This window comes from Cynocephalus volans, chromosome 14 (assembly GCF_027409185.1).
Source record: "Cynocephalus volans isolate mCynVol1 chromosome 14, mCynVol1.pri, whole genome shotgun sequence".
Classification (NCBI taxonomy): Eukaryota; Metazoa; Chordata; class Mammalia; order Dermoptera; family Cynocephalidae; genus Cynocephalus; species Cynocephalus volans.
This window is the reverse complement of record NC_084473.1, coordinates 91,760,108-91,832,196: the sequence shown is the minus strand read 5'-3', so window position 1 is coordinate 91,832,196 and position 72,089 is coordinate 91,760,108. Positions and strand designations below refer to the sequence as shown.

General features: G+C 42.8%; 2 protein-coding genes across 4 annotated transcripts in view; both read left to right on the top strand.

The window, feature by feature from the left end:
• Positions 1-36,580: 36,580 nt before the first annotated feature.
• LOC134363366 (interleukin-1 receptor-like 1) lies at positions 36,581-49,147 on the top strand. Of its 2 annotated transcripts, XM_063078969.1 has the most exons (10): positions 36,581-36,653; positions 37,159-37,369; positions 38,408-38,582; positions 38,680-38,842; positions 40,226-40,297; positions 41,620-41,761; positions 41,851-41,996; positions 45,208-45,345; positions 46,365-46,532; positions 48,749-49,147. In XM_063078969.1, exons 1-10 carry the CDS (start codon positions 36,593-36,595, stop codon positions 49,132-49,134), a joined length of 1,662 nt encoding a protein of 553 aa, XP_062935039.1. In that variant the 5' UTR covers positions 36,581-36,592; the 3' UTR covers positions 49,135-49,147. The 2 variants fall into 2 exon arrangements, with proteins under 2 accessions (XP_062935039.1, XP_062935040.1); XM_063078970.1 differs by lacking the exons at positions 45,208-45,345; positions 46,365-46,532.
• A 20,416-nt stretch (positions 49,148-69,563) lies between these two features.
• Positions 69,564-72,089, top strand: part of LOC134363219 (interleukin-18 receptor 1-like) — a 20,582-nt gene continuing 18,056 nt past the window's right edge. For both annotated transcript variants that reach the window (XM_063078783.1, XM_063078782.1), the window contains exon 1: positions 69,564-69,621. In XM_063078783.1, coding sequence (XP_062934853.1) covers positions 69,564-69,621 — 58 coding nt within the window. The remainder of the gene's footprint in view (positions 69,622-72,089) is intronic.

Here is a 72,089-nt window from a genome sequence, read left to right as displayed (position 1 = left end):
AGTGTCATAATTTGTTCTCCATGAGTTCAGTTCCTGTTAATCTCAAAAAAGATCAGGTTAGTAAACTAGTAAAAAAATGACCATCTGGGTTAATACATTTTCTCTAATTATTTGTGTACAACGTGAGCAAGAGTCATTGTACTCTGGCAATTAGCTGCAGGCTATGTGGCTTGGGTTACAGGGAAAAAAAAACAAAAAGACCCACGAGATCTTAAATTCAGAAGGTTCACAAAATGGAGTCACTTCTGTTCAAGCTATGGCAAGATTCCCCAGTGCCTTCTAGCTTGCCGCTCTGATCCTCTCTGGGGTGTGGTCCTTGTCGTCATGGTGGTGACTGGCTCACCACTGGTTCCACATGTGCTCCTGGAGGAGAACGGGTCCTGTTTCTGCCAAACTTGTGTGGGGGATACTAGATGCTTGTAATAGAGAGGTTAGCCGAGAACCTTGGCATTTCTCTCATAGGTAATATAACAATTATCTATACATAAATTTTTAGCTTAAAACTTTATTCTTGTATAGTTTTATCATTAAGATACAGGCTAAGCTTGCAAAAGTGAAATTATCCTATATTTAGGCAAAGTGTGCTATCTGCATGCTATGATTAGAAAGAACACCAGGAGGTGACACCTCCATATGCATTTCCACCTTTAACTATCCATTCTTCAACTCTCCCAATTTTTCTTATTTCTCCTAGAGAGGGAGTAAATACAATTACTAACTTAACTAGTATAATCTATGCTCCAAAATGGTTAGTCTACAGTTAGTTGGGGATAATGTCTTTAGGGTTGGAAAGGGAACTAGCAGTTACTAAGTATCAATATTATTGCCAAACACCATGCTAGATTTTTTCACATTATTATCTTCTTCATACCACCCAACAACTTGATATTTTACCTTTCTAAGTGATTCTTCTCAAGATTAGACAGTTAGAGGTCTCTTGGGTGTGTAGGGGCCAAAGAAAACTTCACCACTAAAGATTCATTAATAAATATCACTGACAAATTTAGATTAATAGGAAAAAAAGGCAAAACATATTTTATTATTTGATGTGCTGGGAGGAGGCAAGCATGGAAGAGTCACAAGAGAGCAGATTCCAATGGGAGTAACTCAGCTTATATCCCAGTGTTCATGAGAGAGAGAATGTGGGGAGGGCAGCAGCCCCAAAACAAGGACCTGAGACCAGGTTTCTCTGAAGCTCTGGGGTGCAGTGTCATCACAGGTGAAGGAAGGAAGTCAGAAGTAAGAGATAAGATGAGAAATCTAGTTTGCAGATGCAGACACTTCAGGGAGTCTCACAGCTGCCCTCAAAGGTAGACAGTAGCCAAAGGAGGGGCCTTAAGGAGAGCCGGGCTGTTTGCAATTACGGATGTAAATTTCTTTTCACAAAAAAAGTCTTCTAGCTAATCTTGTTTTTCCAGTCTCTCTGAATTAGCCATCTTGAAATATGTCAAGGAAATGTATTTGGGGGCTGAGATATTTTGCCCTCCTGCAGATGGAACAGTGGTCCTAGGGAAAAAGGAAGATCAAAAGGCAAGTCAACTACGTTGAGTAAAGACCTCTGGCTTAGCAGTACCATTGGGTCTGTCCCTGAATTTGTCACAAGTTAGCTGTGTGGGTTTGGACATGTCCCATCTCATCACCAGGCCTCAGTGTCACCGCTGGTGAAGTGAAGGAGTTGGATGTAGATATTCTTTAAATTATCTTTTGTTCTGGGTTTCTACTTCTCAGTTCTCTCAACATTGACTTTTACTGAGAATTTTGGGCAAATGCTGACTGATACGATCCGTTTTACCAAGAAGTTTATCTGATGTCCCTTTTGCTGAGTTTCTAAAAGTGCAATATTGTCTATTTGGTAGGCTTTTTGAATGGTGTTAAAATCTCCTGCTTCATTTCCACAGTTGGCCTTTCAGCCTTAAATGTAAAAGGAGCTGTGCTGAGAAGCCTAGCTGATGTCACTAGAAGCCTAGCTGATGTCACTAGAAGCCTAGCTGATGTCACTAAGCTGATAAGGGCCTTGATGAATGAAACACAAGAATTTCTCTCTGATTTGACTGTCCAACCAACTACATGTTCTGGAAAATAAACTCATTTACTCAGAAGCTGAACATGAAGAATCTGATTTTTAACAATTTGGTAGATAAAAAATGTAGTAATTGTCTAAAATGAGTTTTTATTATGAGAGTGCAGAACATTTACATGTACTTATTGATCATTTCCATTTTTCTTTTGTATATTGTGGGCTTTCTTGATTTTGTAGATCTTTTTTATTGACTGGTAAGGTCTTCTTTTCATTTTTCTTTTTTCTTTCTTCTTCTTCATTTTTTTTTTCTTTGTGACTTGCCAGTACAAGGACCCAAACCAAACCTGTGACCTTGGGGGTGGTTATAAAGCTGTGCTCTAACCAACTGAGCTAAAGGTCTTCTAATGTTTTAAGGATATTAAAGACTGAAGTATATGATGAGCCTATTTTCCCCTCCAGTTTTGTTATGCCTTTTAATTTGTTTAAGAATTTATTATTTAGACTGCCAGTGAGAAACAGTTATATCTTTCATTTCAGAAGGTCTCCTATTTGGGTGGAATATTGCTATTCTTAATGTGTATTGACATACAAAATTTAAAAATTTTGTGTGGTAAGAACTATTTATCTTTTGATGCTTTCTTGTACGTTTTATTATAGTTGCTGGTCTGGATGTCTGTTTCCATGAAGATAGGAGTTGTCCCTCGTTGCATCTTATTCTCTTACTACCTGACGTATGACCTGGTATGCAGAACATGCACAGCAAATGTTTCTCAAGGAAATAAACAAGAAGTGTATGAGAAATAAGTGTGCTGTTCACACCTGGCCACATCTTAGCACTGATTGAATAATTAGGATCCATGTTCCTCCCTGGACTTGGCAAAAGTGGGTCTGGACAACCGGGAATATAGGTGATTGACAACTGGCAATCAAGTTTAAATGACACCAAGAAACTGGAGAACATTTGTAAAATGGTTAGAAATGATTACAGGAGGTTGCTGGAGAAGGAATTTCCCACAGTGAGAGATAATAGACCTCACATGTCTCCACTGAGGCATACATTATGTCTGAATTTCCTTTTCTTGTGTCTTTAAAATAAGGGGATTCATCATCTGAATCAGAGTAGATGTCATTTTGCCTGGAATGAGAAAGAAGTTTGCATAATCTCTTATGTTTCTCTGGGATATGTCTTTCCGTGCACCTGACAGCTGACTGGCAGTGTGGCCCAGCAAATTGTTCACTTTCCCATAGCTAAGTTTTCTGATCTGTAATGTGGGACAAGAATAGTTTTTAATAAACCTTATAAGTCCATTAAGAGGATTGGGTGGGTGGAACCATTGTGTAGCACCCATGAGCACTTAATAAAAAGTTAATTTTGCTATTTTTATTTATTCTTAAATTTAATTTTATAATCATTCTGTTAAATTCCAAGGAAATTCATTGTGATTTTTACCATAAGTCTTCACCTCTGGAAGCATACATAATTATGTTTACTTTTTTTCTTTTATGTCTTTCAGAAAATTTTGTAATTTTTGTTGTATATATATAGAGAGAGAATATTTGTACATATTTATATATATCTGTCGTGCTGTTTTACCTGCCTGTAATCCTGCTGACTGGGCCAATTGTCGAGCTAGGGCTGGGTCTGAGAACCCTCAAAATACCCTCAAGCCCATTGTCCAGACTGGGTCACAAACCCTTCACATGCCAGGCTGAGTCACCAGACCCCTTACATGCCAGGCTGGGTCACCGGACCCCTCACACGCAGGTTTATAAGCTAGGTAACCAGCAAACATGTCCTTGGAAGCCGTAGGTTTGAGAGCACGGCTGCACAGGCAGACGCCTGAGGCAGACGCCAGCCAAGGTGGCGGTGCCAAGCATGCACACTAACTCCACCCCCCCACACACAATTTGCCTACAAAGAATGCACTGCACCACCCCCAATGGGACAGGCAGGTGAGGGGCCTGATTAAATTATTCTATTTTCCCAACAATCCACCCCTTCAGGGTCCCTTGCCATACAATCTACACATTCAGAATCTTCCAGGATGTTCTCTTAGTGAGGATAAATGACCCTTACATTTACATAACCTATTGTCCATTCAATATGCCTTAAGGCTTGTAGTTCTGTCCTTTTAACTATTAGCCGCATATGTCGGGTTAGTAATCACCATTGGTGTGATCCTCCATGGGAATCCTGCAGTCATACTGATGGGAAGTTCAACGCATATTCAGTAGGCCAGTGCACCAATCACATGACTCTGGTGCAGCGCCTGCAGCCAGAAAACTATGCATGAAAAGACAGAAGAGTTATTGGTTATTGGTATAGAGGAAGTTCTCACCTCTCTGGTAAGATACATGCTAGTTTGCCATCCTGAGAAAGGTTGGTTGCAGGAATAGGTATCTTACCTGGCTTATGATACCATAGTTTATCTGCTAACACTGTTGGATCTGTACATTCTACATGTAACAGTATAGGAGAACTCATAATTGTCCATAATGATAATAAAAATATGCCCCTTGGAATAGAGCACTTATCTATTCCAGGCCATATCACCTTTACTTGAGGAGGCCAGGTACATGTCACCCAAGGTGAAACTTGCAAGCCATCCTCTAATTCTTTTCCCTAAGACCCTATTAAACCTACCCAGCATATATGGGGGGTTTATTCTCCAAGGCCATTCCCATTGTACTGTCTGTCCCTGTTGCAAACAGGTTGGGCCGGTAAGAGAATATCTCCATTCTTGCCATATCCTGGCTTCAAAAGCTTTATCTTTAGTAGTGATTTGCAGCTGTATAGGTGCTGCAGCCTTATGCAACAGAGCTTCCACTGGAGAGAGTCCGCCCTTGCAGGGTCTCTCATTTAGAATCCTGACTGTCAGCCATAATCATCGTTCCTCCCTTTCAGGGATGGGGCTTGGGTAGATAGCCTTAGTCCCTTTTTTAAAAGACCATTGCACCGTTCAATCATTCCCACTGCCTGGGGATGATACGGGACATGTAAGTTCCACTGGGAATGGACAACTGGGAGGCCCACCTCTGAACCCCATGTCCAATAAAGTGGGTTCTATTATCACACTCTATGACTACAGGTCAGCCATACATGGCTATAACGCTATTCAGTGCCTTCACAGTGTTTACCTGGTCTGGGGCCTTACAAGGCCATACAAACAGAAGACCAGGAGCCCTATCAACAGCTGTGAAGATGCATCTGAAATTCTCTGACCATGGCAGTGGTCCGACAAAGTCCACTTGCCATCAAGTCAGGGGCACCCTTCCTCGAGTTATTTGCCCATCTGTATGGGGCATCCGCCAGGGGTGTGGACTCTCTTGAGCACACACTGGACAAGCACTACAGGCGTTCACTACATCTTCCCATTTTATAGGAAAGGCCCATCTTTGAGCGGCTATCCACATGGTTTTGCTGCCAGCATGCTGCATTCATCGATGTAACCACTGGGCTGCATCAGTAGCTGGGGCTCTCTCCAGCCGTCTTACCTTAGCCAAGGCGTCGGCTTCATCATTTCCTGGATTGGCTAAGGGGAAGTGTCCTGTGACATGGAAAAGAGTTACTTCTTTCTCATGTCCCAATTCCCATAACTCTTGCCAACATTGCTGTCCACACAGGAGTCAGTGGCCTACCCTCCACCATTGAGACTTCCAAGTAGAGATCCAAAGTGTTAAACCTTTGTACACAGCCCAGCTGTCGGTACAGAGGGTTAATGGCCCAGGCTCTTTTTTAATCACCATCCATACTGCTCTCAATTCAGCCCATTGACTATTTTGCCCTGTGCCATTTTCATACCACATTGTATCTGTTAAGGGCTGGATAGCAACAGCTGCCCACGATGCTGAAATTCCCATGCTAGAGCCATCTGTATGCAAAGCTTGCTCTGTGACAGGTCCCTGTCTCTGATGGAAAGGTGTAGCCTCCACCTCCATGGGTAACAGTTGTGTCAAATTTCCTCCACAACCTGTACTGGGCCTCACACAGTTTGCAACTTTTGGACAGAGGCCTCACTGACACAGTGCTTCTTTGTTCTATATATGCTCCCCATTTAGACAGTGGGAGTCTGAGCTACACCAGTTTTAGGGTTGGTTGCCCATGTGTGCAGCCAACTTATTATGTGGTATGTCATCCTTACTAGGACTTTGGCAGTTCCTGTGATAGCTTCAGTGGCTATCAAGGCAGAATACACAGCTGCTAACTGTTTTTCTATTAGAGAATAGCACACTTCAGCACCCTTCCAGAGCTGAGACCAGTATCCTCCAGGTGTTTGGAATCAGTCTTATCTCTGCCACAGACTCCATCCTAACCCCTCCTGGGTTACATGTATGTCTAACTCAAACAGCTTAGTGGGATCAGCTACTTTTAAAGACTGTACTTGCTGTATTGCCCTTTTTGTAGCCCAATAAGCTTGTTCTATTTCCTCAATCCAATCCCAGAGGGCTCCTTTCTTTGTCAATGCATATATAGTGGGTGTGCCATTTGGGCCATATGGGGTACAAAAGCTCTCCAATACCCCAGAAGTCCCAAATATGTGTGTAGCTGAGCTACCACTGTGGGTCAAGGGTATGCCTGTATCTTATCTATAATAGCTTCTGGGATGACCCTTGTCTTACTTACCCAACTAGACCACTCCTAGGAATTTGACTGACAGCCCAGGTCCTTGCACTTTGGCTGTGTTCACAGCCCACCCACATTGTTCCAAATGACTTAGCAGCATTGGAGCTTCCTGGGTTAAATCTGCAAGAGAATCAGAGGTTAGTAACACAGCATCAACGTAGTGAAACATTGTAACCTTGCTGGGTCCAGCCACCAAACCATGACAGATGGTTGGGCTATGCAGATGACCTTGGGGCAATACTTGAAAGGTCCACTGTCCTCCTTCCCAGGTGAAGGGCAAACTGATCTTGGCTATCGGCTGAGATTAGAATAGAGGAAAAAGCATTTGCAAGGTCCAGTACGTAAAGATGAGCCCCCAGCTGATCCATTAAGTCATGAACTGAAGGCACAGCTGCATGCAGAGAAGCCACTACTTTGTTCAGTTCTCGATAATCCATCAGGCTTTCTCACTGGCCATACTGGATCATTAAATGGGCTCTGAGCTGGATGAATAATGCCAACTTTCTCTAATTCCAATATAGTGGCACTTATCTCTGCATGTCCTCTGGGTAGGTGATACTGCTTTACATTAACTACATGTCTTGGCTTGGGTAACACCTGTGGGTCATGTTTAGCATATCCTCATAACATGGGCTTTACTGTCTGTATCTGCAGCTGAAGCTCTCCAACTGTTGTTTACAGGTGCAAACCATAAAGTATTTTCATACTAAAGATGTACTCAGCCGTGGGGGATATATATACAGTATGTACACAACGAGGTAATCTTCCTATGCTCAATGGCAGTGAAACAGCTTTGACTTCAATAGTATGTCCTCCATAGCCATCTATACAAACTGTGGCCCCTGGAAACTTATCTGGATTGCCATATATCAGGCTACATTCTGTGCCTGTATCCACCAAAGCCAAAACATGCTGCACATTTGTCCTCGCCTCGACCAATGTATTGCCAGTTCAACATGAGGCCTCCAGTCCTCACCTGCCCCCAAAAGACAAGTACCTTGGCCTGCTCCCTAGTCAAAATGGAACAGTTCATCTGCCTCCTCGGGAGCAACCAAAAAATCTTTTAAATCCACTGAGCATAGCTTGCTACCTGTTTCCAGACATTTGGTGAAACATTATTCAGGGCACAATTGCTGCCACAAGGCGAACAGAACTGCATTTGGCTGCTGGTCAATTTTCTTTTTATCAACCCGTGCTGCAAGCAAGTGAAGCCACATATGCTTACAGCTAGTCTTGCCTTGGTCCCCTCAGGATAAAATCCCAAGCATTTCTTGGGGGTTTGGTCTTAGCCACCTTTCAGACCCCTTTTGCTTGTCTGCTATCCTCTACTTCACGCAAGCTGGCTATCATGGTCATTACCTCATGTATAGGATGACCAATGTATGGGGCCAGTGTGGCCATCAGTGACCCAAAGAACGCTGATGGGGCATTTTGCAGCACTATGTCTCTCATGCTGCTTGTAAAATTTTCATCATTCAGGCCACAAATGTTCACATTAAACACGGACTGCTGCATTCCCAGCTCCCAAATGATTTGGACCAACTCAGCATATGTTTGCCATTTACTAACAATCATGAGCAGTTCTCCAACACTCGCCCACATGATTTGGCAGCTGCATTCACCCATTTCATTAAGGAGTGATTACCTGGCCCTTATGCATACCTGCAGCTATTCTGTAGCCGCTGCCTCAGGGGCAGGTGTATGATAATGGAGGCCAATTTCTCCACCTCCTCACCAGAACACATCACACTGTCCACCCCTAGGTTCCATAACCACAACAGCCAAGCAGCCAGGGTCTCCCCATGTGTCTGCCTGAACTGTCTTCCCAAGTCAACCAGTTCACCTTGGGTATATGGTGGTGAACTGGGTCACCTGCGGATCGCCCACTGGTTGTCCATCTGGTCCCATAGGCTACTTGTGCCTCAATTTCTTGTGCACAACATGTCATGTCTGGAGATGCACGGTTTCCCCCAACTCACCACTGGGTTGGTTGTCTTCCCTGGTGTGAGAGACAGGAGTGGCCAGTCGCTGTATGTCATGCTCCAGGACATTTTTCTGTGCTTCCAACAACTCTGCCTTCTGCCACAAATCTCTATCAGTTTGCAGCATAGTGAGCAGCAGCCAGGCTCCGGTCAGCAGAAAAGTGGCCACCAGGCACCACATGCTCAAGGACAGCCACGTTTCCTCCCCCTCCCTAGGGGTTTTCCACTGTAGTGCCTGGTCTATGCTGCCTTGCAGTACAGTGAGCAGCAACCCGACCCCAGTCAACAGGAAAGTGGCCATAGGGCAGAGCATATTCAAAAGTAGCCACATTTCCTCCTCCTTCCTAGGGCTTTCAGCTTTTGTACCTGCTCAGAATCCTGTCACAGACTACGCCAATTGTCAATCTCTTTTACTTGCCTATAATCTTGCCAACTATGCCAATTATCAGGCTCTTTTACCTGCCTGTAATCCCACCAACTGGGCCAATTGTCGAGCTAGGGCTGAGTCTGGAGCTCACAGACCCCTCAAGCCCATTGTCCAGACTGGGTTACAAACCCTTCACACACCAGGCTGGGTCACCAGACCCCTCACACACAGGTCTATGAGCTAGGTAACTGGCAAACAGGTCCTTGGAAGCCATAGGTTCAAGGGCATGGCCATGCGGGTGGATGCCTGAGGCAGATACCAGCCGAGGTGGAAGCACCATGCATGCACACTCACTCCACCCCCACCCACACAATTTGCTTACAAAGAATGCACCGCACCACCCTCAACCAGATGGGCAGGCAAGGGGGCCTGATTAAATTATTCTATTTTCCCAACAACATCCCACACAATTACATATACACACTTAGAAATAAGGCTGCCATAAAATATGTAGACATGTTAGAAAATGATTATCACTGAGTATTAGTGAGAGTTTTTTCACTTATAATTTTTAAATACATTTTAAGATTTCTTCACTAACTATTACAGTCAGAATATGTGATGTTCAAACAACTCTGGTGACCCACTATTCTGGTGTTTTGTGCTTCAGACCTAAGGGCAGTACCTGTTCAATGTTATGTGTACATATTACATAAGTACGTTGGCAAATGAACTGTTGTTTTTTAAAAACGTATCATCAGTTAGGGAACTAATTTCAAGAGAACTGAAGAAGATCTTGAAACACAACAATTTTAAGTGACTTCCTGAATATGCATGTGTGTGATCTCTGAAATCACTTTTTTATTTTCCTTCTACATTCCTCTTTCCTTCCTAAGTCTAAATTTTTTTGTATTGCTTCAAAGCATCTGGACTTGATCTCAGAGGATATGTCACGCAAACTTACAGGACTAGAGAATTTCAGCAAGTGAAGAACTTTAAATTTTTTTTGCCAATCCTAGATAGAAGTTTCTAGATTCCTAGGTTTTAGAAGACTTAGCACCATGAAAGAAAATGTTGATGTTTATTTAAATAGGAAGAAAGAATCAGAACGGAACCTGCAGATCAGCCTCTCCTCTCAAGCTCTGACAGTGTTAGAAGGCAAGGAGTGGGTTTGAGACACCAGAGAACAGAAGCCACCTGTATTGCTGGAGCCCCAAATCTGAGAGGGCACTTGCTTATTAGTGTTTGCCTATTCCAAAAAACTCACCCAGTATTTCAACAGGTAGAGACATCAGTTTATTAGACTTGCAGTTGTCACTGACGGTAGCTGGCCAGCTAGAAATCCACACCACCACAGGGTACATACAATAGTTACATAGTGAACAGATCAAAGCAGGGGTGTAAATCATTTGCAGGCTTACAAGTAGACCCTCACACAGCTCACATAACTCAGAGCATGGGATATCTGGCTGAGTAGATAAGTTAATCTACTCACTACTCTCCTGGTGCCAGAGTGCTTTAGCACCAGCTTGCTATTTCATTTAGCTAGGGTCCCTGCTTCCTCCAGTCTTCTAAGGGGACGTGCCTTTCCTTGGGTAACTACCTTGGAGGGGGAGGGGGAGCTCTGGTATGCACAGGGATGGGGAATAGGGTTATGTCCAGCATTTACCCTACACCACCATACAGGGAAATTACTGAGAGCATCACCTATGGAGCAGATTTTCCTCTTACGCTCTTCCCATACTATAAGGCAAAGCGTTTCTTGGAGATTTCAGGGAGCAAAGGCCACTACAACAGGACGTTGTCCCATCCATCACAAACACATTTCTGATCAAGGTGAAGACTGTCTGCCGAAAGTCACAGACCTCCAGCCCAGGGCCTAGCCCCTGCTCCTACCACCTACTCTCACAGACCCTTGACTTTGCTACTGCAATGTCTGCTGCTTCCTTCCTGTGTCCTGGGAGCCTCCCAAGGGTCCTCTCACTGTCTATTGAGACCCTCCCCATGAGGACTCTTGGACTCCACTGCTGACCAGTAGTGACTTATGGAAGACCCCAGATTGCAAGGACAGTGTGATAAAATGTTGCTTTCTATGACAAAACAAATTTGTTCCCTTTGGGTGTGTGGGGAAAGGTGTGTTGAATATATAGAATGAGCATGCAGAAGGGAAGATACTTCATCTGTTCAGACTAGGGCAGGAGTGCTATTAGGAGCTGTGGAACAACCTCTAAGATTGGACATTTTCTCTGATACCCCCAAATTAGAGCAGAAACAGCTTCTCAATAATAGGCATCAGAAGGCCTACTGATGGAGTAGAATTTGAATTTTTGACTACTTCATAAGGAAAATGCAATGCAAAAAAGACAATGAGGTGATGTCATTTAATAATAGCACACACCCCTGACTTCTACATCCTTGTTAGATCCACAAGGAAAATAGTTATAGGATATATTATATTCAACTATTAGTTATTTATTGTGGCATAATAAATTTCTCTAAAATTTAGCAGCTTAAACAGTAAACATTTAGTGTCTCACACAGTTCCTGAGGTCAGGAATCTGAGAGTGGTTCTGCCTCATGAAGTTGTGGTCAAGCTGTTGGCCACAATTTGTCATCCCTGAAGATTTGCCTTGCACTGGATGATTCACTTCTAAGCTCACCTGTGTGGGTGTCGGCAGGAAGCTTTCACTCCATGGGGCTGCTCTTGCTATGGCTTCTCTCCGATGAGTGATTCAAGAAAGAGAGAGAGTCCTAGAGAGATGCCGTGTGCCTTTTATAACCTAATCTTGGAAGTGGCATCTGACCACTTATTCCCCATTATACTGGTCACATAGACTCGTGTGGGAGGAGACCACACAAGGGCGTGAACGCCAGGAGGCAGAGGTCATCCGGGGCCATCATGGAGGTGGCTGCCACACCTATTAAATGCACTTTTTATGGAGCACAATTTCATAATTGTGCTACCCAACTGCTCATTCTTTTATTTTAACTATTCAGTACTGGTGGAGGACATGGAAATCCTCTTAAAATGTGGAAAGATCTAAATGTGTTTTATAGAAACCATTGACTAAACATTTTCTGTTCTGTTCTTTGTGAAACGAAAGGGCAAGAGTGTGTGTGTGTAGGTGGGAAAGACAGAGAAAATATTAAAATCTAATATTTCAGATCTAAATTATCTTCCAGTTGAACATATGGCTTCAACATAACTCCTATTCCACAAATCCTAAATCAAGCAGCTCTGTTAACTCTCAACTAACCAAGGATTTTCTGGACTTTAGAATATGAGTAAGGGAGAAGGGCAAAGCACTCTAGTTTTCATGCCTGGTTGTAATTTTAAATTTCTCAAACAGAGGGAGAGAAAGAGTAGTGCAATCCAGAGCCTTTGACCTCTACAGATTACATTAGGAAAGTAGGAGTAATTATTAAGGCTAACTGCTTCAGTAAAATGAAAAATAGCCAACTAGATTCCTGAACACAATTCTTTTTACCCGTTATAGAGTCATCAAAGATCTGAATGAAGTTACTATGGTGGAACTATTAAATAAAGTTGAGTTTTTATTTCCCATTAAATGTCATGAGGAGAACAGGGACCCAGGGTGAGGTAGAGACAAGGGTAGTCTTGTAAGGAAGTAAAGTTTGTGGATGTGTATTAGGTTTGATTAGAATTTTGTGGGTTAAGACACTGATCCCCTACAGTTTTCCTTTTTTCATAGATGCTGGGATTCCTTCATAAGTCATTCAGACAATTGTATGATAAGACTTTTCTACTTTTCAAGAAGCTCTTTACTCCTTGGGAGAATAGAGGAGTGAATCTTACTAGTCAACCAGGTAAGAGGAGAGAATGTTTTAGAAGTGGAAAAAGGGCGGTCATGTGGGTGTAAGGAAAACATAACAGATTTGCAAAAGTGGATTTGCTATTTCTAATCCAGCATCTTTCTAAACGGGATGCAGCCTTTCCAGCTGCCTAGCACCGTGGTGGATGCTGGGTGAGCCCGCCTGGGGACTGGAGGTGGGGAGAACTGAAGTGCTCCTGAGCACCTCTGGGAGGGAGAGGATGGCAATGGGCAGGGAGATGGGAGGAAGGAGGGAGCCCTGGAGGACAGTAGGAGGCCATGTGGGAGGCCACAATATCATCCATGTGACGTGCACATCTTAGCAAGGTGTACCGCATTTTAGAAATGTTAGGTGTAAATGATTTCTCATGCAAACTGGGAAAGGGGCTGAGTTCTGGGCTGATGCTGAGAGGAACGGAGATGGGACTCCTGGGCTCAGAAGGTTGAGACACAGAGAACTGTGAGGAAATGAGCCCCAGGAACTAGCAGACACCATGGCAGGGGGGGAGGGGACTCCAGGTTGTCATGAGCTGTGAAATTGGTGGGGGCCTGAACCAATTATTCCTATGATCCAAGGTGCCAGGAGGACCAGCTAACCTCTCAGTTTTGGCAATTTAGTGAGATTTTCAACATCACTAAAGCTCATTTTGGTCTGAGTGTAGAGGTGAAATGTCCTTTCGTGTGGACACAACCCTCTCTCCCCAACACACAAACAAGCACTTGCACGCACACACACATGCACACACCCCAAACACGTTCATGCTCTTCCAAGAGTACATTGTTCTTATTTCAGATTAACAAGTTTGGCCCATTTTGATCTTTCCTTTCACATCATTGAATGAGAGTTGTCACCAGTGTTGTTCTGTCCTCCCATTGAGACTTGCCTTCTGTTGGTTCTGAGGCACTTTCATTAAGGAGAATTACCTCCAAGGGGTGCAGTGGCCTGACAGCCAGTCATACTGGGGTGCACCACCAAAGATCTTCAGGCCTCGAGAGAGACCCCCACAGGGGTCTGGTTTCTCCAGCCTCTCCCTGCCAGGTGGGCGCATCAGCAGGAGACTGAATTCCACATTTTGCAGAGCCCTTGCAGATGGAAGGATTATCCAAGAGGAACTTACTGAGGCCCTCCATGGCTGCTCAGGCCCCTCATATCTTCATCCAAATTTGACCTTTTTTATTAGTAACTCTGGAGGCCCTGGATGGATGTTGCCCTCCCTGGATTAACACTATTGATGGAGCATTGAAAACACCATTATTCATCCTGATAATGATCAAGTACGTAAGTGTCCATGATAGAATGTCGAAAGATGAATTCCACAGCAGACAGGGTTCAAGTTTCTGAATACTGCTATGGTAAACTCATATGATGGTAAAGCATATGAAGAGATCTAGAATTAGGGTAGAACCATAGCTCAACCATGCCAGGAAGATTTTTTTTAAATTTCCACCCTGAATAAAGACTACTTTACTGTCTCTCAATAACCCACCCTAATTTTTAAAAATATTCTCATTTTTGCAAATTTCAGCTTAATTTGAATCCCAAACTTGCAAATGCGTAAAATGCTGCATTTCCCTGGCTTTTTAAGTTCCTTAAGGGCAGGAACAAGTCTCACTGGTCACATCAGTTAAGTTTTGTTTGGTTTCTTGCTTAGGTGTACGAGGTTTCTCCAGTTCCCCCAGCACTGGAGAATGAATGATAGATGGCCTCAGGTAAAATCATGCTCCGTGTAAAGATTATGTAGTATGTAATTGGATTCTACCATCATTTCCTTGCTGTACATTTTCATGTTTTATGTATGGTGTCCATAGGTGAGGAGAAGAGGTTATTTGACTCCGTTGGTGGGACTGGGGCCTTAATACAGTCGAGCTAGGCATCAATAATTAACAATAATTTGCTGCATGTAATTAAATGGCTAGAAGAGAGGAGATCGAATGTTCTCATCACAAAGAAATGATTTTGTAATGATGAATATGCCATTTTGTTATGATAAATATGAATTTGATCAGCAGGCATTGTATACACGTATTGAAATATCATTCTGTACCACACATATGTATAATAACTACATTTCAATAAAAAAATAAAATAAAAGCAGAATTTCAGTGATGTAGAAAAACAAAATAAATACAAAACAAAAGGAGACAAAGTGAAGGTCAGGTGCTACTCAGATTTCGTTACTGATTTGACACAGATGTGACATTTAGATATAGCACATTAGCCATAGCTCCATCTTTTCAAATAAATTTTGAAGGTCGTTTTTCTTTAAACACTTTGTTCTGGGTAGAATAAGATAAGTGTATGATAGGGCAGAGGGCCACTAGTATTCATTAATATGAATGACACCTTTCTTAGGTTGTTCATTTAATATTAACAATACTCTTTGCACAAGAGGTTTGGAGAGGTTAGAAAATTTGCCCAAAGTCACACAGCTGGTAAGAAGAAAACCAGGCCATGTCTAAAACTCATGCTCTTTTTACTGTAACAGGGAGGGCTTTGGCAGGTGGTACATCCTGATTATTCAAAAGACACAATTGCAAAAAATTGCATAGATAAATAAGGTTGATTTTTCCAGAATTCCAATAATCGCAACATGTATTCATAAATTTATATTTCAGCCCTCCAAGGTAGGCCATCTGGGGGCACATGGAAAAGTCCAGTGACAGGGGATTTGGATTCCACCTTTACCTTGTGCTGGCCTCTACCTTGGGTAAGGGAATTAGCTTCTCGGAGCCTCCTGTCAGCCTCTGAGGATTGCACACAATTGCACTTGGAGCCTGGCATACACTTAAGCACCAAGTATGTGTCAAGGTTTTCAAAACATTGACATTGAGGCCAAAACAGTAAAACTTGCTGCAGGAATGTGCACTGTTGCTCTTAGAGCTGTAGCTGTTAGGAAGTTACAGCTCCCAACCCACTCTCAGGGCAGTGAGTGGCCTGACACCTACATGGAGTCAGGGAGGTTTTGCTGAAAAAGTCACCCACAGGAAGGCAAAATACAGTTGAGATGAAATGTTACCATCTATGGAGATAATATTAAAACTGGAAATAGAGCTTTATCAAAGATCTTTCAAATAGAAGAAAATGTGCTGAAAACTGCAGTTGACATTTATTAATAAGCTGTTACATCACTTTCAGCTTATCAGTAACCTAGTTCCTGTGTCTCAACTGATAAGGAAAATGGGAGGCTTTCAAAGAGAGGGTGACTATTTTATTTAGCATAAAGCTATTGGAGGAACTGGCTTTTAGAGTTAACAAACTGTTGGTAGAAAGTTGAGGAATAAAGAGCTTAACTGCAACTCCCTGATGGTAAGTGCTTTTGGGGTTTTCTTTCAGAATACTTTTATCTGAAAGGGAACAGAATTTTCAAATACAAATTTACCTCAAAAATAATAATTGCTATCAATTTTGCTTATGAAAAAATTAGTTTTACCAATGGGAAAGCAAAGTTACAGATTGATGAAGTCCCTTGGAATCTTGTTTGTGTGATACGGAACTTCGGTCTGATCTGCTTGCGGGTGAGAAAGGATGGGGGCTTTGCACATGGAGTGCTCGTATGCCAGAACTCTTCTTCCTGGAGTCCACTAAAGCCCAGAAGTGGAATTTATTCAGATGGTGGGGAAGGAAAAAGAATGAATGAAGCAAGAAGCTGTAGCCTCGTGAGAGAGAGGCAGGTGGAGTGGGAAGCAGAGTCACAGCCCCCAGCAAGAAGGACACGTGTGTGTGTCAGTGGGAGCTGAGGATCTGGGCAGTGGGAGGACAAGGGCCGGTCTTTCTGGAGGGTAGGGAGTGAGTACCTGAGGTCACTCACCTTTGTCACTGGTGCCTGCTTTGAACGTCTGGCTGACAGCTCCATCCGTTTTCTCCCTGAAGGTTGCTCAGCCGGGTGTGTAGAGCCAAACATCAAGAAAGGGGAGGTATGTGTCCCTGTAACTGCACCTGTCCTCCTGCCATATCCTCAGGCCAAAGTACTCATGCGCCATTGCCCAAAGTCCCACTATTAGACATTGTTATTTCATTTTGGCTATTGCATGTATAGTATTTGAGACAGAAAGCTCTGGATTGATGCAGACCTGCATTTAATCCCTGCTCTTACACTTATTTGATGCATGACTCCAGGCAACTCACCTAACTTTAATTCTCAGTTTCCTTAACTATAAAACAAGCATATTAGTACTAACACTAAGCTCAGAAGGTGGTTTCTAAAGATTAAATGGATGCAAAGTACTGAACAGGTACCTAGCTAACAGTAAACGTGTAACAATGTCAGAGCTCATCTCTGTCATTATTTTTTTCCTTTCCCGCTCTGGGAACTTTTATCCCTGTGCCCTGCAGACAGGCTGCCATGGCTGCCAGTTTGAATGTTACAGAATCCCCAGCAGGACGTGGGCTTCTCTCTGTTCTTGAATAGGTTGTTCAGGTGAAGAGGTTGATCCTCATGTACTTTCCTACCTGGATGCCTCTGTGTTTGGAGATGTGGCCCCATAGCTCAAGCAGATCTGGGGTGTCTTTTGATTTTCGGACGCCTGCTTTTCCTGTAGGAGAACTGTTTATCTAAGTCCTTCAAAATATATGTCCTGTAATCATGAGAGTCTGTATCTCTCTCCCCCAGATGGCTTACCTCGAAGGGCTGAATATTTCTATATGCCCATCCCTCCTTACTTCCTGGTTTTCTGGGAGAGCATAGGCAGACAACTGCAAAGCACAGGGCCTCCAAGGCTTTGGGCTACTTTGAGCTGGGCTGACAATGACATGCAAGAGCAAATGCAGTGTGTTGTTGGGACACGATACAGGAGTCTCCCAACATGTGTGCATACATGTGTGTGTGTGTGTGTGTGCATGCACACGCGTGCATGCATGTAGTTGGGTCCCAGTGCAGGGTTGAAGGAACAGCCTTCAGTTTCTGGTCTGGAATAAAACTTACAGAAAATAAGTCTAGTTCCCAGGAAGAGGTAGGGATGGGCTAGGCAGGTTGTCTGTATTCTGAACAGGGGTTGAGGACTGAGCTCAGATGATGAAGAATGTGGAGAAATGGGGTAATGATGGGGACCTGAGCAAGGGGTAGAGAGACTCCAATTTGGGGCACACTTGTCCTTAGCACATTTGTAAGAACACAGCAGCAGCAGCAACAATAATCATTTGCTGAGTCTCTGCTACGTGCCAGAACCTGAACCAGGAACTTTGCATATACCTTATTCTGCCATTATTATGATAATTATGTGAAGGAGGGATGAAACTGAGACCTGGCTAACTCAAATCCTGTGTATTCTGTAATGCTGGAGAGTACTCCAGGCTCCCTACAGCGAGACCGAATATCAGCAGGTGCACGGCCTGTGGAGTCTGGGGGTTGGCTCTGGAGCCAGCTATGACTGAGCCCCAGGTGGAAGGGGATGGCACCTTGGTGGAAAAACAGAATAAAGACTGTGTCCACTAAAATGTAACAACACCTCATAACTTATTCCTAAGGGGGGTGGATTTTGAATTTCAACAACTGCAGACTCTACCCAGGACCACTTACGTCTTTTGACAACTTCCTTAAGCGTGACTTAAGTCTGGATGTCAGGTGCCAGTTCTGAGCCCATTCTGAGCTGGGAATCGGGACTCCCTAAGCCTTCCTCTCAGAAGCCTTGTCGTCAAAGCATGAAGAAGGGGCTGAGGGCTGAGTCCCTGCACGCCGGAGCCTCTGCCTCTCAGCCCCACCACTTCCCGGCTGAGGCTCCTGGATGGGGTGTGTGCCCTGAGTCAAAGGAGGGGACAATGTGGATACTCCCGGGTGCTGGGTCTCTCTCCCCACTCCTCACCTTCCCTCTCTACCCCAGGACCAGTCAGCACTTTCTAAAGGTCCTTTTCACTCTGGGTCCTTTGTTGATCAGAAAATATCACCCACCTCTGCTGCGAGCTTGGCTGAGGCCACCCACCCTGTGTCCGAATGGCATCTGAATGTCTGCCCTTCGCCCCCTGAGCGGCCACCTCAGCTCTAAAGAAATCACAGCAGCTCTTGACGCCAGTGTTCAGGACAAGTTTGCTTGTGTTTCACAACTCTGGAGGAGCGATGAGCGCAGAAGTCAAGATGCAGCATCCAGCTGTGAATTCCCTCATCTTTTTTCTCTTCTTGAGAAGGACTCTGATAGATTTGGGGTTGCAGTGTTCAAAACTGCTTTATCTTTGTTTCAACTTTTTTTTGAGCAGTGGTTCCTGGAAATTTGAGCTGCTCTGTCCCCCCAACATGTCTCTGTTAGATCATCACAGATAGAGAAACTCACTCTTAAAGACAACAGAGAAATTATACATTAGAGAAATTCTCTAGTAAACTAGCCCCCATGCAAAGTGAATAATCTTTTCAGAATATGATCTACATTAAGATTTTTTAAACTAAGACATTCTTTTTAAAATTTTATTTATTGATATTATTATTATTTTTACATTCTAAGATGTTGCAGAGCAGTTGGAGGGAGGAAGAGATGGGAAAGGGGAAAAAAATCGGGTGGGAGGAGGAGGAAGGAGGGAGGGCATGATAAAGGCCCATGGCACCCCCTCATTCCAACAGGGGAGACCAGGGGGCTTCCAGTGGTGGCTAAGTCATTGCTGGGCTGAATGCAGATGTCAGGGGGATGTGGCTGAAGCCCTTGGCCCCCCACTGCCCTGGCTCGGGAGCCCGGGGTGCTTCCTCTGGTGGCTCACTGTTCATCACTGGGCTGGTTGTGGATGTCGGGGGTGTGTGGCTGAGGTCCACGGCCCTCCCCCCAACCCCCAGCTTGGGAACCCAGGGGGCTTCTAGTCCCTCTAGGTTTTATCAGTGTTCTTTGGTGGTGTTAGACCTTTACTAGTTAATATGAAACTTTGTCTCTGGTCTGTGGGTATTTTGTTTTTCTTTTAGTTCTGTGTTGGATTATTCGCTATTCCCACCACTTAAACTCTGGAATGGAACTAATTAGTTGTCCTTTGGTTACTTCTAAAATGAGGGAACTTCCTGTGGGGCCCAGCACTTGAGCCCTGTGGTTGAGCTAAATTGCTGCTTTGCTGCTGATTCTCTGGGGAAGGCTTTTTGTGCAGCTCAGGTTTTAATCGTTGACCTTATAAATACTTCCGGATCTTGTGAGGTCTGGTGCACCTGGGTTGTATGGAAACTGGTCTGGGCCTGAATCTTTCAGCAAACTGCACCCCCTGCAGTGCTCTATTCCTGACCAGTCTACACTGAGTGAGCCTGTGCTGATTGGAGGCAGATCGGCTGTCCTTGCTGTGCCCCAGTGTTCCCCTGGTGGCCCGTCTCCCCCCACCCCCAACTCCAAACACTTCCCATGGGACGGGCCCTGCACTGGTCCCTTGTGATGACTCACCAGCCTCTGAATGGCTCCTTTTTTCAGTTGTTCTGGCTCCTCGCTCCTGTGTGGGTCCATGGGAACCCTGTTAGTGGTCTTGCTGGCCTGGGCACCACCAAGGCCCTCTTCTCCCCTGCCACATCCAAGTAACTCCATCTGAAAGGGCACAGCTGTGGCTTTTGCCAGCTCTTGCTCCGGGCACTCACCAGGGCCAGCCTTGAAGTGGCTGGAGCTCGAAATGGTGGGAGCAGTCCCTCCTTCTCTCATTGTGGCTTCTCCCACCTTCATGTACTCCGTAGGTCTCTCCTCCTCTTCCCCTGAGCTCTAGCGGCCCCAGCTTGGCAGTCATTGCTTTTTAATAGTTGTAAGTTGTTTGATTGTGGGAGAGGGTGACGCTGGGGACCGTTTATTCTGCCATCCTGACCAGAAGCCTAAACTAAGACATTCTTAAATCATGGTGACCAAACAATTGACTTTAGAATGGGTTTGGCTCCTGCTTTCATTACAGGAGTATTTTGAGCAAATCAGAGGTTCAATGTAAACATGGCTGTTTTTGGTTTTTCCACTTTTTCTGCTCCTCAGTCTATGTTTGTTGTCACTTTAGTCCTCCTCTCCTCTCAATCTACGAGCGATGGTTTGTGTCTCTGGGCCAAATCTAGGGCTAATTCACTCACTTCTTATTTCTACTTCCACATTTACAATACAAGTATCCTTAAATCTGACATTCACATGAACAAAAGGATTCAATTCAGTAAATACATATTTGGAGAGGAAACTAATATTCATGCTTATCCAACAATAGACTATTGATTTATTTATTTTTTTCATTTGAAATGCATTTATTGAGGACCTACTCTGGAATACATGCGTGAACAAAACAGAAAATATATATGATTCAGTGTGTTAAAAGCTTATAAATGCCATGAGAAAAACCGAGCATGGTACAGAGGTTTGGGAGCACAGGGTTAGTTGGTTGGGGAGGGGAGGGTGGGCCACTTTACAAAGGTGGCAAGACCAGAAGGAGGCAAGGGATTGAGCACACAGATGCTTGGAGGAAGAAAACCCAAGACAGAGGAAAGAGCTGGTGCAGATGCTCTGAGGTGGTGGCAAGCTTGGGGTGTTTAAAGTAACAGGGATAAAAACATGATGTGTCATGAAGCAAGGGTGGAGAATCAGATGAATCAGAGAGACTCAGGGGCAGCAGACCATGGAGGGCCCTCTTGTCTATTACAAGCGACCTGGCTTTAACTGGGTAAAAGGAGAGGTTTGAGGAGAGGAGTAACTTGAAAGGATCACCCTGGATTCTGCTTTGATAATCAATTATAGGGCAGAAGGGAAGGACCGAGGACTCCAGTGGGGAGGCTGCTGCAGTGACCCAGGCAAGAGATGGCAGTGGCCTGGCCCAGCAGCAGCAGCCACCTGAGGAGGTCACATGGTTGGGTCCTGGATATATTGGGAAAGTAGATTCACTGGGACTTGCTGATGGATTGGGATTGATGTGCTGGAGAAAGGGAAGATGTCTCCAAGGATTTTGAACTGTGCAGCTGAAAAAAGATGGAGTTGCCATCAACCAAGATGAAAAGGAGTATTGGAAGAGCAGGTTTTGGTAGGAAGAACAGGAATTCAGTCTGGACAGGTTAATTTTGAGATGTCTGGAATACAGACAAGTAGAGGTGTCAAGTTGGCCCATGAATGCTGTATCTAGACTGGAGTTCAGGGGAAAAGTCTGATTTAACTGTGACAGTGTAATCAGCATACAGATGGTGCTGATTACAGCATCCAGTAGACTGGATGGCATCCCACAGGGAGTGAATATAGACAGAGAGGAAAAGAGGTTCAAGGACTGAACCTTGAGGTGGTGGGAGAAGAAGAGATGTGACAGAGTGGACGGTGGCATCCCAAAGACAGAAGAGAAACTGCTCAAGTGTGACAGAGGCCACCTACAGCTCAAGGTGAGGTGAAGACTGAGGGCTGACACTTCTTTAGCAACGTGGAAGTATTTGGTGACATTGACAGCAGCATAATGCCATGACAATCTTAACTAATTATTAACAAAATTGAAATTTAAAGAAACAAGTAGTACAGTGTTACCAAAGTGGGTTCAAATTCTATAAGGTTATTTGCAAAACAAAACAAAACAACCCTCCCATAAATATATAAATAAGAAAGAAAGAAAAAAACAAAGAAAAAAGATTATAAGATAAAATAGTTAAAAGATGAGTGAATGAGTTCAGGAAACAGCATGCCATGTCTTCTTCATGCTCAGAAGTATCAGCATATTGAAAGTCTCACAGGTCCTTTGAGAATAGAACTTACTACAGTTTGTTCAGTGGTATGTTTCTTCCACTTTTTTTTTTAACTGAATAGCCAATTAAAATCTCTTGAAGTTACTGTTCCATAGAATACATTTTGGAAGCATAGGTGCTATACAATCATAAGCATAAATATATCTCCTTCCCCTTTGCTAGTAACGGGCACTCAACTGCCTCAGCTAGCTGTAATTCAACTTTTTCTATTAACAAATATGCTTTGATAGAGCAAGTGTTTTTTTTAATACAATATTATCAGTGAAAACCATTGTTATACACAGTAGACACAGAAGAAAAACAGAAAGGGAACTTGTGAAATGTTAGCCTTCACATTTTAAAGACATTTTATCAGGGAATAACATGGTACATGTAGATCTGGATTTATGGGTTGTGTTTTTCAAACAATTAGCAAATACTTATTAATTGCATACTAAGTGCAGGCTAGTGCACTAGGTGCTTGCTAGGTGCTCGTAGTGATTCAGCAGGCTACCTGGCAGGATTCTGCCTTACAGGGTTTATGGCTTTGGTTGATGTCTTTCTTCTTTATTTTTCTTTCCTTTTCTTTCTTTTTAAAAAAACAAACAAGCAAACAAAAACCCCAAACCAAAAAACAACAAATAAAACTTTTCTCTTTCTTGTCTCTCTATTATCTCTATTTTAATTAAATATAGGAGGGAAGTTCTTTAAAACAAAAGTATCTTATGAAACGTCCGGTGGGTTGGGTCTTGTCCTGAATTACTTTCTTTTGCCCTGTTAACAAAAGAGGACCACAAGATCTGCTAAGGAGAAAAGGGAGACTTTATTTGGCAGAAAGAAAAAAAAAGAGAAAGGGGATACACAGGCCCCGGCTGCACCAGAGACAAGCATCTGGTGAAGGACGGAGGAAGGCTGGTGTTCACGCTTTCCAGGGCCGGCCGCAGGCATGCTCAGTGAGCTTGGAGGAACACTGAGTGGTTATGGTGAAGGCTGTGTATTCACACAGTGAGTGAACGTGTCGTGAAGGTGTATTACTGCGCAGGCGCTACAGGCTGGCTGTGGCTGGGGGTGATGTGGCCTCCCTTATCCAAGAAGAGAGAGCAGATTGTCCTTGGAGTCCTTTTCTGCCTAATTGCAGCCATGGTGGGCCCTCAAGAATGAGAAGCGGGGTCGGCGGCTGGTGCGGATGGACTTGTCAGAGGTCAGAGCAGAATTCCCAGTTGTAGCTGATTTGTGTCTTCTGAGAGCTGCCTTTGATAGTGAGGAAAGAACACTTCATAGCAGTTGGTAAGATACGTACTTGCAGGCTGAGAAAAACGCTCGGCCCTTTCCCTCCCTCTGTGGCCATTTGGCTCTGTTTAACAATCTGAATGTCCCTTTTAATCACAGTGCGTTCATTTGTCTGTCCTTTGGGGTATATTTTAACAATCCTATAAAGAAAATAATGTAGAAGATGTTTTGCACCTCCGAGAACGCATCACTGTCCTGCTTCGGTGTGTTTGTCCCAGTGCCATGGTTGAGTGGAGGGGACTGTGCAGCTGGCCTGCGTCATAAACTCAGGGGTGCTTCATGCTAGGTACTCAGCGCCTCTGCAGAGTTTTATGCAGAGAGATCCAATTCTATCTTTTAGGGAAGGATGAACACCTCTTCTCAGGGAAGTTTCATGGTGAAAATCAGAAGTTGCTTTATTGTACCCTCATGGGCTAGCACTTCTGCTCTTGAAGATCTCATCTAGTCTCATGGATTTAGTGTCATCTATACATGGACATATCCCAAATTTATATCTCTAGTCCAAATGTGTCTCCTGAACTTCAGAAGCAATATCCATCCCACGGATGACTTGACATCTCTCGTTGTATGTCTAGCAGATGCATCAAGCTGAGTATGTCCCCAACTGATCTAATTTTACTATGAAACCTGTTCCACCTGCAGTCTTTTCATCCCAGTGAATAGCAACCCTATTCATCCAGTTGCTCAGGCCAAAAACCTCAAAGTCCCCTTCTGACTGCTCTTTTGTCCTTCTCACCAAGACATCCTGCTGGCTCTACCATCAAAACGTTTCCGAATCCAAACATGTCTCCACCACTTCCACACCCTAGTCTGAGCCACCATCTCCTTTTCACTGGACAGCCACAGTAGCCTCCTTGCTTGTTTCCATCCTTCATCACTCACTGTCCTTAAGGTCTTTTCAGCACTCAGAGTACTTTAGATTCTTCGACAAGTTAGAGGTCATGTGATTCCTCGGCTCGAAACCCTCCAGTGGTTTCTATCACACTGAGAAGAAGTGCTCAGAACCACTCACGTGATCTGGTCTCTAGGCCTCTCTGACCTGCCCCTGCTTCTCTGCTGTTTCTCGTGCACTTGTGCCACGTGGCCACTCTGTGGCTCCCAGGCCACCCTGGCAAGCTTCTGTGTAGACTGCACTGCCAGCACCTGCCTCCTGGGCTGTGCTTCGGCTGCTTGTTAAATGCCACCTTCCCAGTTGGCCTTCCCAGGACATGCAGTCTCAGCTGCACTCATCCAGCTCTCCTTAGCTCCCTCCCTGCTGTATCGTTCGCCTTACACGTGTCACCATCTGAAACCTCTTGCAAATGCTTTTCACTTTCTTGTGCTGCTTGTTGTCCTCCTCCAGAGGTGAACGCCATGGGGGCTGGCACTTTCTGTTGCCCTTTGTCCTGCTTAGTGCACTGTTGTGTCCCCAGTATCTGAAATGGTGGCCGGCACCCAAGAATGAGAACTGCATGTCTGGGCTTAGCATTTTGCTCTTGCACACCTGGCTGATGCAGAGTTGGTGTGTACAATCATAACAGATGTCAGAACACTGAAGTCCTTACCACCCGCGAGTCACAGCTGCTACCTCAGGCCCTCCTGTCACCCTCCACCATCCTGCCTGGGGTGTCCTCACAATCCAGAAAATACAGCTGGGCTGGTGCCCTCTCCCCACCCTCCATCCTGTAACTCTTATTCTTGCACATTTTAACTTCAAGTGGGTGGAGACACATAGCTTGATTATTATTATTTCACTTTAACTTACACATTGTAATTGTACATAGTTATGGAGTACAATCCGATGTTTTGATACATGTATAGGTTGCATAATAACTGGGTCAGGGTAGTTAATATATCTATGACCTCATGCCTTTATCATTTCTTTGCAGCAAAAACATTCAAATGCCTCTCCCTGGTTATTATATAATATATGAAACTTAGCTCTTAACCATAGTCACCCTAGTGTGCAATAGAACATCAGCACTTATTCCTACCACCTAATTGTAATTTTGTACACATTGGCCAGCCTCTCCCTGTTTTCCTTCCACCTTCCCCTCCCCAGTCTCTGGTCACCATTGTTTCATTTTCTGCCTCTATAATATCAACTTGTTTTCTTCTCAGGTTCCACATGACTGAGGTCATGTGGTATTTGTCTTTCCGTGCCTGGTTTACTTCACTCAACATAATGACATCCAAGTCCTTCCACGTTGCTGCAAATGGCAGGACTTTATTCTTTTTTATGACTGAATAGTACTTTGTTGTATATACAGCACATTTAAAAAATCCTTTCGTCCATTGTTGGACACTTAGGTTGATTCCATATCTTGGCTATTGTGAATAGTGGCGCAATAAACACAGGAGTGAAAATACCTCTTTGACGTACTGACATCATTTCCTTTGGGTGTATACCTGGTAGTGGGATTGCTGGATCGTATGGAATTTCTATTTTTAATTTTTTGAGGAATCTGTATAGTTTTCCATAATGGCTGTACTAGTTTACCCTCACACCAGCCGTGTGCAGGGCTCCCTTTTCTCCACATCCTCACCAACACTTGTTTTCTGTTGTCTTTCTGATAATAGCCATTCTAACTGGAGATTGTGGTTTTGATTTGCATTTCCCTGATGCGGAGCATTTTTTCATATGCCTGTTGGCTATCTGTATGTCTTCTTCTGAGAAGTGTCTATTAAGATCCTTTGCCTATTTCTCAATTGGGTTCTTTGGGTTTTTGCTGTTGAGTTTTTTAAGTTCCTCATATATGCTTGGCATTAACCCCTTGTGAGATGTGTAGTTTGCAAATATTTTCTCCCATTCTGTAGGTTGTCTCCACTCTGTTAACAGTTTCTTTTGATTTGTAAATGGAGGCACAAAGTTTCCATGTTTGTTTCCATTCAGTGACTGGGGACATCACATTGCATGATTCCAGGAGTTGTGCAAAATGACAGTCCTGTAGATGATGTTTCTGTCTCAGGCAAGGAGCCACTCCTTTTGGGTCGGGGTAATTATGTGATGCATCTACACCGAAGGTTGCAAGCATGAATTAACTGGGGGAAGCTGAAGTGGTGCATGACCCAATCTTTCCCTCAAACCAGTCAAATCTGTGAGGAATCATAAACCCACCTCTTTTTGCATCTTCCAAGCAAAAGAAATTATAGAAAGCACCAGTGAACCTGTTTCACAGAAATGTTGGCAATACATAACAAACAAGTATCTCTGTTTTTCTATGGGCAAAGGGTGGAGATAATAGAAATGAAGAGGTGAATTAAATAACTTAAGTGGTCAAAGTAAAAAAATATTGTGTGGTTCACCATAGTTACATTAAAAACAGTCGGAAGTCAAGCAACTTAAGTCTGATTAGTATTGTCATTGATATATGCAGTGTTAGTCAGAGTCCTCAAGGTAAACAGAAGCAACAGGAGAATAACTGTCTGTCTGTCTGTCTATCTATCTATCCATCTATCTATCTATCTAAGTGCCTACCCACCAAGAAAGAGATTTATTTAAAGGAATTGACTCACGTGAGTGTGGGGGCTTGGCGAGTGTGAAATCCATGAGGCAGGCTGGCAGGCTGGAAATTCAGGTAGGATTTCTATGTTGCAGTCTTAAGGCAGAAGTCCTTCTTTTGGGAAACCTCAATTGATTGGATGAGACACCCACATTATGGAGGTTGTCCTTCTGGCTGGTCAGTGCCCGTGTGCTATTTCTGTTCAGTACTTTTTACATCCTCTTTGCTCTCACCCAAGAAACTGGAAATCAGCCTGGCTGATTGCCCTAAATCTTAAGTGAAAAAATTGAAATAAATTCAGAGGAGAAACTTACCTAAAACTTTTGAGGAAAAAAAAGACAGACCTCACAAATTATTCACAGGACACCTTGTTCTTGGAAGAGTTTTCACAAAAGAATCAACCATCTCCTCTACAGGTCATTTATTATGAGAAGCTGGGTGATAAAATGTTGGCAAAGCCTACAGTGGATATTTTTCATGTTATGACAGATCCCAGACATGAGTCTGGGTCTCTTGACCTCAGTACAAGTGCTCTTCCTGTTACATGTGTGGAAGAGTGTGACCTTCTATTCTTTTTCTCTACTTTACTTTTTGCTGGAAAAATAACTAACATTCAGTTAAAAGCACAGAGATCTTCAATGTTCAGTTGAATGAGATTTGACAGTTGCATCCACCCATGTAATCACCATCCCAAACAACACAGAAAGCATTTCTTCTTCTCAGACAGTTTCCCTGACCCCTTTTTAATCAAATTTCCACGTACTTTCTGGCTTCCAGCATGATGGATTTATAGTATGCCTGTTGTTGGACTTTGTATAAGTGTAATATGTAATATGTACTCTTCAGTGTCTGGTTTATTTTGCTTGGCATAATTTTGGGGGAACAAGGATCAAGGCTCTATTATTTTTATTTTTAAATAGACTCTAACTTATGGAACATACTGTTTTTGAGATTCATCATGTTGTTATATCAGTAGTCCCTTTGTTTTTATTGCTGAGTAGTTTTTATTCCCTTTCTTTATCCACGCTCCTTTTGATAGACGTTTAGATTATTTTCAATTTTTGGTATTATGAATATGGCATTTATAAACAGTGTTTTCTATGTATTTTGTGGACATTTGTCTTTAATTCTCTTGGGTAAATACTGAGTAGAATTATTGAATCACATGGTACATGTTCTTTAACTTTTTATTTTGTTTTGTTTATTATATTGTTAATATATAATATACATAAAATAAAATACACACATGTTAAGTGTAAAGTTTTGACAAATGTATACTTTATTAAACCATCACCTCAATTAAGACATCATCCCATAAATTTCTCTCACGCTCCTTTACAGTTCACTGGTCCCCCTTATCTTTCATCCTAGGTAATTACTCCTTAGCTTTGCAGTTTGGGAACATTATATATATGGGATCATATATTGTACACTGTTTTAAACCTGGTTTCTTTCATTCAGTATGTTTCTGAGATTTATTTGTATTACATGAATAATAGTTCCTTCTTTTTTATTTCTGAGTAATGTTCCATCATATGAATATACAATACTCTATCCATTTATGTGCTGATGGACATTGGTATTGTTTTCAGTATTTAGCTATTATGAATCAAGCTGCTGTAAACATCTGTGCACAAGTTTTTTATATGCATAAGTTTTTATTTCTCTTAGGTAAATCCCTAGGAGAATAATTCCTGATCATATTGTAAGTGCTTAATGAGAAACTGTCAAACTGTTTTCCAAAGTCATTGTGTTGTCTTACACTCCCGTCAGCCATGAGTGGGAGTTCCAGTTGCCCCATGTCCTTACCAAACACTTGATACTGTCAGCGTTTTAAATATTAGCTATGAAGTAGAATCTCATGGGGTTTAAATCATTTACATTTCTAATACCTAATAACTTCAAGCATCTCTTTCATGTGTTTATTGGTCATTGACATATTTTCTTTTGTGAAATCTCAGTTCAAGTGTTTTTCTCATTTTTAAAATTAGGCTACTTTGTCTATTTTGAGTTGACTTATGAGAGTTATTTATGAATTATAGATACAAGGGTACTTCAAGATGTTCATGGAAAGATTTGTATTAACTTTTAATTCTGTTTTCTGTAAACTTTTTGAGGTACCCTCATACAAGTCTTTCATCAAATATAGGAATTGTGAGTGTTTTGTCTGAGTCTGTGGCTGAATGTATTCAAATTTTAACAATGTCTTTTGAAGAACAAAGTTCTTAATTTTGATGAAGTCCAAGTAATTATATTCTTTCATAATTAGTGATTTTTGTATCTAGTTTAAAAATAATTTTCCTACTCCCAGTTATGGAGATTTTCTCCTATGTAATATGGTGTACTTTGATTTTGATTTTGTGTGTAATGTGAGATAGAGGTTTTACATATAGGTAGCCATTTTTTTCATGAACACGTGTTGAAAACATTATATTTTCCACATAAGTTTATGTTGGTGCTTTTATCAAACATCAGTTTACTGTACGTATTTGAGTCTATCTCTGGACCCTCTCTTCTGATTCTTTGACAAGTCTCTTTACACCAATACCACACTGATTTCATTATTTTACCTTTGTATTAAGTCTTAAAGGCAAGCTATATAAATTCTCTTTGTTCTATTTTGTAACAATGCTTTGGGGATTCTAAGTACGTTAATTTTCCCTGTATATTTTAGGATTCTTTAGAAACTGTAGAAGCTGATTCTGATGCTGGGAAAATAAAGACCACATTGACCTCAAGACAAAAGAATATGTAAATGAACTAAATAAAAAATGACAAATGCAGATTGCAGCAATAGATTCTGTGGAATTAGCACATGGGAAATTATATGGTGGTCTAAAATATCAGTTTGGAAGGGATCCTAGTTACGAGTTAGTCATTTCACACATGCAAACACTTACGAGTACTGTCTACTTTTCATATCTCCCCCTACCCCCTGCATCTGTCCTCAGTCCTCAGAGTTCCCTCTGGCTTGCTCTATGCTCACTTTCTTCTTGGCCCTAAGAGTTCCCTTGGGACCTTCCAATGGTGACTTAGGCCTTACCTTATGATGAGATAAAGAAAAAGGCAGAGTTTCAAAGGAGAGATGTAAAAGCATGGTATAAAGTATGTGGCTCCTGTTCAGGTCCATATATAAAAGCTTTGTCTTTCAGACCCCAAACTCTCTCCCCTAGTCAGTTGTACTGGTTCATTCAACAAACAGTTTTGAGTGCCTTCTTTGTGCCAGGCACTCTCCTAGGCATGTGAACTGTATCAGTGGATAGACTAACAAACATATCTTGCCTTCTGGAGCTCATATTCTAGTGGAGGAAAACAGAAAATCAATAAGCATAATGCATGAGTAGAATGTTAAAAGATGAAGAATGCCCTAGAAAAATATTAGAGAAGGCTAAGGAGATGGGGAATGGGAGAGGGAGACATTGCAATTTAAGATTGGTTGGTCAGGTACTCAAATAAATACTTGGACACCAATGTCCATAGCAGCATCATTTGAAAGAATTAAAAGGTAGAAGCCACCCAAATGTCCCTTGAAGGGATAAATGGGTAAACAAGTGGTGGTACATACACACAGTGGAATATTATTCAACCTTTAAGTGAGATGAAGTACTGACACGGGCTACAATATGGCAAAACTTGAAAACACTGTGCTAAGTAAAAGAAGCCAGACACAAAAGGCCACATATTGTATGGTTCCATTTACATGAAATATTCAGAACAGGCAAATCCAAAGAGACAGAAAGCAGGTTGGTGGTTGCCAGGGGCTCGGGGGAAGAAGGGATGGGCAGTGATTGCTAATGAGTATGGGGTTATATCTATAATCTGGAGGTGATAAAGATGTTTTGGAACTAGATAGAGGTGGTACTGGCACAACACTGTGAATGACTAAATGCCACTGAATTGTGCATTTTTAAATAGTTGAATTTATATTATGTGAATTTCACCTCAATTTATAAAAATCAGAAGCAAAAAAAAAAAAAGAAAGTGAGTAGCGAAGCTAAGTCTCACTGGGAAGGTATAATCTGAGCACCAACTTGGAGGAGGTGAGAGCCGTAGCCCTGTGGGTAACTGGAAGAAGCCGCCCAGGCAGAAGGAACAGGTGTGCCCTCGAGGACCAGCAAGGAGGACACAGGAGAGGAGGAGCCCGAGAGGTGACGGGTAGCATCCTATCCTGTGGGCCTGGCAGATGCTGTAAGGCTTTTCCCCTGGGGGATGTGGCAAGACGCTGGAGGGCCTGCATGATCTGACTTAGGTTCCAACAGGATCTTTGGTGTCTCTGTGTTAGGAATAGACTGAAGAGGGACAGTTGGAAGCAGGAACAGCAAGTTGGACGTCGTTAAAATCCAGGTGAGAGATGATGATGGCTCAGATGAGGAAGGTGGTTGTGGAGGTGGGAGACGTTCACCGCAGTTGCAGGTAGGATGCACTTTGAAGGTGAAACTGATAGGTGATGTCCTGATGGATGCAGGTCAGATATGTGGGGAAAGGAAGAGCCACCCACACGGGGAGAGGGTTGGTCTGAGCCAGCACTCAGGACAGCGGTGCCACCATGAAGATGAGCAAGACTATGGGAGAAACCAGCTTTTCTCAGGGGCGGGAGGAGGTCAGGAGTTCAGTTCTGAAGATATGAAGCCTTTGTTAATTCCAGCCGGCCCTTGAATACACACCAGAGGGAGAATTGGGTGAGGCAGCAAGGAGGACGGAGGAAAGGGGTTGACCATCCCTAGAGTTTGGAGTTTGTTAGAAAAGGACTCAGGACACCAGTGTTTTGCCCCCGGTGACTGAGTTGGTGGGGCTGGGCCCAGAGCATCCCCCGGAGGTACAGACCAGGGCATCGCAGGCGCTACAGACATCTTCATCAGGAGCAGCAGGAAGAAAAAGGGCATCTAAAATGCTCTGTAATTAAGTGGCGGGGGGAACCCAAAAAACTCCTCCCCTGCTTAGTCTTGAGGGAATAACTGAGTGAGAGCCTGACTCACTTAAATACAGATGGGTTTAATGTGAAGATGTCCTGCCTTCTGATGTGACTTTACAGTAAGACCAAACTACAGATGGCCAGCTCTGGAGTGTGTAAGATGTTTATATCTTGCATCTAGCCATGACATCAGCCAAGTCACATGATATCTTCTACGTTACGAAATATTTGAGTGTCACATTCCAAATGCAAACAGCTAGCTGTTACTCTAGTTACTCTACCAATGTAAGTTTTTTTCTTTTTATTTTTTTATTTCAAGCAGAAATGTCAAAGAAGTAGATTATAAATTAGACACATGTAGAATTTCAAAACTATAACCCAAAATCAGAGGAAAATGGTCAAATTTGGTTGAATTCTATTAGATTAATTTTAAAAGCAAACAGTAGTTATTAGAAGTCTTACAAAGAGTATGTTTCCAAACAGAGAAACAAGCAGATACTGGAACATTTCTAATTAACTTGGCAGAAATTTATGGCTGCTTAAAATGCCTGGTTTTATTTATTTATTAGAAGCCCTTGACTTTCACATTTTGTCTTAAGTTGCTGTAAACTGCAATATTCTATATTAGGTGGTGTTGGAGTAGTCAGAAGTCAAAATGGCTTATTTCTTTCTAAAGAAGAGGCTTAGGGGAAATTATATTATATTTTATTTAAAAGCCCAGTCCCAATTGTAAAACGAAAAGCTTTACTACTATAATTTCACTTTTTCATTTGACAATAGAGAACAACAACAACAACAAAACCTTGGCTTTGAGGTTCAACAAGACTGGTTTCCACCCTGGCCACAAATGGGTGAGCTTGGTCAAATTACTGAACCAGCCCTATCCTTGGTTTTTATTTTATTCTATAAAATTTGAAGGAGGTTGATAAGTACCACCTAGTATTGTAATTTGAACGAAAGGACTTATTTGTTGAGTGAATTGCTGAATTCTTTTACAACAATACTTTGACATTTTTAAAAGCTTCTGTAAAATTGCATGATTATTATGTTGGCGATTCTGACAAAACTTTATTTTTAAAACTAAAAAAAAAAAATGCACATGTGGCCTAGTTTAATGAATAAATGCCCAAATTTAATAAATGTTTTTAAAAAGCTGTTTTAGGATACAAAATATCAAACAATTTCAAGTTTGTATTACTTTATGTAACAAACACTTATCCCGTGCTTGCTGAACCCCAGGCAGCATTTCAAATGCGCTCACTTGTGAGTCTGTGATCTCACGCCCAAACTCATCATAAGATCTGGATGACACGAGCTTTGACAAGTTGATTGAGAATAGCAATGAGTAGACCTAATTCCTCAAATTTACGCCCACCATCTCAGGGCCAATCTCCCTGCAGTCAGAGGACTTTGTATCTCTTCCTCTCAGAGCCCATCACCTTGGCCAGAGGCTGACAGAGCCGGTGCAGATGAGAGGTCTACTTGGAGCTCCCCCATCCACGGCAGAGCCAAGATGCTGCAGTAAACTTCTCAAAAAATCTACACAGAACTCATCCTGTGTATCGCCTCCTTTGTTAACCCTCCTCTGGCCACAGTGTGACTTGGTGATTGGTCTAGTCTGAGCTTGAGACAAAATTTGGGCTTTACCTATCAGTGTTATGTGACTTGGCAATGTGCTTACTCTCTCTGTGCCTCTGTGTCTTCATCTGTAAAATGGGAATAATAATAACAGTGCTGTAAGACCCATGCACCATGCACAAATCCCACAGACTGGGACGGCTCACTTCACAAAGACCATGAGACTGAGACCAATGCAATCAAGCAAGAGGGACTTTATTCCAGCATGCTGGGGTCACTTTGTCTCCTGGACAGAAGCGACCCCGAGTTTATAGCACAAGCACTTTTTATACAGTTTTTCTGAACAGATCTTTGTGACAGGATGAGTTGTTGGTTATCTGTGGTGCCTTTAGATTTATGGGTAGACTTTAGCAGGCTGGTACCCTGATAGATTTGTGGCATCTTTAGATTTACAGGTAGGCTTTAGCAGGCTGTCTGGCACCCCGATAAGGAACAGCACATTTCTTAATCGTTTATCTTCCCTGGGGTCTGGCCGGGTGGCCTTTAGATAAGGAACTAGTCAGTTCCTGGAACCGGGTGGGGTCATTCCCTTCCTTGGAATGTTTAGTGTGCTCGGGCCCGCCTGACCTTTATACGGCCTCTTAGGAGCTGCTTTACTTAAAATGTGTTTAGCAAGCATTTGTTACAAAACTGCGTACATTAAAGTTATATTTTTCTATAATTTCACTACAGTGCCTGTGGGAGGGAGGGGGGATAAGGGAGGAATTGGTAAAGGGCCACAAAAATTGATTACATTGTATAATGCTGAATATACTGATTACCCTGATTTGAACACACATTGCACACAGGTATTGATATTCAATGCTGTACCCCACAGATATGTACAATCAACTATGTTGAAATAAATAAATAAATAAAAATTAAAAAATCATAACAGCACCTGCCTCATTGGGTGATGGTGAGAATGAAGGAATTCATACATGTAAGTCACTTAGAGCTTCGTCTGGCATAGATGAAGTTCTAGGGAAAGGTGAGCTGTTTTTATTATATTATTGTGCTGGTCTGAAGCTAGTCCCTGAACTCTTCTGAGATGTGGTAACTTTTACAAGGAAGTTGAGTTTACTGATAATGGAGCCATAACAACTAATTTTGCTATTAGCGTCTGTTTTGCACGCAGCCTAGGGGTTGAGGGTTCTCTGGCTTCTTTGTCACACTCCTCTGGAAGTAAACTTCTTATCCACAGCCTCCCTCTATTTGGCTGAACTCCTGAGAAAAACTTCTTTTCTTTTTCATCCAAGCTGAGAGCCCTCCTGAGATTTAAATCCGAGAAACTGGAGCCTGTTTTTGGATGAGACTCAGTCACATTCTGGACCACAGACAGCATTTCCAAGCCCCATAAGAAGGAAGTCCTGCTTACTTGTCATTGCGCGTTCCTACTCTTGGCTCTTGAAACTACACACCAAGGCTGCCTACACTGGCTGAGCCTCCCTAACTAGCATCTGCTAGATGAGGGGTCAATAAATATCTAGAAGGGAAGCCTCGAGGCCCCATGATTTCAAAATCACTTAGAACTAAAGGTATCATAACATCAAGGAGATAAACAGTAAGCATGGTTCATTTTTCAGCTTGAAAAACTGATGCTAAAAGAGGGGGAAATTATTTGATTACTTCCTTACAAGGGATTATTCAATGTTATCCTTCTGTTTAAATATTTATGTACCAAGGTCAAGAATGCTTAGAACGTGAGACACCAACATTTTTGAACAAGTCATGGATTTTGGTTAAAAATAAAGTTTCAGAGTGGGTGGAGTGGTGAATTGCAGGATGCCTTTGAGTGTTTCCCGTTTAAAATAAAAGAGAGAGTGTGTCTATGTGAGTCGTCTACAAGGAGGGAGTGGTGGGCTGGAAACTGTTCTTTGCTCCTCAGTGATTTGGAGGCCATTCCCTTCTGTCCTTCAGTTTAGGCAAGTAAGTATCAATTACTTATCTAAAGTTTGTAATAAGAAAAGTATCAATCATTCATGTTTAGAGGAAATGTGCTTTCTTGAAATATATTAAAGATTGTTGTGTTTATTCTTAAACGTTTGTAAATTTCTATACTGGTTCCATCCTTCCCCTGACTTCTTAAGAAAAGAAAAAGATATAGTAAATTATTCTTTTGCTGAAAGAAAAAAGAAAAGTATTTAGTTATTCACAGACCTTCAACTATTCTTAGAAAGGCTTTGATGACTCTTGGAGACAAGCTGAGGCAGGGACAAAGTTTTGAGGATTTGGGGTGGAGTCTAGGGAAATTACTTGGCTAATGCTTTATTCCTCACTTTCCTTTATTCCTTAGTTGCTTTGTGATGACTATTTGCACGTGTGTCTGGGTGTGAGTTATCTAGTGTGCACACTGCCGCCAGCATGTGTGGCGGTGTGTGGTTTTATACAATATTGTATTTTCTAGAGTCTACTGAAACTTATGGTTTAAATTTTTTTTCAAAACTAGGTCATTTTTCCCCCTCTTAATTTAGCCTCTTTTAGGACATTCTCATGAGACTGGTAACATATAACTGTGAACTAGTATGAACATCATGAAGGCTGTGTGGCCCGAAGGTCCAGTAGGAATAAATGCAGTGTTGCATGTCTGAAACCTACTGTTATGTGCATTTGGACTTAATACATATGTGCTGATTGATTAATTCCACTGGGTGCTGTTGAGCAAGTAAAAATCATGGCTAATAAATATCTTGCTTGTGTTTTGTATGACATTTTTCAGCAGAGATTCTGACTACCCTTCCTGACCATAAGTCTGGGCAGCAGCAACAGCCAGTGGAGGCCTTCGCCATCACATGTCACTGATTCATCCGGAGTAATCTCAACAATCACTTACCAACACTTGCTCTTGAGGGATAAGCAGAGAATGGGGCTTTGGATCTTGGCAATTCTGACAGTTCTCATACATTCCACAGCAGCCGCATATAGTAAGTGTTGCTTTTTGACTAAAATCTAAGTTTTTAAAAATTAAGTAATTTAAAGAACTTTTACCTTGTTTTAAACTGCTTGCTTTCGATTATTCCAGCTGAATTGTGAACTGGAAAAAAAATTTTTTTTGCTCTACAGCCATTCATCATTACAAATTATATCATAATTGTAGTTTTACGTATTCAAATATGTCAGAATTTAACACTATACCTGCATGTAGGAGTTTTTGTAGGCATTGTTGCCTGACACAGGAGTTGTTTAGGTAGACATGCCTGCCTTTCCACTGGAACAGTGTTGGGGATTTAGATCCAAATTAATTCATTAATCTGTGGTACCCAGTGGAAAATTTCATAAAAGATTTTAATTATTTACTCATTTTTTCTCAAAGTATCACAATATATACCTATTTCTAAATTTAATCCTAGAAGGAAATCTTAAGAATATAGGAATTATTATCTTCTTATATAATCATTTCAGGATCATATTTATATTTTTTATTTGCAGCTAAACCATTCTGGGGCCTGGAAAATGAGGCTTTGATTGTGAGATGTCCTAGACAAGGAAGATCTCCTTACCCTGTGGATTGGTATTACTCAAAAACAAATGAAAGTATTCCCACCCAGAAAAGAAATCATGTATTTGCCTCAGGGGAACATCTTAAGTTTCTACCAGCCAAAGTCAACGATTCTGGGATTTATACTTGCATTGTCAGAAGGTATTATCCAGAAGTCACTGTTGTCTTTGAGCTGCCTCCCTTTCTTTAATGGCCAATAATCTGACTGCTTTCCCTTTCCTTCCTTTCCTAGTCCTTTATGGAACAGTTTAATTTATAAAGTGATTTGAATGAAAGAGTACTTCTAGGAATATCGTCAGATTGGGGTTTAGTTAGTTATGAGCTAACTACTGGGATTTACAATTGCAGGGATAAATTTGTTGCCCAATTAGGAAAAGACCTGGCTTTCCTAGTGGCCAAGGAAACCAAGAGGAATTGCTCACTTTTGGCTGGAAGTCATGACAAACCAGCACAAAAACCAGTGACCTAGACATATGGCATCAGGGAGGTCTAAGGTGGATGAAACAGAGCGGTCACCACAGCCTCCAGCCTTAGAGTTAGGCTACAGGGCGTTACATGAGACGGTGTGCTCACGAATGACTTGCTCTCTATATAAAGTCTTAACTGTTCTGATTTTGTGCCTGTATTTGCTACCTGTAAAATGTCAGATGAACTACATCAAAAGGCAGAATGTATGTAGTCAGGTATCTGGGTTCTGATGCCAGACAGGTGTCAGTTTCAAATTTGTGCCCTGTCACTAGGTAGCTGTGGGATGCTGGCAGGTTACTTCTCTGCCCCTCAGTTTTCTCATCTGTGAAATACATGTAATAATATAACCCCAAAGCCTGTGAGAATAAGATGAGGTAATGTATGAGAAGTGCTCACCACCGTGACTGGTACATGGTAAACTCTCAGTAAATACTAATTATCTTTATTATACTGGAATTGTGGCATTACAGAACATCTAATGCATGAAAAAATGGTGCAGTCATTTTTAGAGCTACCGTCGGGGTTACGTTTTATCTCAAGGGAAACGAAGAACTATTTCAAACTCCAGATTGTAAGGATTATTTTTAAATAAGAAGGAACCACTATATATCAAGTGTTTTAAGAATAACAATATTAAGTAAAGGCTAAAGTTGGAGTAAGTTATTTCATAATGTTAATTAGTCTTTTTGCTTGTCTGACTTACTTTAATAGTCCCACCCTCAATCGTACTGGACACGCAAATGTCACCATACATAAGAAACAACCAGATTGCAACATTCCAGATTATTTGATATTTTCAACAGTATTTGGATCAGAAAAAAATTCCAAAATATATTGTCCTACAATTGAGCGCTATAATTGGACAGCACCTGTTGAGTGGTTTAAGGTAAAAGGAAATTTGGGGGGAAATAGATTAAAAGTACACAATTAAAATAGATGCACAGGAAGAATTACTAAAAAGGGAATGGGATTTTTCATTTCAGAATTGTCAAGCTCTTCAAGGACAGAGGTACAGGGCACACAGGTCATTTTTGGTAATTGACAATGTGACAAGTGATGACGAAGGTGACTACACCTGTAAATTCACACACAATGAAAATGGAGCCAATTACACCGTGACAGCCACCAGGTCATTCGCAGTGAACAGTAAGATACTAACTTTAACAAAACACATTATTTGAAAACAAAGTGGGAAGAGTTGTGCCTTCTGGGTGAGTTTTCTGCACTTCTCTCTGGTACTGGATCCTGCTCCATCTTGTCTTACGTGTTCTCTATCTACTATGACACAAGAAGGTTTTCTAAGTGCACTATCAAGATTTAAGAAGTTTTAGGGGGAGATTCCACCATCAACCCAAAGCCACATCTATTCTTTCTTTTATGACTTAATTTTCCAAAGATATGGCTACTATCTGAATGCTAACATGATTTACATTTTTTTTTTAAAGGCAATACAACTATTTGGAGGACAAGAGTAACTTTTCCTTGCCCAATTTGGTGTCAGGGATTCTGTAAATAAGGAAAAAAACAGAATTTAATCTTTAATATAATGCATTGGATTAGAAGTTTAAAGAGCAGATTTATAATGGGGCACATAAATGACGTTGAGCGGTTTTCAGTCCTGGTTTGCAATGCTTTTGACATCACCAGTGACCTCAAATAGGTCATTTAGTTCTATAAAACTTTTTTCAAATTTAGTTTACATTTATAAATCCCCGTTAGGGGAAAGACTTTACAGTCATAGCTTATCAAATCTACAAAACGTTGGGGTCTCCTCAGCACAGCTTGCTGTGTACATGTAGATGACGTAGCACCTTTGCATGTGGCAATTTTCTTAGGGCACAGCAATATGGGAGAAAAGTTTTTCTGTCTGAGGGTTTTCAATGCTGCATTGCTGCAAAATAAGCATCAGCAGACCACACGCTATTAGTGCCTCTCCCTGTCTAACATCAGCCCCTGTGGTGGTCCTTAATCACACTATCCTGAAATGAAGGAGCATCCATGGGTGCAGGTGTACGGCCACGCTCCAGAAAGCCACCTTCTCTGCCACTCAGCCTCAGTGGCCACAGGAAGTACAATTCTCCAAGGGGAGAAGACCTTCTGTGCTGAGGATGGGCCACAGTGGTGGGCACTGTGATCTCATGCATTTATCATTTTCATGGGCCTTTTGAAATCTTCTTGCCTGTAGTTTTAGGCTTATTCTGTAGAATTGTGGTTTTCTAACAATTACAGGTTCATGCAATTCACTTAATGGGTTGGACCAGCATTTGTTTTAATGACATAGAAGAGAAAAGAGAAGAGAAAATATCAAAGAGCAACATAGGGAGTAAGAAAAAGTATTATTTAAATGTTTTTTGTTTCGTGCGTGCGTGCGTGCGTGCGTGCGTGTGTGTGTGTGTGTGTTGCCCTGGGTTATTGTCAAAACATTTTGAGAAACTTCCTGTGAAGTAAAATAAAAATACGAAATACAAGCTTTATATTGATGGCCATCCAGTGCTTTCCTGATACTTGAAACCTCTTTTTGTCTTTAAGATGAGCAAGGCTTTTCTCTGTTTCCAGTAATTACAGCCCCTCCACACAATGAAACAAAGGAAATAGAAATCGGTAAGAAGACTTTGAGATTGCTGTAACATTTACCTGGAAAATCCTTCTGTGTGACCCGAGGTCTGAATTCTCCTAGTGGGGGTCAGGCATTTAACACAGCGGACCTTGGGGATTAAATGAACTGCTACTGGTGGAAGCACCTGTGGCAGACACTTGATAACATTGGGGACCGCTCCACAGTGGCATGTGCCATGTACCTTTGTGCTGCACCGGGTCATTCCGGGGCCTCCCCACCTGTGTCTCATTTCATTCTCACTTTTATCCAGGAGATGGATGTTTTCACTTTACTCTTTAGGAAACTGAGACTCAAAGATGCTCAAGGACACGACTGAGGTCGTGCATAATACATGATAGAAGAAGGGCGAGAATCTGGACTCTGGCTCTTTCCATGTCTGCCTTTCCTGCTTCCCACTAGAAGTGGGAAACAATCCAAAGTTCTTGGCATGTAAAGCAAGTCCCCTCACGACCCTCCCTCATGGCTCACCTGCAGCATTAACCCTCCACGGTCGCTGCCTCCTGTTTTGCTCACGGTACTGCTCACATTCTTCCCTACTTTTGCCTGTGCTGTCCCCTCCTCCTCTCTCCAGAATAAGCTCAAATAATCACCTCGTCCGTGACATCCCCCGTCCCCCACTCCACCTCCTTCCCTGCCAGAGAGCACGATCAGAGCCTCCATAGGATCAAGTATGTGCATGCGCTGCGTGACAGCCACGCTCCCTGCAGTCGCTCCCTCTGTGTCCCCATGCCACTCCGTTAGTCTTCCTGTTACAACACGAGAACACTTTGTGTTCTGATCATTTGTTTACAGCACGGCCACCGCCCCGGAGGCTCCAAGTTCCTCTTCCCTCCCCAGATGCCTGATTCTTCACAGGGCTCCTGACAGGAACGAGGGACGGGCTCAGTAAGGGACAGCTGAATGCTTGCCCAAGGCACAAAAGCTGCCATTAGGCTCTCAGTTCTGAAAGAAGGAGTCTCAAGTTCAAGGAGCTGAGATGGAGAACTGTAGATCCTGGAAGCTGAAGTGCTGGGGTAGTAGCCAGGTCCTGGCTACCCAAAGGTAGCTTATGGCGAGATGAAGAGTTCGGTAGGAGGAGAAAGGCGTGGAGAGAGCAGCTACACAGACACTGCAATTTCCAGGAAAGGGGAATCCCACATTAAAATGTGGGGTTGGGGAAGCCGGAGTCATTTGCCTCCCTAGTGCCCCCTGCAGGCGGGACTTCAGCAAGTTTCTTCACACCAAATGAAACTAAGCACTTGCAGAATTTCATTTCATTGGTGATTTATTCTTCCTTTCTTTCTGTCTTTATCTATTTTGCATCTAGGAAAAACGGCAACCATAGTTTGCTCTGCTTGCTTTGGGAAAGGCACTCAGTTCTTGGCGGCTGTCCTGTGGCAGCTTAATGGAAGCAAGGTCAGGGACTTCGGTGACCCAAGAATTCAGGAGGAAGAAGGGCAAAAGCGAAGGTATGTGTAGACTGGAGCTAAAGCATCCCCTGCTGCTCCCACACGATTGGCACCTGCAGAGCATTCATAGTAACGCGTGGCCCTCTCAGTTCCAGCAATGACATGATGTGTCTAAACACGGTTCTGAGAATAGCCGCCGTGAAGGACGAGGATTTATCACTGAAGTATGACTGCGTGGCCCTGAATCTGCACGGCGTGAGACGGCACAGCCTCAGACTCAGGAGGAGAGACCCAAGTAAGGGGTGTTGACACTTCGCTCCCTGGGTTGGCTGCATCAGCTGTGGGATCAGGTCATTTTCTAGGAGAACAATGTGTTCAACTTTGACTCCGGGGGACTCATGAAGACATGCAAGTGGCCTGTCTCATAAAACGTGCAGCCCTCTTGGGGACCCTGACTGTGTCCTCTTCCTCCTCCTCTTCAGCTCCATCTTCCTTCTGCTCTTCACCTGCATCTCCCTCCCCCTCTCCCTCCTCCTCCCCCTGTGTTGCTTCCTCTTCAACACTCACCTGTTTCCTTGGTCCTCCTCCTTCATACGTTCACTGGCTCCTTTTTTTCGCTGTATATGAAAAAACAAAACAAAACAGAAAAATCCCACTCTGACAGTAAACTGTGAACCTGTTTTTTTGTTCCCTTTTATAATATACTATAAACATGTTCTCTTTTATATATATATATATATATATATATATATATATATATATATATTTTTTTTTTTTTTTTTTTTTTTTTTTTGTCATACGAACACACTTTTTTTAGTGAGGACGGCAAAGTGTACAGAAAGGGGACGTACAGCCTGTAACTACTGCCCGTTGCAGTAAGAAAATCATAGGTTCTACTTTATAATGACAGGCATTATAATTGTTAACTACATGAAGTTTTCAATGTAGGTGGAACTCATGGAAAGTCTGGTAGCTCAGCCCATTTCTTTATTGTATCTGTTATTCAACCTGCCATTCAGGCACCACCTTTTCCGGGAAGCCTTCCCTGCCTCGGGATTTTTCTTGTTTTAATTTCCACTTTAACCCCTGATTTGTAAGTTTTTGTGAAACAAACAGTCATGACTCTTGTGCATGATTTTAATTTTCTGCCAGTGATAATTCCACCATCCTGGAATGGCTGCGGACTGCATCAAGGAGTTATGTTAGGGCCACATTTGGGGTGGTGGTGGGCATGGTGGGTCCTAGAGGACAGGGAAGCCATCCAGCCCCTCCCCACCGGCACCGCCCCTGCTGCTGCCCCCTGCAGCTTGGCTTACCTGTTATCACCTATGAATGTTCTCTGGTTACCTGTGCACTGGAATTGTTTTTGTGTTACATGTATTTGGTAATTCTTTTCTTTCTAGTTTATTTGTATTTCACCTGTTTTTCTTCAAATCAATATAGTTACACTGTTTCAACTGTATAAATTAAACAGAAATTGTTGCTTACTGCCATTGAATTGTCAGGATGAATTCATTTCTGAAATTAAAGCATTTCTTGAATTTAATAAGCAAAAACTTAAAAATCCCATGTCCCCATTTTATTAAGTATTATTAAATGAATATTTGATGCTAATAATAATAGTACACATTTATTCATGGTTTCCTATGTCCCAGCCCCTGTCTGTTTTTTTATTTAAATTTTCTCAACACTCTGAGAAGGAGGGACTGTTACTCTCATGTAATGTTATAAACAAGGAGATGAAGGCAGAGAGAGTTGACTAACTTGCCAAGTACTATAGTTAGAGAGCCAAGGTTTATATGCAGACAGCTTTTTTCTATTTGTAAACACTTACAGAAAATAGTGTTTAATCATCATATTCAAGAATTACCTGTACATTTATAAAATTATTCACACTCAGGAAGAAATCGAACCTTAACTTCCTTTAACATCGTAGATCGACTTCTTTCCTCTGGTGAAAGCGGCCAGCCACTGGCACAGCAACTTCACAACAATGCCCACAAGAGGTGAACCTGCCCAGAGTGCATCCAGATAGGAGTTTTAGGCAGAATAAACTGGAAAGAAATCCTGTTGAGATGATTTACTTAGAGGGTTCTTATCATTTAAACTGTGGACGGTGCAGACAGGCAGCTCTCTGCCACATTTCAGTTTCCCCCAGCTTTGAATATCTTCACCTTGATCATTCTTGATTTCACAGCGCTGGCTACTCAGAGAGCTGATGAATTATTACAGGTGGTGGAGGAATTTGTGATACGAGCCAGGGATTCTCTATGTCAAAGCTGGGAGCCCGTGCATTGAAACTCACGATGAAAATGAAAAAGAGCCACATAACCAAATCTCATCTGAGATTCCTCTTACATTCATCTTTCAGTGGGGCTATTTCTAAGGTAGCTGACAATTCTAAAGAGGAAAGTAAACTCACAACAGCCGACAGTATTATGAATAGTCACGGTTCTTATGTTCAGTGTGTACATACCTGTCGCACATCCTTGAAGACAGAAACCATGTCGCATATGCATTTTGTGAAGGTATACCAGGATAAAGCTTAAGGATCGCTACATAGTGTCCACCAGAAGAGAAGTCAGGGGTGTGTATAGGACCAAGAACCCAGAAATCTGACTTCTCCATCAAACATGCTCCAGAAACTTCCTTCTTCCTTCTTTCCTATGCCACCACCCTTCAGATGCAAAAGTTCCTCAGACCTGTTGGTTCATTCTCCTTAATGCCCCCAACACCAGGCTTGTTCTTTCCTTTTCCATTATGACATGACTTCAAACCCTCCTCTTTTCTCACACGGCAAGTACTGCAGCCCATCGTACCCCAAGTGCCTGTGGTATCTCTCCACAGAAGCAAACCTTTCACTACCATCAGATTAACCTTGCATGAGAACCACTTTCATTGTAACGCCCTACTCAGCACTCTTCCATGGCTCCTGTGATCTTCAGGATAATGCAAAATATCTTAGCTGGAAGATTAGAAAGGTAGGTCAGAACCGAGTCCTGACCTCCCACTATTTCCCCACACTGGGTTATTTCACTTTCTGAGAAAACACTCCCATCCCTGCTTGGGGGCTGACAGTGCTCTTTCTTCCCAGGAAGGCATTTCCTCTTCTGTGTCTCTCTGAACCTTCCCTGTCCTTCAGGAGTCCCCTCCTGCAGGAAGGCTTCCTTGCCCAGTCAGTCCAGCATGGAGTCAGTTCTCTTTCTAAAAGCCACTGCCAGCTAAAATCATGCTTTTACCTTCTATCTTACTGGTTTACATGATCTCTATTTCTCTTTTCATCTTGAGAATCCCCTACAGTGCTTAGCCTGGTGCTTTGTACAGAGTAGGGGCTCAATAAACATTAATTTACTAATTCTTAGAGCAGCCAAGAAAATTGCAAGTGGGTATCTCCTGTGTGAATCTCCTGTACTCCCCATGGAGGCCAGCATCCATGTATTTGTTTATATGATCTTGTTTTAGTCATAATAATAATCATTTTTCTCCTCATCCTGTCTTTTGCATAGTTGATCATCAAAGCATAGCTGCAGGATGTAGCATATTGTTAATTCTAATCAGTGTCCTCGTGATAATCCTAAAAGTGTTCTGGATCGATGTTTTTCTGCTCTGGAGAGACATAGCTAGACCTTACCAGACTAGGAATGGTAAGTGGCAAATTTCAAGTTTTTCTTCAAAAGAAAAAGTCTCATAATGACTGTTGGTTACTTGTCTATTAATGTCTTAATAGCTCTGCTGTTAAACCTAGATTACATTTTGCTTACTAACATAGTATCTGTGATTTTAAAAAAATATAATCAGAGGCTATTTTTCATTGTGCTGTGAAGCTCCTTGTGGTTCTGAGATTCATCTCAACAGCTCAAATTTCCTCCTCAATACGACTGCTGTTTCTACTAAATCCCCAATAACAGAATGTGCCCCAAACCCAGAACAGTTTATATATTTTGGGAAATAAATGTTAGTAAGACTTTATTAAATTAAACACAGTAAAAACATTACTTCTGTTTCCAGATGTGAGCTAGTTGGAAAGGTCCATCAGAATGCAGGTGTCTTTCCCCTGAAACCCTGTTCCATAAATAATCTTACCTATGCTCATAGATGTTATATACATGCAAGAAGACAGTTCTGTCTGCTAAATATGAACACCATTCTTTCATTTGGAGGCATACATACATTAGCTTTTCCATATGATCAATTCAAGTAGGAGCTAATTTGATTTGTGGGAAATTCAGAACCCTTCAAAATTTCTACTTCCTTGCCACTATTAGCCTTTAACATTTTACTTCCCCAGGGCAAATATGAGACAAATGAAAGATCAAACGGGTCTGCAGTGGAAGGCCCCTTCCTATGACCATAAATACTTACTAACAGATTTTTAACCAAGGTTGATGATACACTTTGAACTACACTGGACATGCCCTTGTCCATTCCTTATTATTCAGTCTGAGGCAGTAAAAAAGGAGGAAAATGTTGGGATGGAGAATGTTGTTTTTTCTGATCAGGTTTTGTGGCAGTGGATCCTGTCATCAATTCTCAATTCTAGAATATTCTGGAGGATGAGATACATAGACCAACAAACATAAAACTTGGTGAGGAATGTCTACGAAGTCAAATGAGAATTTTTAGAACCAAATAATGAAGTGATACTTGTTGTTTTCATCTTCAGATGGAAAGATCTATGATGCTTATGTTATCTACCCATGGAAGGACAAACATAGTCCAGAGGGCGCCAGTCCTGCGGAGTACTTTGTTCACCAGATTCTGCCTGATGTTCTTGAAAATAAGTGTGGATATAGCTTATGCATTTATGGGAGGGATCTGCTACCTGGAGAAGGTAAAGCTGTTAAGATACATTAGGGACAGAAATTCATGCATATTAGAAGGCTAGTAGCTATAGTCTTATCCCTGCATGGAGTAAGGAATTGTATTTACTCCCCATGGCCTTAAGACCAGAGCTTTTAAACATTTCTGCAGAAGAAGGAGACACCTATCATTTGCTCTTCCCACCCCCAGCATTGTCCTAGTGAAGAGATAATCACAGTAGTGTCAGTGATGTGAAAACAGAGTTAGGGGTCCTGTGCTTCTTGCCCCTATTTAATTCCTTTGTCCTCCACTGGGATGACGCTGACACTTCTTAATTCTCTCCAGAAGATGTGAAAAGGCCTTAGAAATTGAAGATTTTTTTTTTCTGATATGCATAGGCACTAGCTAAAATATTTCAAAGAACTCAGAGAGTCTCAAGGTCTTCCTTATACCGGGGAAACATTCTCAAATTTCTAGTCTCACCAGAACAAGTAGAATTGTTGCTTCTCTTTCTTAACGTTGCTAACCAATTTCATGTACGCCTACAAGTTTTATTACAATTCCAGTGATTTCAGTGGTTATTTTTTTTCTTCCCTCCATATATTTACATCAGATTCCTATGAGTTTCCTTGTACAGTCTTCTCTGATTCCTCAGAGGTCAGGGAGGGTTTGGACTATGAAGGGGGCTGGGATATAATGAGCATAAGCCTGCTAAAGTAAATGTTTAGTTTACCATTTAAACCGATGTTCCTACTGAGAAGAGGGATTCCAGTGCCTGCAGATTTAAAGGCACGCGCAACAAGTGGTTTGGTTTATCCTGGATTACTGGGTAATGCTCGTGGCCTAGTGGGGGCTGGGGAGACGTGCACATGTACCACTCAGGAGAGTGTCATCCAGTTCTTCTCTCCAGACTCTCTTCTTCCCTCTGCTGTCCCATGCAGGTAGAAAAGTGATGAGTACTGGTGGGGTTTCCAGTTGTTTGTGAGGCCACACTCTGTGCCACATCCAGCCGCAAGCTCTTCACCTCTCCTGTCTCAGTCCATCCACCTGGTTTCCAGTCACACTTCTACCCAGCCTCAGTGCTGCTCTCTGATGCTCAAGCTGTGCCCTTCCTCTTGCAATGACACACTCGTTTAAGGTGGTTTCCACTTCCCCTCCCTCCACGTAGGTCCTCTGACTTTCCTCAACCAGAGTAAAATGAAACCCAATGAAACAACGTCACACTTCACTGTTCTCTTAGAAAAAGTGCATGACTGACCAGTGCTGTGTGTTTATTCTCATGCTACTGAGCTTCCACTTCTCCCTCCAGATCCTCTCTGCACCCCTCCATCCAGCAGCCCAGGTGGCTAATCCTCATGGAATCCTCCCTCTCTTGCCCTCTGCTCCAGGCTGGGTTTGGCCAGTGGGAGGCGCTGGTGGGAGGCACTGGCCGAGGGCAGGGGGCAGGGTCCATCCCTGCCCCTTCAGGTGCATTGCTGTGCACCTGCCTCCTGCAACACTTGAGCTCCCACCAGCCATGGCGTGTGCCCCTGCCCTCCTTCAGCCAGCACTCTATAAACTATCCCGAGTTGTTCTGTTCTTGGTTGTGTTTCCTTCATGTGCTTTTACTTCCTGCAGTGGGAACTGGATGTTTCACATGTTCTTTCTAAGTTTACCCAGAGGTAGTTGGAGTCACCATGGAGTTGGAGTTGATGCTCCAGAAACACTGACTTGGAAAGGGGATCTGGTCTTCCTTAAGATTTTTCTAGTCTGGATCAAATCAGCCCCTCCAACAGAGATTATTGGGGATGAAGTGGATCCAGGACTTCCCTAGAGACTTTGGTCAGGTCAGAGGGGCAAGGCTTCCTGAGTGTGTGAATCTTTAAAATGTAACTTAAAATGCTCATCCGTTTTAAAACCTGCAAGCTAACATCCTAAGAAGATAATATGTGGCGAATGAACCTGCATTCTAAGTCTCCCTTGAGAAAATAGGCTGAATAGCTCTACATTTCCATTTAGCTGGAAGGACTCTGCCTTAGGACTGATCTACCTGGGAAAGAAGAGGGCGTTGGGGCTGATAATCTCACAGAAGGGGTTCTCTATCCAAGTACATTCCCACTTTTTTGACTAAGTGACCTGATGAGTGTCAGAGTCTCACACCAGATCATAGCACAGATAATTTTTTGAATGTTTGAAACGTTTATGATCAAAGAATTAGACTTAAAAAACAATGGTAGGAAATCTTAATCAATTTTTTACTATGACTAGATACAGCCACTGCAGTGGAAACCAGCATACGAAAGAGCAGGCGGTACATCTTTATCCTGACTCCTCAGATCCTGCACAGCAGGGAGTTCGCCTACGAGCAGGAGATCGCCCTGCACAGCGCCCTCATCCAGGGTGACTCCAAGGCCATTCTCATTGAAATGGAGGCTCTGAGCAAGCCGGGTGGACTGCAGGTTGGGGAGATTCAAGATTCCCTCAGGCATCTGATAAAAGTGCAGGGTACCATCAAGTGGAGGGAAGACCACCCCACCAACAAACAGTCCCTGAATTCCAAATTCTGGAAGCATGTGAGATACCAAATGCCTGTGCCAAACAAACTTCCCAGAAAGACTTCCAGTTTGGTTTCCTTGAGTGCTCAGGGACAGTAGTGCTTGCTGTGATGTGCTGACACGTCTGAGTTTGCAGATATTCTAACTCCTCCTCACTGGATTCTGCCAATGTGCCAGACCCTGGGAGCCGAGGCATGAGAAGGAATGTCAAGGGTACTGAGGCCTCAGGTTCATCTAGCAACTTCACTTTCATTTTCCTGGCTCTGGGTGGATGCAAAACACCCAGAAATTTTTATTCCCAATCCTCTGTCCACTGCACCCTCCTCCCTTCCCTTCCCTTCCCTCCTCGGCTGTCTTCACCATGGTGCAGGACCTTTCCACCGAGCTCTTCCTCTCCTCTCTTGCTAGTCCTCTTTCTCCTCATTCCTTGTCAACAATCTACACTCTGAACATCAAACTGCACCTTTTAGAGTTAAAATTTTTAGTCATCTTGAAGAACATTCTCATCCCCTCTGGTAGAACATCAGTAGTAAATCTTGTTTCCAATGTGCCAGAATTTCTTTATTATATTTGATCAGATGCTCAGTTTTATCATCTCGATATTGGCGATTTTGTTAGAATATCTTATCCCAATTGCAACTATAATCAAATTATTGTCATTTCTAAGATCTCTTTCATATATTTTTATTCTCTTTAGAAATACTTTCTCATTATATGTATTAGTTCATTCCTGTTGCTTACAACAGAATACCTGAAATTGGGTAATTTATAAAAAATGAAATTTATTTTTTACAGTTTGGAAGCTGGGAAGTCTGAGGTCCAGGGAACACATGTGGTGAGGGCCTTTTTCTGGTTGGGAACTCTTCACAAGATCCAGTGGTGACCAGGGTGTCACATGGCAAGAATGGGCTGAGCAAGAGAGAGCTAACCTTCTCACTGGCTGTCCTTATAAAGCCATCAGAACCATGCCCATGACAACCCGTTACTCCACGACGGATGGATCCACTCACAAGGGCACAGACCGCATGGTCCAATCACCTCTTAAAGGCCCTATCTTCCACCACCATATTGGGGATTAAGTTCCAACATTAGCTTGGGGGGGGGACATTCAAACCACAGCACTATAAAGGTGATAGAAGCATATTACAGAAGAACAGAAAGTATAAAAGGAAAAAGTAATAAAAATCATTCATAAATCCATCATCCTAAGATTGGGTAAATTTCCTTCTATTTTTGAAAACTTTATTTTATATTTACACATACCATTTTTATAGCTGAGATTGCACCGTATGTAGGTTTTCATTTTTTCTACTTAACAATGGAATAAAAGCACTCAGCATGTCATTGAAAATTTTTTTAACCTTTCAAAATATTCAGTGTTCCATGTCTTGGTTGTGCTGCAATGGACACAACTTAAATATCCATCATTATAAAAAATTCTGCAATGACTGGATCAGTATGTCTTATGTCTGTCAAATAATTTTTTTTAATATGACACAACCTTGTTATAACATTTTTTATACAATTAGTAGCACTTTATTTTTTAATTTGCAACCTTTTTTTTTTCTTCTTCATGTAATGTAATTTATTTTTTTTCAGCAGCTGGCCAGTGCGGGGTTCTGAACCCTCGACCTTGGTATTCTAACACTGCACTTTAACCAACTGAGCTAACCGGCCAGCCCTAGTAGGGCATTTTAGCAAAACAGTTTTTTTAAAATGGGGTTAATTTGCAGTCAGGGCCACTCCAGTCAGACACCTGAGGGAGATCACACACCTTGGGGGCCATAGGAGCCCATCAGTGGATCCAGAGCTAAGACAAGTGTCCCTCAGACTAAGATTCTTATTGGCACCTCAAATTTGGAAGTGGGTGAAGGTACTATCCTCAGTTGAACTGCTTGAGAAAGTATATGATTCTATATTTAACTGGCAAAAGACAACTGAACTCCAGGCTTTTGATTGGGAACATAATCTTGAATTTACTGTCATTCAGTATCTTTCAGAATCCTGACTGAGGAGAATCTTTTTTTCTAGAAAGTTGCCTAAAGAATCTGTAGTTAACTGTCTTTCCAACAATTCTATACTCTTAATCTAAAAAAAACCCCAGCTTGGGTTGCCAGATAAAATACAAGACACAAGTTAAGGCTGAATTCAGAGAATGAAATTTCATCTGAAATTGATCTGAAATTACAAATTTAGCTGGGTATCTTGTATTTTTAATTGCTAAATCTGGTTACTCTACTCAGGTAGGTTATTGTGCTTTTATGTGATACAAGTTGATTTAATTAAATTGCTAAAGAATTGGCCAATGAGAAGAACGCCATGTGGCTGATGGGTGACATCATAGAATGTGGAGTCGACAAGTCATCTTCTGCTATGGATCCACCAGCTGTTACTTAATTCACTGAGGAAGTTACTTTACTTATCCAATGTGTAGTTTAGTTTCCTTAGGTAAAATTAGTATAACAACTCCAAACACTTTGGGTTTCTGTGCTAATCAATTTAAAAAAAAAAAAAATTTGGACCAGCGTAAGAATTCAATAATTGGCAAAAACTGTTATTATGAAACTTCACTGTGTTTCTTGTAATGCTGATTATAGTTCATGACTTCTCTCAATGAGGACTATGCTCTCCAGTCTCACTATTAGGAATAGATGTGCCTTGATCCCTGCTTCCCCATCCACCTGGAATGACAGGTGTATTTTTGATTTATGAATAATGGGAATTTTTAATTTTGGAACTGATTTTAATGTTCCTTTTCACATTAGCTACATGAAAGCATAGAGCCAAATTTGGGATCTCTCTACAGCAAGTATATAGGACACATAACATGGTATTTGTAAATGATCTCTTTCTTGGCTCCATAATACCTTTGTTTCTGATTTGCCCCATATTTATTACTTTTAAATGTTTAAGCTGTCTCTATTATAAAGCTCCTTTGCAAGTATTCAACAATAAGTGCTGAGCTCTGTTCTCCATCACCCCTTTTCCTAAACTTACACACCACCTCCCAAGTCTCCTGAGCTCTCTGGGGCTCAGTTTCTATGACTGATAAATGGGAGGGTAGAGAAGGTGAGCGCTGAGGGTTTTCTCAGCTCCCACGGCTCAGATCCAAGCTGAACGCTAGCAGTCAGGTTGGGAATCCAGCAGGCCTGGATTCATGCCAGCATCTCCACTAACCTCTCAGTTTCTTCCCCTGTACAGTAAGAGTGACAGATGTTTCATCTACCACACAAGGTAGGGCAAACAAAACAGATTTAGCCAAAACTTGTTAGGGTCTGCATATGATCATGGTGAAAACGCCTTTGAACTATAGGAGCCCAAAGAGTTATTTTTAACTGAGTCAATTTTGCATACAAGAAAACATAGATCCTAAGTGTTCAGTTCAATGAGTTTTGAATACACCTGTGTAGTAGAACCCCAAACAAGACAGAACTATTTCTGCCACTCCAGAAAGTTCCATTGTGCTATTTCCCAATCAACCCTTCTCCTCTTCTAGAAGCAAACAATGTTCTGATTTCTACCTCCATGGATTAGCTTTGTCAGATTTTGATAGTCATATCAGTAAAGTCATACAGGACTGTGTCTGGCTGTGGAGGATATTGACTAAGAAGATATTAATGAGAAATGAAACACATATATTTCACAGGACCAAAGTCCTTAGCTTAGAAGGCCAAGGCCTGCAGTTTAGAGGACCCAAGTCCTTAGTTTATAGGCCAAAGTGCAACCCTTTAGGAAAACATGTAAAAATGCTAAGATTTAGAAAGACCAGAAAAATTTCACAGGACTAAAGCCTTTGATGTAGATAAGAGAACTGAACCACAGCAAAAAGTGATTGCTCTGGGGGCAGTTGCCCTTGGTGCAGCTAAACCTAAATACTGGGAAAGTACACGAGCTAAAATCTTCATGGATATTCTGCTAGTAAATGCTTGGGGGAAGTTCCACATCTTGCCCTAAGCTGTTTCTTTGAGTTTCTTGGGGAGTTAAGTGCTTTGGTGATTATTTCATTGTTTCTTTTTGTATGTCACATAGCTTAGTTTTATGACTCCTTTTGATGGTAAATTGCTTGAAATGTTTTAAACTATACCTGCTTAAATGAAGATTGTCACATAGCCAGTTTGTTTATGTTTTCACTATGATTGGTTAACCATCTGTTTTTCTTCTGTAACCTTCTTGTCTTTACAATAAAAACTGAAGCAAAAACTGACTCGGGGCTGTGCCTGGCCTCTCCTCTTTTGAAGGAGTTTCCTTGGCGCAGTCCCTTCAGACTCCTCACTGCTCTTAAACATTTGGGCTCTGGGTAATCTTTTGCATCTCTGTCACTCTGTGGGAGGTGACAAAGTCCCATTACAGAAAGGACATGTTCCCTCTAAGCTGCTGCCTGTGTGGCAGGCACTTGTAGAAGAGATTGGATGTGTTATCTAACAGACAGAGCAAGTGAGATAGGTGAGGAGATGAATGTACGACAATCGGCTATTTAAATAGCAATTCTAACAACAACAAAAAAGTTTTAAGTTATAAATATAATATGGAAACCTACACAGAACACACTTTCATAATAAAGCAGATCCCAAAGCAAATATGGGAACTATATGGATTAAATACAGAAACTCAGTATTCATCATTTCCGGGTATATGACAATGTTTTTAAAACATTTCAAAGTCTTCCTTGTCTATGTAGACAGCGGACAGGGATTTGCACTGGGATTATTGGCTCAACAGTATGGGCCCGACCTCAGGCCAGTGACTTATTCATCCAAACAGCTGGATAAAACAGTTCTCGGCTGGGCTCCCTGCTTGCGGTCTTAGGCTGCAGCCACTATACTAACACAAGAAAGCTCAAAATTAACTCTCTTCTGAAAAATAACAGCACACTGTGCCCATTCACCGCCTTCACTCCTTACCCACCAGGTCACCCAACAGATTTCGGCCACCAGACTCCAGGCGATTCATGCCTTGCTACTTGAAAATCCCAAAGAAACTTTCACTTGCTCCTCCTCACTTAACCCACCTGCAAAGAGGTTCTGTGCCCCCACCCCAACTCAGAGACTTGCTCCCAACCTTGGAGCCACCCCCCAGTCCAGAGTTGGGTCCCCTCATGGGCAGAAGCACAAAGACCCCACCTTTCACAGCTTTCTCCAGGTTGGAGGCCCAGCAGCTCTAGCCCCAGCCCTGGCCCTCACCTCTACTCCAGGCCAGCAAACCTCAGACACATCATAGTCTGCTTTGGGGGGCTCTTTAACCACACCTCCCACCCTGGGCACCCACACCAGCAGCCAGCTGGACTTTGCTGCCACCTCAGCTGTATTCCTCCCTGGCATATCCACAGCCTCTGGAATTGCAGCTGCCACCCACACATCAAGTGCTGTGACCAATATTCAGCCACACACTGGGCAGCTCCACTCCACATTCAGCAGCACAAGCCAGGCGCTCTTGAGGTTGGCCATTTCAGTGGTACCCCTGGGTTTTTGGAGCACAGAGGCTGTTGCAGATCTGAGCTCCACATTTGCAGCTCTTGACATCGCTAAAGGAAAGAGACAAGCTCTGAGCACCATGCAGCGCTACGGTGGAAGCTTGGGCCTGAATGCCTTGGGCCCCTCTAGACAGTAAACACCCCCAGTGACCACAGGACCTGCCTGCAGTAAGAATAATCCTGTTGGGGGGAGCACTGTTGTCCCAACTTTGAGTCACAACCTCGGGGGCCCACAAAAGCTCAAAAACCTAAGTTTGAGTTGGGGGCTGAGCAGCACTGTAAGCATGGCTGCCTCTAGGGGCATGTCCTTGCCAGCCTCTAACCCCAGCAACCCTGTTCTCCCATGGGCTCAGCAAGAAGGAATCCTGTCTCTAGGGCCCCCTCCACAGCTGCCCAGGGATCTGTTGCACACACAACTGCTGGACCATCCACCAGCTCATGTGCATCCTCTTCCGGGTCAGGATGCTCGAGGTCCAAGAGGAAGAGGCAGGCCTGGGGACCTTCCCGTAGAAGTGGCCACGGTCAACAGTCCTCCCAGGCTGGACCTCGTGTGTGCCCTACTTCAAAGGGAAATGCAAGGCTAGCCCTACCCTCTGGGATCTGAAAAGTTCACAAAGAATTGGTACCAAGACTAGAAATCAGGCTAGAAGGAGTTTATTGGTGCAGGCGGCATGGCAGAGACATAGGTACAGAACCTAGCCCGACCTCTCCCCCAGGGGTTGGGCTTATGTCTCTTCTTGTGCTGAGCTGTGTTGTTCTGATTGGCCAGAGCTTCTGTTGACGAGGAGTTAAATGAAAAGTCCACTGGTAGTTGTTGACGCCTTATGTTAACCAGGTGGATTTTAGGTTTGTGATTATTGGTTCACTTAGTGTGTAAAGTAGGGTCTCAGAGGGGACCAGTGGCGTGGAGATCTGTTGCTGTTAGGAGTTTCGTTGTCTTTTTACTTTACGGGAAAGTCCCGTAGGGCAGGCACCACCATTCTGAGTATCTTTGAGTAGCGCCATCTTAAGTAGTCCTCCCCAGACCTAAGAGTCCTCCCTTTTGTGTTTGGTAAAAAAGAAAGGACGTGAGTTGATTGTTATTAGGGAGACCCCCAGACTGGGTATATGGGTGAAGGTCCATCTTCTGTAATGTCCTCCTGCTGACAAAGGGGTGATGAGGGGCTAATGACCTGAGAGGTTTCCTTGTCACTGAGGTCCTTGAGGCTGGAGGAGATGGTAACAGGCATCTCTCATCATCGCAATTTCAGTTGCCCACTCATGAGTCACTGGATGGTCGTGCAGAGGAACTAGGAGAATTGTTGTAGAACTATAGGTCCTGCAGAGAGCAGAAGGAAAGTTATTACAAACGGATTTAAGATAGGGAGCAAAATGGGTAATAGGCATGAGCCCTTAGACCATTCAGTCGGCAGAATTTTTAGGTTTGTAGCCTTTTCCTGACTGAAAAAGAACATGGTGAGGACGATTAATTTTCCACTTCTGTCCATTTGGTTATTTGAGGGGCAAGAAGTCCCTGAATTCTCCTTGTAGGTAGCAGTCCCAAAGAAAAGATAGAAGTGTATTCTTACAGGCCAGGACTTCAGGTGTGTTTGTAAGGAGAGAGTAGAAGTAGATCATAGAAACCCCCTGCCGCTTACACAGACACCAGCCAGGACAGCTCACTCATCAGCTGGGTGTGTGTTGGCTGGAGTAGTTAGGCTTCTGTGCTTCTGGATTCTGACTCCTCTTGTGGATTCCTCAGGTATCCTTGTCAGCCTGACAGAGGTGGGTGTGAGAAGCCGGGAATGATATTTCTCAGGATGTCCTGAGAGGTTTGAATTGAAGTCTGCTACCTTTCTAACCTGGAAAAATGAACCCAAGCACTTATGCCTGATAATTTTGCTACAGATGGGGTGGTGAGAAGTGCCTGATGGGGGCCTGTCCACTTAGGTTGAAGAGGTTTGGGATTTAAGTCTTTTAGGAGAACCCAGTCCCCTGGCTCAATGTTGAGAGGGGGAAAGGGATTGTAATACAGTATTGGTAGGTGGGTGTTAGCGCACTTGTGCAAAAGTAGTCAGGTGTGGTTTAGAGCAGGTAAAAAGTCTCCCAAGGGGTGAGGGTCATAAGGGAAGTTACCCAAGAGAAAAGGTCTTCCATACACAAGCTCCAAGGGACTAAGAAGTTGGGGTGCCCTTCGCATTATGTGAATTTGCATGAGAGCTATTGGGAGTAGTTCAGGCCATGGCATATGTGATTACAACAATTAATTTGGTAAGGTGGTTTTTTATAACAGAATTTGCCTTTTCAACCTTTCCTGAGGATCGGGGCCTGTACAGAATGTGTAATTTCCAAGAGATGTCTAAAGCCTGTGAAACTCCTTGGGTGATTTGGGAAATGAAAGCTGGACCATTATCAGACTGGACAGTGGTGGGGGGACTGAACCAAGGGATTATGTGCTGGATCAGGATTGTGATGACAGACAGTGACTTTTCTGAAGTGCTAGGGTCAGCTTCTAACCATCCAGTGAAGGTATCTACCAATGTAAGAAGATACTTTTGTTTTTTTCCAGGAGGCTTGTGGGTGAAATCTACTTGCCAGTCTTGTGCAGGAGCCTGATCTCTAGCTTGATGGGTAGGGAAAGGAGGAGGTTGTAAGTGGCCTTGTGGGGACACACAGAGGCAAATATTACAGCCTAGTGTTATTGGTTGGGGGCCTGTGGAAGATGAGGGTATTCTACTGGAGGAGACGGAAGTTTAGAGAGAGGCTTGTATCATACATGGAGATGGTTAGGAAGTTGTGTTAGGATACTGTACGCCTCTGTGGCTGGAAGGACTATTTTACCTTTGAGAATGTGCCATCCTTGTTTGACTTGTGTTCCCTGCTGTGTGAGGGATGTATGTCCCTCGGGTGAGTAGGGTGGCGGCTGCACAGGCAGAGCCAACATTTGGTGTTGGGCCTGTGTGAGTGTGTGTTTTTTGGCTTCAACATCTGCCTGATTGTTAGTGGGTCTTGAATTCTTTGGTGTCCCTTGCAGTGAAGGATGGCTGTGTGGGTGTGCAGGTAGGCTGCCTGTAATAGTTTTAGGATTAAAGGGCCATTAATTACAGGTGTTCCCTTGGTTGTCAGGAAACCCCTTTCCCTCCAAATTGGTGCATGAGAATGAATTATGGGATAGGTGTATTTTGAGTCTGTGTATATGCTTGCTCTGAGTTTGTTGGACAATGTTAGGGCCCTGGTGAGGGCTGTAAGTTCTGTCTGTTGTGAGGTTGTATTGGATGGCAGGAGGCTGGATTCAATGACCTGAGTTAAGGAAACAATCTCATAGCCTGTCTGTGTTATCCCCTGGTGTTTAAAACAGCTCCCCTGTATGAACCAGTCCAGTGTGGGGGTGGTAGCAGGGTGTCTGAAATATCTGGAGAGGGGTTAGTAACATGGTCCAGTATTTCCTTACAATCAGGTACATCCATTGTGGGTTGGGAAGAGTCAGGCAAAAGTGCAGCCAGGTTAAGGGAGGATCAACAAGTGAAAGTTTCTTTAGGATTTTCAAGTAGCAAGGCATGAATCGCCTGGAGTCTGGTGGCTGAAATCTGTTGGGTGGCCTGGTGGGTAAGGAGTGAAGGCGGTGAATGGGCACAATGTGCTGTTATTTTTCAGAAGAGAGTTAATTTTGAGCTTTCTTGTGTTAGTATAGTGGCTGCAGCCTAAGACCGCAAGCAGGGAGCCCAGCTGAGAGCTGTTTTATCCAGCTGTTTGGATGAATAAGTCACTGGCCTGAGGTCAGGCCCATACTGTTGAGCCAATAATTCCAGTGCAAATCCCTGTCTGCTGTCTCCATAGACAAGGAAGACTTTGTTTGGGTTGGGGAGCGCCAATGCCAGAGAAGAAGTGAGAGCTTGTTTTAAGAGTGAGAAGGGAGTAGATCCAGGGAGATTAGGATCTAAGGGTTCATGGAGGCTCCCCTCAGTGGCCTGATACAAAGGTCTAGAAAAGAGACCAACATTTGGCACCCAAAGCCTAAAATATCCTACTGACCCAAGGAAGGAGAGAAGTTCAGCCTTAGTTTGGGAAGGGGAATTTCTTGTATGAGGTGTTTTCTGTCTACTGGGAGAGCCCTATGACTTGGGGCAAGTAAAAGACCCAAATAGGTAACCTCTGTTTTGGTAAGTTGTGTTTTTTTAAGTGAGACTCGGTAAACTTTTGTCCTAAGAAGTTTGGAAGGAGGATAGTATGATGTTTGGAAAGTTCTTTTGAGCGGCTACATAGAAGTAAATCATCAACATATTGCAGTAAGGTACTAGGGGTGACGGACAGGTTCTGCAAGTCTTTCATTAAAGCTTGGCCAGACAGGTGAGGACTGTCTCTAAATCCCTGGGGTAGGACTGTCCAGGAGAGTTGTTGTGAGACCCACGAATCTGGGCCAGTCCATGTAAAAGCAGTCGTCTTGGAACAATGAGTCGTGAGGAATGGTGAGGAAGGCGTCTTTAAGGTCTAACACCTGGTAATGTGAGGTCTTAGGGGGCACGGAGGAAAGAAGGATGTAAGGATTAGAGATGCTGGGGGACAGGGCAAGAACCGCTTCACTAATAGCTCTGTGGTCCTGAGCCAGAGGATAGGACCCATCTGCCTTCTTAACTGGAAGGATAGGGGAATTATGTGGAGGGCTGGTGGCCCTTAAGAGTCTAGCTTGCAGTAATTTATTTATGATGGGTTTTAGACCCTTTAACCCTTGTGTGGGCTCTGGGTATGGAGGCTTATTTGGGAAAGAAAATGGATCTTTTAGGGTTATATTTATAGGAGAGAGATGTGCAGCCACCAAAGGATGTTCAGTGTCCCAAACCTGAGGGTTGATTACATCTGGAAAAGGAGTAGTAGGGCAGACAGAATTTTGGGATTCTCCCTGTGTGAGGAAAAGGAGACTATGCATTAATGTCTTTGGTGGGTGTAGGGTTAAGGTTGTGTATAGCTTAGTGAGTAGGTCTTGCCTTATTATAACAGTGGGGCAGGTAGGTATGGTTGGCAAAGAATGAACAAAAGCTGTGTCTGGGTTATCGTAGGTTTGTGAATTTGGCCATTTACCCCAATAATAGAGATTAAGGAAGGGAACAAAGGTCGCACATGTTCATGAAGAACCAAGAAAGTGGCCCTTGTATCGAGCAAAACAGAGATCAGCTTACCTGCCACCTGCATATTCACCCTGGGTTCAGTCTTATTGATGGTCACGGTGGGGGCCTCTGAGCCCAGGCAGCATCAATCTTTGATGGCGTGTCCCAGAAGTTCTGGGAGGTGCAGTCCTGGCTCAGATTTGGGTGTTGGAGTGACGGCCCCAGGCCCAGAGGCGTGAAGGCAGTCAGACTTCCAATGACGTGTTCTCCCATGTCCCAGTCAGGGTCTTGGCAGAGCTTTGGGATCTGGGCAGGCTGTGGCCCAATGTCCTTCCTTGTCACATTTGAAGCACAGCCCTGCAGGAGATCAGTGTTGTCCTCTTGGTGCTTTAGGATTCTGACTGCGCTGGAAGGTGGGGACCCTCATTTGGAATTGAGCCTGATCCCTTTTTACCTTTGGTAGCCTTTTTTCCTCACCTCTACTATTAAAGACCTTAAAAGCTGCCTTAATTAGGTCCTTTTGAGGGGTTTGAGGACCATCTTCTAGTTTTTGTAGCTTTTTCTTGATATCTGGTGAGATAAATGTGGATGTAGGTATAATTGGTATGCTTCAGAGGTTGGGTCTAGGTTGGTGTATTTAAGGACCGCCTCCTTGAGTTGCTCATAAAAAGAGCCAGGTTTTCATCCAACCTTTGTGTTACTTCTTGGATTTTGTCATAATTTACTGCCCTGAGTGCACCTTTCTTCATGTCTTCTATTAAGCAAATAATTAGGTGTGTTCGTTTAGGCCCATCTTGAGAGTTGGTTTGGTTGTCCCAGTTAGGGTCAGTTTGAGGGACTGCCACAGTCCCTACTGGATATCTGGTGGGGTCTTGAGTGCGTAAAGAGTCAGCAAATGCATAGTGGCTGACCAGACCCTAGCCCTTTCTTCTGGGTTCAGAGTAAAGGACATGATGACGTACACATCATGCCATGTAAGATTATAGGTATGTGTTAAATATTGAAATTCTTTAACATACTGTGTAGGGTCTGTGGTGTAACATACTGTGTAGAGTCCAGTTTCCTTTCTATTTGAGAAACATGAGAGAGAGGGAGAAGGGGACATGGACGTGTACAAGGTTCCCCTATGGGACGAGAAGATGAGAGAGACATGGACAATGTCTCTCTCATCTTCTCGTCCCATAGGGGAACCTCCCAGTGGAGGAGACAGATGAAGAACTGACAACAGCTTGAGCAGTACATGCTGGGGGGAGATCTAACTAAGGCAGGAGAAGCTGAGGCTTGAGCAGGAAATGAAAGAAAGAGGAGGAAGCAGCCGGGTGGTGAAGGAGGTACTGGAACCAGTCCTCCACAGAGAGCAAAGGATGAATGGACACCCTGCTAAGGACACATACAGGGAAACTGCTACAAGCAGCAGCAAAATCATGCTTGGCACATTTGCTGAGACCATTCCAGATTGTCAAAGACTCAAGTGCTCACTAGGCCAAGAACGGGTTCTCTCAGCCAGCAGCAACCACAGGGAGACACAAAAGCAGCTAGTCTGTACAGCCACAGTCACTGCCACCATGCAGATGGCACGCCAGACTCTCAACTGCACTGATGTGAGGAGAGGCACCAGCAGAGACCAAGAAACAAACAAAAGAAAAAGTCATCTTTCTTCACAAATCACATGCCAGAATAATGCAAGAACCATCTGATTTATCATAATAGTGGAGGATTTGATCACACCTGTCTCAGTACTGGACAAATTATCTGGCAACAAACCAACAGAGGAACAGTTACTCTATAGAGAGAGAGAACAAATCTATGGTTAGTAGAGGGGGGAAGGGAAGGGAAAAGGGGGGAGGTGGAAGGAGAGGGGAGGAGGGAAGAGGAAGGGGAAGGGGAGAAATTGGACAAGGGGCATAAAGAATAACTAGGTTATTTGCATTTTCATATCATTTTAGAAGCAGCTTCTCAATTTCTTTGAAAATCCCTCCTGGTGTTTAGATTGGGGTTGCATTAAACAGATAGACTTTATGATAATATATAGCACCAAAAACTATGCAGACTTTGTAAACTTTATAGCTTGTGTAGAATAGATATGTTAACAATAATGAGTCTTCCAATCCATAAACATGGTATATCCCTGCATATACTCGGGCCTTTCATTTTTCTCAGCAATATGTTGTCGTTTTCTGAGTACCTATCTTTTCCATCTTCCAAAGGATTCATACTTTGGTATCTGATTTTTTAATGCTATTGTAAATGGCATTTATCACAAATCACATTTTTGAAATTTACATCATTAGTATATAGAATTATGACTGAATTTTGTGTTGACTTTGTATTCCATGATCTTGCTAAACTCAGTAAGAACCATAGTTTTTTGTAGATTTCAAGGGTGATCTTCATACAATCACACCCTCTGCCCAGACGAGGAGTTCCACTTCGTTCTTTCCAATTTCACCCCTTCTATTTTTATATCTTCACTTATTGTAAAGAGCTTGTCCTAGGTGAGACCTAACACCCTTTACCAATCTTAGGAAAAAGCAAAATGTTTCACTATCAATTATGAAGTGACCTGTAGATTTCTTATGGATGCTCTTTACCATATTATGAAAGAACGTTCTGTTTTACTCTCAGTTTTCTAGTGTTATTAATCCAGAAAGTGTTGAATTTTGTCAGATGCTTTTTTTTTTTGCCTTTATTGATATAATTATATTATTTTTCTCTTTATTAGATGGTGAATTATTTTGATTGGGTATAAAAGAATGAACACCACTGTTTCATTAAACCCTTTCCCTGTCAGTGATGGGTTTCACCCTTCATTTTTGTTTGAAAACAGTTTTACCACATTATAGAAATTTAGAAACACTATTCTCCTTTGGCCTTCTTTTCTTCTAAACAATGAAAAATCTCAGTTCAACAACTCTGCACCCCTGTGATTTCCCAATAGTGAATGAAGCCCCATCCCTCAGGCGATGCAGAAGGCCTGGACCCGAGTAGTCCAGACAGTAACGCCCTCTGCCCCTTCGGCTCACCTCAGGGAGCCCTTGGTGTCTTTGGGACTCTCTCGGTGGCCGTCCTTCCCTCTCTACCCCTCCCTCAGCCCCTTTCCCTTAAATGCAATCCACAAAGAATGATGACATTATGTATTGTTGAACATAATAATTATTATTCTTATCTGAGCATCACATACTGCACACAGGTATAGATATTCAACTCTGTACCCCGCAGATATGTACACTCAACTATGCTACATAAAAAAAAAAAAAAAAAAAAAAAAAATTTTTTAAAGAAAAATGCAGTCCTTGAATCTCTGCCGGGCAGGTGTCCTCCCTCCTCCCAGTATTCTGGTGTGTAGTGCTCGGCAGCCTGAAGGGTGCATAGGAGCGGCGGGAGAGCGCCACCTCCAGGCCCTGCAGGTCACCCAGCCGCCACCCAGGAGTATCTGGGGACCCGCGTCGCTGAGCGGGAGGTCCCGAAAGCGTGAGGACTTTCCAGCTGCGCCCCATCGCCCCGTGATCTGGGAGCTCCAGGAACTCGCCTGCGGGGTGAGGTGAGGGGGAGGAGCAGGATCCAGCACGCCTTGAGGAGCACCCTCTGCCGGAGAGCCGCAGACCGGGAACACCCCACGACCAGGAGCACCCCACGACCAGGAGCACCCCACCTGGGAGCACCCAACAACCAGGAGCGCCCCAGACCAGAGCATCCCACGACCAGGAGCGCCCCAGACCTGAGCACCCCACGACCAGGAGGGCCCCAGACCTGAGCACCCCGCATTCCAGACTGAGCGCCCCCGGCTGCGAGACCCCGCGACCCGGAGCAGCGCCCACCGCGGCTTCACTGGCGGCTTCCGCTGCCGGGGGCTGCCCGGTACTTTGTCTTTCTCTCTGTTCTTCTTTAAAAAACCACAACCCTGCCTGGTTGCCTCCCTCGCCTCTCGTCACTCTCCTGCCGCCCTCGCGGATCCTCTCCCTGCTTTCGTGTCACAGCAGAAGGCAGGAGGTCGCTGCCTCTCACCCGCTTCCCAAACGCGGCCTCCGCCGTGGCGACCCGGTGTGAAGGAGCCACAGCCGCCCCCGCCCCAGCCTCCGGGACGCCCCTCTGAAGGTAAGGACCGGCCGGTCACACCCGCGTCCCCTCCCCCTGCCCTCTGCCCCCGGGGTTACAGAGCGATCCAGCCTCGGGCCAGGGGTCTGAAAAGAAGATTGGCTCCATAAGTACCTATCTCTGTGCGCGTGTGCCTGTGTGCCTGTGTACATGTATGTGTGCGTGTGTGCGTGTGTGTGCGCGTGTGCCTGTGTGTGCGTGTGCCTGTGTACATGTATGTGTGCGTGTGTGCGTGTGTGTGCGCGTGTGCCTGTGTGTGCGTGTGTGTGCCTGTGTACATGTATGTGTGCGTGTGTGCGTGTGTGTGCGCGTGTGCCTGTGTGTGCGGGTATGCGCGTGTGTGTGTGTGCGCGTGTGTGTGCGTGCGCGTGTGCGTGTGTGCGCGCACGTCCGTGTGTGTGTGTGCGTGCACGCGTCCATATGCATAATCGGTGACACAGCGTCGGCAGCTTCCCTGAGAGCACAGTTTTAGAGGTTAGAGCGTTCCCAATTCTCTTCCAGAGAGGTGAGAACAGCTGAAATACGTGATAACAGTAGCGTCATTTATTAAGCACTTACTGTGTGCCTGACACTGTGAAAAGCTTTCAGATGTATTATTTTCACTTAATCCTCCTACGGGCCAAATGAAGTAAGCACTGTTGTTATATTTAATAAAAGCGGGAGGGCAGACTGAGACATTCAGTAATTTATCCAAGGGGGGATACAGCTACTAAGTAATAAATCCCAGATTTACAACTAAAGTTTCCTTATTACAAAACCTTTGTCTTGAACGCGAGGCGCCTCCAGAAATTAGAAGGCCTAGCAGGTTGCATCACAGTTATCATACAAATTAATGACTGGGCAATCACGGTCAGATGTAAAGATCTCAGATTACTGTATTAATTTCACCAACGTCCCTCGCTCCATTCTTGGGACCTCGGTGAAAACTCATTCTGTGCCATACACAGTGATGGGATCTGGGCACACCTCTCAACCTGAGGGCATTGGATGGGCTACAAGGGGTAAATTTAGGGAACTGGGTTATTGGATTTGTGCAGGTTCTGGGGACAGCATGCCCCACTCCACCCCAGCCCAAACACACGTACCAAGGCTGAGAACAACTGGTCTCGGAACACGGAACGGGAAGGCAGGGTCCTGCCTTCCACAACATCACTTGAGAGTGGGATCTGGTCCAGGAGTGATGGGGACAGCCTTGTGGGGTGGGCTTGGACAAAGACACACGCTGTTTGTGGCCGTAGCAGTGGGAAATCTTCCTTGAAAAGACAACCATTGAGCTAGGTTGCAAGGACTTGGGAACCTGGTGGCTGGGAGAAGTGGGGACAGTGCAGGAGCAGCACATGCATAGGTGGATTAGGGGGGAAACGTAAGTGTAATAATAACAGACACTTGTGTGAAGGACCACAAGGTGGCAATGATGTTGCTGTCCTTACAGGTGAGAAACCAAACTCCACATACATTTTTTCCTCCTTAGAGTGGAAGTGTGCGTGTGTGTACAAGATCATTTTTTTCCCTCTGAATTTTGTTGGTTTATCATCTCGCAGGCTGAGTAATACACCAATGCATAAAACACAGTAAAGATAGAATTACACTGAAAAAAATCACTGGTGTCATGATTTTCATCAAGGCAGTGTATCCTAGGAGGTGCTCAATGGTGTGTTTTACTAATGAGAGGTTCACATTGAGGCAGTCTACATCAGTTTATGTGTGAGCCCGTGTAACTGGCTAGAATCTGGGCTTGGCCATTTCACCTCCGTGAGTTTCGGGTACCTCATGAGAAAGAGCTTTGAAGTGGCCTAAGGTCTCTGGGTTTCTGTGAATTATTTTTTCTAGAGAGCAGCCAGTTTCCTCAGGATGGGATCCATAAACAAGGGCAGCTGGACAGAATCTGGGGCTCAGGAGATGACCATGTGGAAGCTCTGGAAGGCCTTATGCTGCACTACCTTGAGGGCCAGAAAGAGTGGTCAACTTATGTCTGACCTTTACCCTATGTCACACAATTTTTGGAAGAGAACTTTTTCAGGGAAGTTTTGAGGACTCATGGTGCCCAGGCTGTACTCCAGATGGCTGGCTGGAGCCCAGGCATCATTTTGTTCCAAGCTCTGGGTGAAAACTACTGCCCTAGATTTCACATTAGTTGTTAAAACATACTTTCAAGATGTCATGATTTAAAAAGTAGAAAATTATGCAGATGTGCCACTAGATCAGATGATCACCTAGACTCCAAACTGTATTTTTGTTATGGATTTAATGCATTAATGAATTCAGCAAATAAACAAGCAAGCAGACATAAGTGAAAATCTGTCAGTGTTAAATGCTGTGAGTAGAAAACCAAAGCAAGGTAGGAGTGGAGCGAGAGGTGTGTGTACATGTGTATGTGTGCACGTGTTTGCACGTGGGCAAGCATGCTGTGCCAGATTTTCCATGGAGCGCTCAGGGAGGATCTGTACGTGATCACCTATTATCAACAAATTGAAAGGAAAAACAGACTGTTTAATTAATGATGGAGAAATGGCTAATAATATTGGCCTCATTTATACCAAAAGAAATGCAGACTCAAAAAAAATGACATTTTTCCAATTTGACTACCTAGTTAGATTTAAAAACCGAGAATGTTCAATGCTTTCTGGGATTTGTTGATGGATGCTGTCTTGCACTATTGAAGGAGGGAGTATGAATTATTATAACATTTCTGGAATGCAGTTTGGCAGGATGCATTTATCATGTTTACAATGTATTCTTTGACTTATTCACTGTACTGCCATGTAGTAGCATCAAGAAAATAATAAGAAATGTAGACAAATAATAATAGCTAGCATTTAAGTGGCTATCATTATCAACCAGACACTTTGTCACACTAACTCACTAAACTTTCTCATCAGCTCTGGGAGGTAGTATTTGTTATCCCCTTCCGTGGATAAAGAAATTGAGACACAGAGAGGGCAAGTGACTTGCCCAAGCTTGTGCAGCTGGTAAAGGGTAGAATAGGGATTCAGATCCAGCCAGACTGGCCCTAGAGGCAATGCTCCAAAACACTACTGCCTTCCACATGAAGATTGTCATGGGGTTATTTCATAATACAATACATCTTATAGGCGATAATATACCCATGAGAAGGAATATTAGGTGGTAATTAAAATGGTGTTAACAAAGAAAGTCTTGTGACATAGGAAAATTCTTATTCTGTACTATTAAGTGGAAGTGCAGAATATGAAATTATTTAAGCATCATCTTAATTATTTAAAAAATATTAAAAAGTACAAAAAACATTATGCATGTGTTAAATGCTAAAATATTATGCATATTGAGATTACTTTCTTCTTTCAGTCTTCATTATCTAAATGTCTGACATTGGGCATATATTGCTTTAGAAATCAGAAGAATTTTTTTAAAAAGAAGAAACAAAGTTATGGAAAAGCAAAAAATAATGATATCAAATGCAATACTACAAAACACCCCCTAAAATTCCTACATGCAAGAGTTTAATATTTATATTCTCCTACATCTATTTTATTAATACTTGTTAAAATATCTGTGACATTTCTCAAAATAGCTCTTTTTCTGAAAATGAATTCATTATTTAATAAAATCTTAACATCTTAAGTTCAAACATAAAACTTAAGTACATTAAAAATTTTGTATGCACACGTCCACACACACAGAGATCTATGTGAATACCAGCTACTTTTTGTTACTGGGATCTTAACATGTTTCATAGTGAAACTCTGAGTTAACTTGTTAGCATGCTGAATGATCTCATAATAACTTTATATGTTGGTAGATCTTGAGAATTTTGTTTAAATGTGGTGCCCTTTACAACCTTAACCAGAGGAATGACATAAAGGAAACAACCCTTTTCGCTCTACCAAAGATAAAAGAATCGACAGAGTTAATAATAAAATGTGGGGAGTGGGGGTGGGGTGGCGGGGACGGGGCGGTTTCAAACCATAGACCTGTTCTAATTTGATTATGAACAGTTGGTACTTTCCATACATACTTATCCCTTTTGTCTTTACATTGTTGATTATTATCTCTTGGAAATTTCACCAAATACCTGGTGATGCTATTCATAAAAATTGGTGTAAATGATTTGGCTGTGTGCCTTTAAACTTTATGCTGTATCCGGGCATTAGCAGTCCTTTTTTTAGCATGGGAGGTGAGTGGGAGTTGGTGAGAGGGGATTTATTCTGGGCTGAGAGGCTACTGTGCCCCCAGGAAGTCTTTAAAAACATTAGATGATCTAATTGGCCAATAATTTGGGAGGGAGGCCTTCTTATCATCTGTGTCCTGATGATAAGCACACAGGCCCTGAGAACGTAAGTACCTCGCTCAAGGTTGCACAGCTCGTCAGGGCTCAAACTGCAATGGCAGCCGGGTTTGTGTGTCCTTGAAGCCAGGATCTTCCATCGCCCGTGCGCCCTTCACCCAGTGACAGAGTGCAATGCATTGGAAGCAGCGGGGTGAGCAGTAAGCAAGGAACGTGGGATTATCTATGAAACAGTCATGCACCTCATTACAATGTTTCGGTCATCGGTGAACCGCATATATGACAGTGGTCCCATAAGATTGTAATGGAGCTGAAATATTCTTATGGCCTAGTGATGTCATCAAGGTCATAATATCATAGAGCAATGCATTACCTTTTCTATGTTTAGATACACAAATACTTACTACTGTGTTGTAATTGCTCAGTATTCAGTACAGTAACATGCTGTACAGGTTTGTAGCCTAGGTATGTAGTAGGCTGTGGCATCCAGGTTTGTATATGTACACTGTGATGATCACACAACAACAGAATCCCCTAACTACACATTTTTAGAATCCCACTCGTTAAGTGATGCATGACCATATTTGGACTCAGGAGTGAATGATCTCTACTGAGGATTCTTCCTATGTTCTGCTCTCTAAAGTTGTAATTACAAGGGCAAAGGTTTGGTTGTAGTAGGATCAAAGAAAGTTCAATGCAGACCTTAGTTCCACCGGGTCATGGTCAATGTAAAGGAGGGGTCTGGAGTGTAGGAAACTGCCATCTTTTCTCTCCATTTCCCTAAAATAAACACATTCAATAAACACATTCCTGTGCCACAAGACTTTCTTTGTTAACACCATTTTAATTGCCACCTAATATTCCTTCACATGGATATATTATCACTTACAAGATGTATTGTATTATGAAATAACCCCATGATCATCTTCATGTGGAAGATGGTTTATTTTAGGGAATGAGTGAACACATGCACTCACGAACACGCATCTCTTCTTCAAGAACAAATATTAATGAGTGCTTACTGTGTACTAGGCTGAATTTTAGTGATATAGTGATGAGTAAAATAGACTTAGTTCCTAGACTTATGAGACTTGTATTCTGAAGAAGCAAGATGGATTTTTAAAAATTCAACCCACAAATGAAGATCTGATTACAAATCATAATGAGCATTTTGGTGTGAACACACACACACACACACACACACACACTCCTACATGGGCAGAACTGCCATACATATCTTGGTATGTCACAAACTGTTTATTCATAGAATAGTAGATTTTTTAGAAATAGTGTTACCCTCAACTTTGACCTTGGAGACAGAATTTAGTAGACCAGTCCTAAAATATTTCATGCTCTGTTGTATTAGAAAATTGTGTTATTAGGGATTTCTTATGAAAGCTGCAATTCATTCCCTTAAATTTTATAATTCCATATAGCTGAAAGTTCTGAGAATTGGTGACTATATTAAATGATATTAAAATATTCTGGGCTGGTTTTTTAAAAGTCAAAAGATTTTTTAAACCCTCCTTCATAAGACAGGTTTGCTTTTGTTTGAAAGCTTTGGCTGACCAGTGTTATTCTGTTTTTCAGAGAAACCATTTAAAGCAGAATCCTGAACATGTGTGATAGAGAATTACCCTTGACACTTTTGGTACTTATATTTATTAGCACCTCAGGTAAGTGATTATAATTATTCAGAAACATACTTCATTAGTAATCTAGAGAGAATATCAAGTTGTTGTTTTTTTAATATGGAAGTGGCTACTAAAGATGCTGAACTTACTAAAACTAGTGATTTTAAATTTTCCTTTAGAAAGTTGCCAACTTTTTGGTGTCCCTGGCATAGAGGACAAAAGATTCACAGGAATGGGATCAGTAAAGAGGGTGCATGCGGTACTGCTGAAAAAGAAAAGATTCAGCAGAGTTTATGTAGAGAGCGCAGAGTGTACAAACTTGTATCTTGAAATAAACTTCATTTGTCTGAGATGAAAATTTGCCTAATGTTATTTGAAACTGAGGACGTAACAGCCATCTTTGTTATTAGTTTTTAGAAAGTTTTACACACGTTATCTCCTTCCTAAGAGGAAGGCAAAGATTCATCTCATTATTTGGGGAAGAAGAAAAGTGGATGGAAGGTACCTCACAGATCTTAAAGAAAAACTAGAGTCAGCAGGAGTACCCGGGAAAGACCCTGGCTACACTAGGGAGGCTCAAGTAAGCTTCGCAGCAGGTGTCAAATACCAATTTTAATTTGTTAGCTTAGCAGTGACTGCTTGGAATTTTTTGTTTGTTTGTATTATTGAGAAGGATTCTGAGGCCTCATTCTTTGGAGAGGAGTTCTATGATTCAACAGAAAGGTTTTCCTTAGGCTTTGGAGAAGAAAGTGGGAGCACAAATGTTAATTTTCTTTTATCTATTATCTGGGAGGGCGAAACACATGGGCCCATATTCCCTACTTTGAGAATTACTGCTGAAGAGATAGCAGAGTTCAGCTACTGATAGTTTCAAATAACTCAGGTCCAATTTGGAGGTATATTTACTTAAGTGGATTTATGTATTGTTGAGATTCGTACAATGCAATTCTACCCAGATGTTAAAGGAATGAGGAAGATCTTCTCTTCCTGGTATGCAGTGATTTGTCAGAAGCTACTGAGTGAGAAAGCAAGGTGCAGGAGAATGGGTGTCATGGGTCCCAAGTTCTATGGACATATACCAATATCTTTGTCCTCGGTTATAATGAAATTGTGTTTCAAGCACTGAAACAGCTCTACAGTCTGTCATGTTAGGTTGCTGAGGTCCCAGCTCCCTGTGCTTTTAGGTGTTTGAAGAGCACCTTTCATGAGTGGTTCACTCTAGGCAGACAGGACAATATGCCATGTTTAGGATTCATAGGTGACAACATCCTATAACTGTTCAAACTGATGACAATTCCAAACACAGACTTTGTTCCAAAGGGCAAAGTTCTTAACCCTGTTGGGTCTTAATACCCCGTTCAAGGAAGGATGAGTGTGCCTGTTCTGGCACTTTGAAATCCACACACCTTGAATTCTACTCATTTCTCCAATCAAAAACCATTTCTAACCAGCATTATATAAATCAACAAAGCCTCTAGTGTTAAACAGAAGATTAGATATCTGAAGCTATTAGCTGCTTAGGGAGTGCGGACTTTCAACTGCAAATCACTTGTCCCTAGACAGTGTATATGCCACGTTAGGTTTTTTCACATGATAACTACCTCCAAAGAGGAATGAGTGGATATGCCCCTCAAAACAGGCATATGTGTTTATAGAAGCTTTTTAAAAAGATTAACCAAAACCTGGGAACCTGGAAATAACTCACATGTCCAATAGACATTTGTCCAATAACCCAAATCCCCAATGTCTACCCATTCTATAAGTGGATGAATTGTCAAATGTTTACACAACTGGATATTACATAACAATGAGAAAAGAACATATCAGTGCTACTTGCAGCGACGTGGATGCCTGTCATAGGTATACTGACATGCAGAAGGATCCAGACACCAGGTGTACATATTGTGTGATTTGTGCAATTTAGTATATTATCTGTAAAACAGGAACATAAATGAACTGTTCATGACTTACTATAGTTTTAAGTGTCAGTTAAAACTAACACCCACATATACACACGTATCACACCTTCTCTGTTGAAGCATTGAAATGTAAAAGAGAGAACATTTAACAACCACCAAACATATGATTGAGGCTCATTAACTGTCACACTTTTAGATTTGACATCCGTGTTTTTCAAGAATGCTTCTACCCTTTGAGCACTTCTTCTTTATGTTGTGGTTAATAACATGGAGTTAAAGCTAGACTGTTGCTTTGAGAAATAAACCCTAACTATAGAGAAGGCGTTTTGTCCATATTGTCAGGGCAATGTTCTATTCAATTTAAAGATTCTCATTCTCAAAATGTGGTGATGGGGCCCCTGGAGCCACTGGGGGACAGGATATGAGAAAGGTCTATTAATGCCAACTGTGAACACCAGAAGTGCAGAAGGAGGGGATTGAGCTCATACCTTGTGTAGAACAGGATCAGATAATTTTCCAAAGCCAGAGTATCTGGGTTAATTGAGAAAGTGGGAGAGAGAGAGAGAGAGACAGAGACAGAGTGTGTGTTCT

Coding starts and splice junctions, on each gene's coding strand:
- LOC134363366 (XM_063078969.1), top strand. CDS start 36,593: ATGGGGCTTTGGATCTTGGCAATTCTGACAGTTCTCATACATTCCACA. Junction 36,654..37,158: donor TTCCACAGCAGCCGCATATA/GTAAGTGTTGCT, acceptor TTTTATTTGCAG/CTAAACCATTCTGGGGCCTG. Junction 41,762..41,850: donor GAAGAAGGGCAAAAGCGAAG/GTATGTGTAGAC, acceptor TGGCCCTCTCAG/TTCCAGCAATGACATGATGT.